Source organism: Glycine max, chromosome 20 (genome assembly GCF_000004515.6).
Source record: "Glycine max cultivar Williams 82 chromosome 20, Glycine_max_v4.0, whole genome shotgun sequence".
NCBI classification, from domain to species: domain Eukaryota; kingdom Viridiplantae; phylum Streptophyta; class Magnoliopsida; order Fabales; family Fabaceae; genus Glycine; species Glycine max.
Genome location: NC_038256.2, coordinates 17856390 through 17928478, shown reverse-complemented (window position 1 = coordinate 17928478; position 72089 = coordinate 17856390). Strand labels below are relative to the sequence as shown.

At 38.9% G+C, this 72089-nt stretch overlaps 1 protein-coding gene across 13 annotated transcripts; it reads right to left on the bottom strand.

Annotated features, from left to right (window-relative positions):
- Positions 1 to 32154: 32154 nt before the first annotated feature.
- LOC100817889 (uncharacterized) lies at positions 32155 to 68617 on the bottom strand. Of its 13 annotated transcripts, none has more exons than XM_006605609.4 (12): positions 68321 to 68617; positions 67634 to 68244; positions 67202 to 67362; positions 66407 to 66467; positions 50149 to 50214; positions 49962 to 50047; positions 49718 to 49781; positions 44215 to 44427; positions 43340 to 43405; positions 42792 to 42871; positions 42604 to 42718; positions 32155 to 32413 (listed from the first exon to the last, which is right to left on the bottom strand). In XM_006605609.4, the coding sequence occupies exons 1-11, from the start codon at positions 68463 to 68465 to the stop codon at positions 42610 to 42612; spliced, it is 1662 nt and encodes a 553-aa protein (XP_006605672.1). In that variant the 5' UTR covers positions 68466 to 68617; the 3' UTR covers positions 32155 to 32413; positions 42604 to 42609. The 13 variants fall into 13 exon arrangements, 7 of the variants coding, with proteins under 7 accessions (XP_006605672.1, XP_006605668.1, XP_006605665.1 ...); XR_001386955.3 differs by lacking the exon at positions 32155 to 32413 and adding an exon at positions 40630 to 42126 and having other exon boundaries at positions 42604 to 42658; XR_420227.4 differs by lacking the exon at positions 32155 to 32413 and adding an exon at positions 40630 to 41257 and having other exon boundaries at positions 42604 to 42658.
- Positions 68618 to 72089: the final 3472 nt, after the last annotated feature.

The window sequence follows — 72089 nt, the reverse complement described above, 5'->3', positions numbered from 1 at the left end:
TACAGAAAAAGAATCACCAAAAAAGGTAAAGGGGGGTGAACTTATCAAGATAGGGGTGTAAATAGAAATTCAAATCTAGGCCCTTCCGGAACATTTTGGAAGTTGGGTTGCTTAAGGAGGAAGCAACTGGGCGGCAAGCTCCTCCACATTTTTGAAAAATGGTTTCCGGGGCTTCCGCGGCTTCCGTAATACTTCCGTAAAATTTCCGAAAACCTTGGGTAAGCATATTCCCCTTAACATTGGTGAAAGGGAAGAGAAAAAAGATGAAAATCAAATTCGAAAACACTTCCGTAAGGCTTTCGTAACTTTTCCGTAAAATACGAAAAGGGGGGTGAACTTAGTAATTCGGGTGCGCTTAGAAATCTTCTTCATTAAGTCTCTGGGCGGCAAGCACCTCCTTTTTTTCTATAAATAGGGGAGCGGAGGTGAATCTATGATCATGCTAGGTCTCCGACTTGCTTGATAATAGTGAAACCTCATCTAGAGCTTTCTCTCTTTATAATATGTTGTCGCTGGTATTCCATACCGCCACAATATTATTATCTTGAGTGATGATACCTCTAGAAAACAGCCGTTTTAAACACGCTGCGTGCCGTTTTAAACACTGTCGTGCATGTAGTCCTAAATGTGATATACGCCTTTGCTTGTAATTATTTATGGATATTGTCGTACTCTGTGCATCCCCCTGTTGCGCTTTTGCGCATCTGCATCATGCCGTCACACATGCTTTGTATGTGGATCTCGTCTTTTGTCATGGGAAGTCGAAAGATCCATATCGTCTTCTTAACTGCACACATGGGGCACTGCGCCCCCAAATACGCAGTAAGGAGAGATGATTTTCCGGGCCCTCATGTCCGTAAATGCATTCATATCATGCACCGCATAAACATCTCTTCAGCATCATAATGAACATATCGTTCCTGCATTTGTCCGTTATCACATTCCCATTTTGCATGAGTCATTGCATCATCATGCATATGCCTTCAACATACTTTTTGTTCTACATGTTTGCTCATACATGATCCTTGTATTTTCCTCTACAAAACAAAAACAAAAAAAGGGGAAGCATGAAAATTCATGATGCATTCTTAGTTGCATGTGTTAGGTACCATGAGCCACCATGTGGGGATCATAAACCCATTTCTAAAATTAAAAAAAAAAACATAAACAACAAAACAAAATGATTGAGCATGGTACCTAATGCGTGGTTAATTAAGAAAGGATGAGTCTTCGGGCATCTCAATCTCATAATTAAATTTTCCATGCATAGCATGCGTATTCTCGAGTCTTTCATCCCTATGAAATGTTGTTAAAGTATTGGCGATCAAAATTGCCATTCCCTGGGTTATGGGGTTGAACCAAGCTCGCGCTTTTACGAAAAGGTTCATCGAGTCAAGTTGAAGCATGGAAGTAACCATCTTGCAAAAATTGGGGCAAAAGATGGATCGTGTTACATCATTGCTTCGTTTACTGCCAAACACGTTTAGGATTGTTGATATCCTTGTTACTTCGAGCTTCACCTTGACAAAGATGTCATGGACCATGTTGAAAATCTAAATTGATTCAACCCCATGTCCTGCGTAAAAATTCGCAATACTTCAACTATGCATCATTCGCATACATCCATGCTTTTCATTGGTTGCATTGTTCATTTCATTCTTTCCTAAAAAAAACGGAAAAAGAGAACCTAATCATTGTTATAAAAAAGAAAAAAAGAGCATGCTTTACGGTGCCCTCACCGAACCTGTGCTAGAGCTAGAGTAATGGGTAAAGCGGAGGAGGTACAAGAGTAGATGGAGGCCGACATGGAGGCCATGAAAGAGCAAATGACCACAATGATGGAGGCCATGATAAGCATGAAGAAGATAATGGAAGCCAATGCGGTTGCAGTTGCCGCTACCAGCACTGTTGCTAAGGTAAACCCGATGCCCCCATCTGGCCTCAACCAAATGAATCATCCAACCTCAGATATGGTAGGCAAAGATTTGGGAAGTACGGGCGGCCCCCATGATGTGCAAATTCAAAACGAGCACGCCTTCCCGCCATATGGCTTGCCTCTCAACTATACGCCACCCAATGTGGCGTACACTCCCAATAAAAATGTCAATAACTCCACTCCTATGCCCATTGAGAGCCAACAACCCCGAACTGATCATGCACATGTCTCTTAAACCGTGGGGGAGACACATGAAATTCCCCATCACAATCTAGCCGACTTCGAGCCTTGGCTCGAATATGCCACTGAAGGGCAAGCAGTTGGTGATATACCCCTACGATACACATTGGAGGGCCCTCAGAATCACCCACAACTACACCTCTTCCATTCCACGACAAGTAAAAACCCTCATGCTATGGCAGAAATGAGAAAGTTGGATCATCTAGAGGAAAGGCTCAGGACCATTGAAGGAGGTGAAGATTATGCCTTTGCTAACCTAGAAGAGTTGTTCCTAGTACCCAATATCATCACCCCTCCCAAGTTCAAGGTGCTGGACTTTGACGAGTACAAGGGGACTACTTGCCCCAAGAACCATCTAAAGATGTATTGTCGGAGGATGGGGGCATACGCAAAAGATGAGAAATTGCTGATACATTCCTTCCAAAGAAAGTCTTACTGGGGTAGCTGTTACCTGGTACACTAACTTGGAACCTTCCCGAGTCCATTCTTGGAAGGACCTAATGGTTGCCTTCGCTAGGCTGTGTCAGTATAATGGCTTCGGATAGGATGCAACTACAGAACATGTGCAAAAAGGGGGCACGGATCTTTCAAAGAATACGCCCAAAGGTGGAGAACCTTGAAGCTCAAGTGGCACCTCAATGACGAAAAAATGATGACAATGATAATAGACACATTACCAGTATTTTACTATGGAAAATGGTGGGTTACACACCTTCAAGCTTTGCGGATTTGGTCTTCGCCGGCGAAATGATCGAAGTGGGTCTAAAAAGAGGCAAATCTGATCATCTTGCTTTGATAAATGCAAAAAAAAACTGGGGCAAATGAAGAGGGTGAGGATGAAGGAGAAGCCCGTGCTGTGACTGCCATTCCTATACAGCCAAGTTTCCCACCAACCCAACAATGTCATTACTCAGCCAATAACAAACCTTCTCCTTACCCACCGCCCAGTTATCCACAAAGGCCATCCCTAAAATCAACCACAAAGCCTACCTACCGTACTTCCAATGACAAACACCACCTTTAGCATAAACCAAAACACCAACCAAGAAATGAATTTTGCAGCGAGAAAGCCTGTAGAATTCACCCCAATTCCAGTGTCCTATGTTGACTTGCTCCCATATCTACTTGATAACTCAATGGTAGCCATAACCCTAGCCAAGGTTCATCAACCTCCATTTCTCCGAGAATACGACTCGAACGCAACGTGTGCTTGTCACGGAGAAGCCCCGGGGCGTTCCATTGAGCATTGTAGGGCTCTGAAGCGTAAGGTGCAAGGTCTAATTGATGCTGGCTGAAATTTGAGGAGAATCGTGTGTAAATCCTGACATTGACAAGAGATGCCACACATGGGGCAATTTTGAAAGTTGTTGTTAGATGTCTCTAAATGACTCATCAGGATTTTCAAGTTCGTACCATTATTGTAAACCACAGTTGCAATGTTAAATGAAATGGATAAAGTTGATATCTTTGTCCCTCATCCTCTCACAAACGCATCTTTGCTTATTCAACTTTCACCGGAATGTGGGTGCAAGCCATTGGTCTGTTTGCTCAAGCGACCTGTGCTCCTGAGTTTGGACTTCCAAGACCGTTCAATCAGAGATTACTCGTCTTGCACGTTGGTGGGGCTGCCGTAAAACAACAAGTAAAGTTCAAAACCAATAAGTTTCAAAATAAAAAAATATAAAAAAAAGATTTCAAAAAGAAAAAAAAAGAAGCATTTGATTGACTGTGTTTTCAAGACGTCCATGTGACCTCATTTTATCATTCCGGAAAGTTTGTCTTTTTAGAGAGAAGTGAGTTATCAAGAATAGGATGTTGGACAAATGGCCTCAGTTAACTTAAGAAAAATGGGGGTTAAATTAAGATACAAAGACTATTCCCCAATTAAACTTTCACTCTCTCTTTTCGGATTAACAATGCACACAGGGACAACCCTTCCCTTGTGTTCAAGAATCCCCTACAACAAGAGACCCACGATCTCTTAATACCTTTTCAGAAATAAGAAGAAGAGAAGAAGAGGTCTCTCTTAAAAGAGATGGATTGTACAATGAAGATCAATCAAAATTCTTTATTGAATATGCAAGTGGTTGACCAAGGAATCTTTTGAGAGGATAAAGACATTTCAGTTTGGAAAAACTCATAATCTTTTGAGAGGATAAAACTTTTTGGGCAATGAAAACTCCCTTTAAGTTCGTGTTTCCAAGTCACCTTTGATGGTCATTCATAAAAAATTTGAATAGGTGTGACTCTTGGCAATTATTTTCTGAAAATCCCCTCTGGTAATCAATTACAAGACTTATGTAATCGATTACAGGTTTTAAAAATTTGAATTAAAACATTTTCAGCTGCTGGTAATCGATTACCAGAGAGCAAACCTCAATTTGAAATGATAGAATTCTTTGGTCAAACCTTTTGTTTTTCAATTTGGAAACTTCTTCCTAAAGATTCTAGAGATCAACTTGATCATACATTTTCTTGGATTCTTGTCTTGAATAAAACTTAGAAGCACTTGATCTTTTAGCATCATCAAGACATCAAAACATCTTGCTTCTACATAGGAGTCATTTGACTTAATCCATCAACTGAAAAATCCTTCAAATATTTCTCGTCCTTGGAAAATTCTTTTTGCAAGAATCAACTGCTTCTTTCATTCTTCCTCACTACGAGGTTGTGAAAACAAGACAACAATTGGTACCTCTAAGCCCTACACTGGGGCAATGAAAGGCACCATGCATAAACCTCAAACGAACCTTAGGGCAGATTAGAAGTTCTCACCCAATAGGTTCCTTGCTACAAGGTCATGATGAAAGACAACGATTGTACCTCAAAGCCTTACACTGGGGCAATGAAAGGCACGATGCAAAAAACCTCAAGCGAACCTAGGGGCAGATTAGAAGTTCTCACCCAATAGGTTCCCAGCTACAAGGTCATGATGAAAGATAACAATTGGTACCTCAAAGCCTTACATTGGGGCAATAAGGGGCATCGTGCATGAGCCTCAAGTGAACATAAGGGCAGATCAAAAGTCCTCACCCGTCGATGTTTTTAAACAAGAAAAAAAAAGGGGAGAGACAAACCCTGGAATTTCAATAGATTGATTAAACGTCAAACGGCTCCATTGCCGTCACTCCAAAATGGTCAAGTGACTAAATCAAACAGAACATACACTCTGAGGGAGTTCCCGAAGAGATTTGCAAAAGATAGGATAAGGTTGCATGAATTATCACTTTTTTCAAAAGGACAGTCAATCTATGTTTTCCAAAAAGATTAAATCAAAATCAAAATCACAAAATAGGGAACGAATGTCATGAACATTGTACAACTTTCCATTGCATTGCATTGTTTCATATGACGTCAACGTTACCAAAGTTTCACAACAAAGGTTGCATGCGTCTGCATCCCTAAAAATCATGTTAACTGCATACATTTCCTACATCTCGTGTCTAATCTTTTTGGATGACCGGCCCTCTCGATGAGTCGATCTCTTGCTTTCTCATAAAGGTGGACCCTTGGGTACTAGTACCTAACACCTTTAGAGGACTGTATGTCCTCGCCATCAGAGGACTGCACATCCTCGCCTGCAGAGGGCTGCACGCACTCGCCTTTAGAAGGCTACGCGTCCTCATTTTCAGTGTGCTCCATATCCACACCTTAGGAGAATATAAGGTCCTTTGCCCTTAGATGCTTAACCGAGACTTGCGCTCCTGGTTAAGGGGCCAGTAGTTTCCTTTTATCAGTCCTTGGGCCACCCCCTGATATTGGAGGGCGACCAACTGTGCGAGCACATCCAGAGAGGGAGGCTATCACGCATCTACTATGCATACCGGGGCAAGATTTCACCCGTGCCGCTGCAAAAAGACGAGTGCGGATCATGCGCACCAACATGACCACTCTTACATGGATATAGATGACGTTGCTATTTAGCAACATTCTGCCTAGCGACCACAATGCCAATCTCCCCCTGCAGATGTATCAGTTGGTCTGTGCCATCATGACATAGGTAAGTATGCACATGGCACAATTGATTTCTGATGTCATCTATTGTTTGCAGGAATTGCGCCTGCAAGACACCAAGTGGACCCGAAGAAGTCCAGCAGGGTCTTGGAGTTGTCAAGCTCTAATTACGGGTCTCTGTCAGTTCTACGGAGTGCCTGTCACCTCCAGCAAGGGCATCAGGCCCCCTACTAATCGAGCTTTCATCAAGAAGTACTGCGTCCCCAGGCAGGCACAGGGCGAAATACCACAGCAGCCTAGGGATGGCCGGCAGTGGGCAACAAACGCACCGCCATCACCTCTAAAGTTCACCTCAGCTCATCCACAAAAAGCTTAGAGCGTTGCTTACGACCCATGGCCGACCAATAGGCGACCAAGTCCAAAGCCAAAAGTAAGCAAAGTACTAGGTTCGTGACCGACAAGCCATCAGGCGTCCAGCTCAAGACGTTAAAAAAGCGCTACTAGGAGGCAACCTAGTACCTTTTAAATCTCTGCTTGTTATTTGATCACTTTTGTTTCTCAAGTCATAGTAGGACACACCTAGTTGCTCATGATCCTAGGAATTTAAATAAAACAAGCACAAGCTCGGAAGGTAGTCATACCTCACAAAATATATATATGTATGATTAGGTAGTGAAAATACCTAAGATATGCATGTATGTAAACAAAAATACTTCACAAAATATATATATGTATGTTTAGATATGCATGTATGTAGCAAAAAGATATCTCACAAAGTATATATATGTATGTTTAGGTAGCAAGATACCTTGGACACGCATGTATATAGCAAAATGTCTCACAAAAATATACATATGTTTAGGTAGCAAATACCTCATGGAAAACAAACAAGAAAAAGAAATAAACAAATGATAAAAAAAGAGAAAAAAGAAAAATAAGTTGTCTAGCTGAAAAACCAACATGCTTTTAAAAAGAGATGACTTCCAACTTTTCTTTGAAAAAATTCACTGATCATGACTAGTTTTTGAAAAAAAGTGTATACACCTTAAGGGTGAATGCTGTGAAAATTTTCCCGGACACCCAAAATGGACTCGGATGAATGCACAAATTGATAAAGGAACATATTTTTGGAAACGTTGGGTTGACTAAAAATAGAGGAAATGAATCCTGAGCCCTAGCATCACATGACCATAAAAATTTGACACTTGAGCGTCCACGTAGATGCCAGCATGACCAGTTTTGCATAAAATTTCCTAATCATCATTGTTGCATGTATATCATGGAAATAATGTGGGACGTCCCCTTTATCCCCGAACCGCTGGCCAAACCCTGACATATATCGTGACCAACCGTTCTACAAGCCTTGAGCCAAAATCCCAACTTATCATGAACCTTGACCCAGGGTGAGAATGTCAATCCTTGCCCTCAGAAGAAAACACAAAGAGAAGAAAAATTCCCAATCCATGAAAGGGAGAAGACACAAGAAAAGAAAGAAAATTCCCAATCAAAGAGTGGGAGTAAGCAAAAAAGAAAGAAAAATTCTCAATCAAGGATCGGAAGAAAACAGAACTTGATTTGATCACGCATTCCCAAGGAAAGTCCTATTGATCCATGATCACGCATGTAATCTTTGATTTGATAGGAAATGATTTGCAAAATCAAGTCATGACATATCTATGGTTCGAAATTAGGATAAAACACTTACCTGTGTGAGATTGATACACTTTGAGTGATTTTCTTCTATTTTTGTTGAACCCAGTGCTTCCTCTAAATGGTCATTTAGAAACGAAATGCTAATATCCAAAATCTCATTTACGGTTATGAGAAAATTTCATCAGCATACTCTCCTTCCCCGATAGACACATCATTTTTCATCCAAAAAACATTTGATGCTCTGATCAGTTGGAAGTTTTTTGTCTCTTTACTAAAGCATGTTCGCATTTTAGTGAAGAAAACACTGAGACTATTTTTAGTCTCACAGTTAGCAAGAACTACGTAGGTCTGAGTTCCTCATCACAAATTGAGAATACGTAGGAGCAAAAGCCCTGCTTTTGTCGACCACCCCACTTTTTCTTACCGTGTCCCAAGAGTCTGGTGGCATGCGGAGCTACATGACCGTGGGATCCCCAAATCCGTATGTTCCATCATTTATCATTCGTATGTTATCTTGTTTCTATGACTTGAGGGACTAATGTTTGTTTTGTTGTTGCGATTGTCATTTGTTTTGTCATATATTTTGTTTGGACTATTGCGTTAGTGCTTACTTCGTTGTTGTCAATAGTGTTTGTTGAAATTTCGGAACCGTGTAGAGTTTTTCATTTAGGAACGTTGTCCTAAAAATAAAATGAACCAAAAATCATGATTAAAAGAAACAAGTGTTGTGAATAAAATGTCTGCGTATATAAAGAAAAAGGAAAATGTGCATAGAAGGGTTTTTATAAAAAAAATACTTGTAGAGGGATTCTTGTGTGTGAACGAGTATATATAAAGAAACTTTTGTATGAACCATGAGTGTGTGTTGGAGAAAAACGAAAAAGATCTTTGAATGTAAATAGGGTTTGACCGTGTGACGTAAAGAGAGAGAGCTCCAATGCGTATACAGAAAAAGTTTTTCATGTATAAGAGTGTAGATATACAAAAGAAAATTTCTTCATAAAGGACCACAGGTGTATAATTTTGTGAATATATAAAAATGAAACAAAAAGGAAAAAGAAAGAAAAACCGCGAAGGTCGACATGTTATAGGTAAGAAGTATAAATCATTCGTAAAGAGCAAACGTATCTTCTGGAAACAAGGGACTGACGCTAAGAGTTTATTTTCCGGAATAACCGAGATAAGAATGGATGAATTCATTGAACTGATGAAAGAACATAACTTGGAAACGTTGGGTCTGTTCGTGTAAATTCCCAACCATAGTATCACAATGCCATAAACGGGATGCTTGAGTGCCCACCTGGCTGTAGCCATGACTAATTTTGCACATTGTTTTCAAATCATCATTGTCACGCGTGCCTTATGGAATAATATGGAAGTTAGGCCCGAGACCGACACCTTGACACCCAAATTTGTTTCGCCCCAGATATCAAGATTGGGTTCCCACGATAAAAGACCCCATTGAAACACAACCTTAGACCTTTTTGAACCTTGGCCTATAAAAAAGGAATCCTCATTCTTTCCCCCGAAGCAAAGGACAGCGGAATCTCCTCAAGGGAGAACGAATAGAATGCTAAAACCCGATTTCCCAAAGAAAGGGATAGGAGAAGAAAAAAAAAGAAGGAAGAAATGGAAAGAAAGAAAAAGAAAAAGATGAAAATAAAGAAAAGAACAAAAGAAAGAAAAGGAAGGATTCCCGATCAAAGATCGAAAGGAAGTGAAAAGGGAAAAGAAGCAATTCTCGATCAATGAAAGAAAGAGGACAGAAATTCTTCAAGCCAGATAAATTTTCGGCAAGGTAGGTGACTGTCGGCAAAGGAAAACCCATTTTTGGTGATTCTTCCTTTCAGATTGCCACTCAAAATCATTCTTGACTAGCGATATCCCACCCCACATGAACAAAGAGGAAAAGATCGAAGCACCCAGTTTCCTCTCCAAAAACACCACCCTTGAGAAAATCCTATTGGTCCATGATCGTACGTTTGATCTTTGATTCAATAGGAAGTCGTGTGCAAAATAGAGTCATGGTGCAGTTATGGTTTGGGAATAGGATAAAACACTTGCCTGTGTGAGTTTTATACACTATGAGTGATTTATTTTTAGCTTAGCCCGATGTTTCCCTTGCATGTTCATTTAAAAGCTAAAAGTTGACATCCTGCCCTTCATTCTCGGTTACAAGGAAGATTACCCTTGGCACAAGTATATTGTTTCTCTAAGATATGGTGCTCTCGCGAATGATTTATTTTTCTTTACAAAAAGCATGTTTGCCTTTCAGGTGCAAAAACCCGGTGGACCGTTAGGTCCTGCCAACCCTTTTTCAGACCCCCATGAATTGCGTTTTCGTTCATGCGTCCTCCACCCACGAGTTTGGAGCCATGCGTAGTGACTGCCGAGTGCAATTCTCCATTCTCAACCCTTTTTCGGAGCCCCATGAATTGCGTTTTCGTTCATGCGTCCTCCACCCACGAGTTTGGAGACATGCGTAGTGATTGCTTAGTGCAATTCTCCATTCTCTACCCCTTTTTCGGAGCCCCATGAATTGCGTTTTTGTTCATGCGTCCTCCACCCACGAGTTTGGAGCCATGCGTAGTGATTGCTTAGTGCAATTCTCCATTCTCAACCCATTTTCGGAGCCCCATGAATTGCGTTTTCGTTCATGCGTCCTCCACCCACGAGTTTGGAGCCGTGCGTAGTGATTGCTTAGTGCAATTCTCCATTCTCAACCCTTTTTCGGAGCCCCATGAATTGTGTTTTCATTCATGCGTCCTCCACCCACAAGTTTGGAGCCATGCGTAGTGATTGCTTAGTGCAATTCTCAATTCTCAACCCTTTTTCGAAGCCCCATGAATTGCGTTTTCGTTCATGCATCCTCCAACCATGAGTTTGGAGCCATGCGTAGTGATTGCTTAGTGCAATTCTCCATTCTCCCCTTTTTTTCGGAGCCCCATGAATGTCATTGCCTAGCGCTATTCATGTATCCTCCACCTTCGAGTTTGGAGCTATGCTTCATGATTGCCTAAGTGTGGACCCTCAAGTGCAATCCTCCATTCTCCCCTTTTTTTCGGAGCCCCATGAATGTCATTGCCTAGCGCTGTTCATGTATCCTCCACCTTCGAGTTTGGAGCTATGCTTCATGATTGCCTAAGTGTGGATCCTCAAGTGCAATCCTCCATTCTCCCCTTTTTTTCGGAGCCCCATGAATGTCATTGCCTAGCGCTGTTCATGTATCCTCCACCTTCGAGTTTGGAGCTATGCTTCATGATTGCTAAGTGTGGACCCTCAAGTGCAATCCTCCATTCTCCACTTTTTTCGGAGCCCCATGAATGTCATTGCCTAGCGTTGTTCATGTGTCCTCCACCTTCGGGTTTGGAGCTATGCTTCATGATTGCCTAAGTGTGGACCCTCAAGTGCAATCCTCCATTCTCCCCTTTTATTTGGAGCCCCATGAATGTCATTGCCTAGCGTTGTTCATGTGTCCTCCACCTTCGAGTTTGGAGCTATGCTTCATGATTGCCTAAGTGTGGAGCCTCAAGTGCAATCCTCCATTCTCCACTTTTTTCGGAGCCCCATGAATGTTGTCATACCCTAATTTCGTCTGGGGATTATTATTTGATGATAAACAACCTTTGATTGGCCGCTTCGAGACACTTGGCGTCCTTTGTTGCACAATGAATGAAGTCCCGAGACGTGTCAGAAATCAAAAGGAAGCAAGCTTGCGCAATCCGTGAAATTCCGTAATGTGGCGGAAATCGAAAAGAGGTGTTTTTGCGCAATCTGTAAGTTTCCGTAACTTCTTCTAAAGTTAAAAAAGAGTAAATACATAATCCGTAAGGATTCCTAACCTTGCGGAAGAAAAATAAGTATCGTTACGAAATTCGTGAAGTTTCGTAACGTTACGGAAAAAGAATTACCAAGGGGGTGCATTTAGTAAAAAGGGGGGTACAAATAGCAATCTGGCCCACTTGGGCCTTCCAGATCCTTCCTCCAGAAGGCTGTTGCTTCTAGAGGAAGCAACCTTGCTCGCCTGGGCGAGTTGAGCTCGCCTGGGCGAGCTGGGTGGCAAGCTCCTCCCCTATTTTGCTATAAATAGGGGGAGGAGTGAAGAAGAAAAGGGTTCAGCCTTCTTGGCACTTCTCTCTCTCTCGAAATTGCTGAGGAAAATTATTTCCGTGAAGAAAATCCAAGCCGAGGCGCTTCCGTAACGTTTCTGTGAGTAATTACGCGAAGATTCTCGACCGTTCTTCATGATTCATCGTTCGTTCTTCGTTTTCTTCAGTCTTCAACGGGTAAGTACCTCAAACCGAGCTTTTCAATTCATTCTATGTACCCGTGGTGGTCCACATTTTGTTTCATGTATTTTTATTCTCGTTTTCATTTGTTTTTTATACCCCCTTTTGACGTGCTTAAGCCATTTATTTAAGTCATTTCTCGCCTAATCTAAAAATAAAATAAATTTCCACCGATCGTTTGAATTGTATCATCCATTAATTTCGGTTAAAATGAATTCCGACCGTTCGGTCGTGCCATAACCACGTTGGAAATCAAAAAAGAGGTAAAATAATAATATAATAATCAAAAAAATGTCTTTTAGTAAAGTAAAGCGAAAAATCAATCGGACGTTTTTCTCTTTGGGATTTCTCATTCTTAATTGAATTGACTAATAACTAAAGTGAAACTAAGGCTAAAATCAAACTCGCCTAGTCAAGCTCGTCCACAGAAATAGGTTTTTGAAAGTTTATCATTTCAGTTTCTTACTAAGTAAAAAGGATCACTTTTAAGGTCCAACGCCTTAAAATGATCACCCCTCAAGTAAAAAGAATCACTTGATTCACGCATAAAAAAGAACTGCGTAGGTCTGATTTCCTCTTCGATGGAGGGTACGTAGGAGCAAAAGCCCCTCAAGTGCAATCCTCCATTCTCCCCTTTTTTTTTCGGAGCCCCATGAATGTCATTGCCTAGCGTTGTTCATGTGTCCTCCACCTTTGAGTTTGGAGTTATGCTTCATGATTGCCTAAGTGTGAACCCTCAAGTGCAATCCTCCATTCTCCCCTTTTTTTCGGAACCCCATGAATGTCATTGCCTAGCGTTGTTCATGTGTCCTCCACCTTTGAGTTTGGAGCTATGCTTCATGATTGCCTAAGTGTGGACCCTCAAGTGCAATCCTCCATTCTCCCCTTTTTTTCGGAGCCCCATGAATGTCATTGCCTAGCGCTGTTCATGTGTCCTCCACCTTCGAGTTTGGAGCTATGCTTCATGATTGCCTAAGTGTGGACCCTCAAGTGCAATCCTCCATTCTCCCCTTTTTTTCGGAGCCCCATGAATGTCATTGCCTAGCGCTGTCCATGTATCCTCCACCTTCGAGTTTGGAGCCATACTTCATGATTGACTAGTGAGGACCCTCTAGTGAAATCCTCCATTCTCCAGGGTTTTTCATCGCCAAATGCGGATCCTCTTGACTGGGAAATGTGATCTTTGTTATTTTCCCGATTGATTTCTTTGCCAAACGTGTATATGTATATTATGATATTGTTGTTTTTGTTGCTGTTTGTATTTTGTTGTGTAGTGAAGAAAAAGAAGGAGTAGAGACGAGAGTCGTCATAGACTAGTCACGGAAAGGGCAAGACGGACGAAATCAGTGTCTTATCTTTGCTTTCCTCTTATCTCCGATAAAAGGTAAGTAAAGAGGGGCAACTGTCATACCCTAATTTCGTCTGGGGATTATCACTTGATAATATGCAACCTTTGATCGGCCGCTTTGAGATACTTGGCATCCTTTGTTTCACAATATGTGAAGTCCCGAGACATGCCGGAAATCAAAAGGAAGCAGGCTTACGCGATCCGTGAAATTCCGTAATGTGGCGGAAACCAAAAGGAGGTGTTGTTACGCAATCTGTGAGTTTTCGTAACTTCTTCGAAAGCTAAAAAAGAGTAAATACATGATCCGTAAGGATCCGTAACCTTACGGAAAGAAAATAAGTATCGTTATGAAATTCGTAAAGTTTCGTAACGTTACGGAAAAAGAATCACCAAAAAAGGTAAAGGGGGTGAACTTATCAAGATAGGGGTGTAAATAGCAATTCAAATCTAGGCCCTTCCGGAATATTTTAGAAGTTGGGTTGCTTAAGGAGGAAGCAACTGGGCGGCAAGCTCCTCCACGTTTTTGAAAAATGGTTTCCGGGGCTTCCGCGGCTTCCGTAATACTTCCGTAAAATTTCCGAAAACCTTGGGTAAGCATATTCCCCTTAACATTGGTGAAAGGGAAGAGAAAAAAGATGAAAATCAAATTTGAAAACACTTCCGTAAGGCTTCCGTAACTTTTTCGTAAATTACGAAAGAAGGTGGGCTGAACTTATCAAGATAGGGGTGTAAATAGCAATTCGAGTCTAGGCCCTTACATTTTGGAAGTTGTGTTGCTTAAGGAGGAAGCAATTGGGCCGCAAGCTCCTCCACGTTTTTGAAAAATGGTTTCCGGGGCTTTCGCGGCTTCCGTAATACTACCGTAAAATTTCCGAAAACCTTGGGTAAGCATATTCCCCTTAACATTGGTGAAACGGAAGAGAAAAAAGATGAAAATCAAATTCGAAAACACTTCCGTAAGGCTTCCGTAACTTTTCCGTAAAATACGAAAAGGGGGGTGAACTTAGTAATTCGGGTGCGCTTAGAAATCTTCTTCATTAAGTCTCTGGGCGGCAAGCACCTCCTTTTTTTCTATAAATAGGGGAGGGGGGAGCTATTTCAAAAGGTTCAAGACCCCTTTGGCTATGCATTTCGGCTATTTTGGGCAAAAAACACGTTTTCGTGAAGAAAAATTGAGTCGAAGTGCTTCCGTAAGCGATTCTATGGAAATTCTTCATCGTTCTTCACCGTTCTTCATCCGTTCTTCGATCGTTCTTCATTCTTCAACGGGTAAGTTTTCGATTCCAAGACTTTCAATTCATTTCTTGTTTTGTGTACTTTCACTTTAATTTCGTTTACTTTCAGTTTTCTTTTCTTCCGTTTTTAACCGTTTATTTAAGCCGTTTTCTCACCTAATTAATGATAAAATGAATTTCAACCGATCATTTGTGTTGTAATCTCGTTTAATCACTGTTAAAACAAAATCTAACCGATCGTTCACGTTGTAACAACGGTTAAACCAAAAAGAGGTAAAATAATAATATAATAATCAAAAAATATCTTTTAGTAAAATAAACCAAAAAAAATCAATTGGACGTTTTCTCTTTGGGATTTCTCATTCTTAATTGAATTGACTAATAACTAAAGTGAAACTAAGGCTAAAATCAATTCGCCAAGTCAAGCTCGTCCATAAAAAATCACTAAAAAAAGGGTTTTGAAAGTTTATCATTTCAGTTTCTTACCAAGTAAAATGGATCATTTTTAAGGTCCAACGCCTTAAAATGATCACCTTTCAAGTAAAAAGAATCACTTGATTCATGCATAAGAAAGAACTACGTAGGTCTGATTTCCTCTTCGATGGAGGGTACTTAGGAGCAAGAGCCCCGCTTTTGTCGACCTCAAAAAATAAAAAGAACTAAAAGTTAAGATAACACAATTCCCACAATTCTAAAAAATAGGCTGTTGTCCTTTGAGACAAACGTGAGAGGTGCTAATACCTTCCTCAAGCGTAAATACAACTCCCGAACTTAGAATTTTCATTTTGACCGGTTTCCTTCGGTTTTCCCGACGTTTTCCACAAATAAACGTTGGTGGCGACTCCGCGCATCTTTCCTCCTTTGGAAAGCGCACCCGTGAACCTCGCCTTCGCTCGCCCGCGAAAGGGCACGTTGCGACAGGTACGTACCAACAACAACCAAATCTCAGGAAATAGCCTAAGCGTGTCCACACGACACTCTCACTTAGGGAACTATGCTGAGTTTGTGGAGACCACCCGGTTGTGCACATAACAGCCCCCCTCCCATAGGTGATCAGTCTGGGAGCCCAAAGGTGTTCTCTACTAGGTGATAGCCCCCTAGTACAAAGTACACTTGGCCACAGTTACTCTATTTCCTGTGTCGTATGAGCTATGATCAAGGCCAAAAGCAAGCGCCAAAGACCATGGACCAATTAAAGCGCCTAAGCATCCCCTTAGAAATGCTTAGATTCTCTAACCACGCTAGTTACCCACGTCTGGGCCATCTGACAAGGTCAGTGCACTCTACCCCCCATGACATATAGTCCATATGACGTATGATCATGGCCAAAAGCTAGTGCCAAAGTCCCTGGAAGGTCAATGCACAGTGCCCCCCACGAACATACACAACATGAACATGCCAATGCATTTCCAACATCAATCAACATTCCATTTCCATGTCATTCACAACATAAATATGATCTCATCTCAATGACGTTATCAACAACAACAACAGCAACCTCATTTCATATTCACATATTCATCAATAATAACAATTCATGTTGACATCAACAACAAATCACATTTCGCACACACACACACACACACACACACACACACACACACACACACATATATATATATATAAATCGCATCCCATTAGTTAAAACGTAATTTTCTTTGAAGAAAAATCAGCATGCAACAGGGACAGACAGATATCCTCATAGCTAGGTTCCCTGACCCTAGCTATGGTGTTAAAACGGTAAATTTTATAATAAACTCCCCTCACCTATCGTGAGCTACCCCACGGATTCCTCGTTGCATCACTTGAAGTTCCTTTTCGTCCTTGCTCGTCGATTCCATGCAAGCCTCTACCATGCCAAAACGAAGGAGACTTAGTATGAATTTCAGAAAACAAAGCTAGTAACAGTGCTCTGGGTCAAACACCCACATCACTACATGAAAGAGCTAAGAGCATTTCGGGTTTCACAAAGGAACATCATTTGGAAATTCCAACCACACCAATGTGATCGGGGTTCAGTGTAGGTTACGAAAATAACATGCATTTCATGAAAGGATAACGTTTACAAAGTCTCTTTCTCTAAGGTTTTTCAAAGGAAGCATAAGACATGCAATGGCGGTTCCAAAGTCAGACAAGATGCAAAGACAAGATGAAACTAACAAAAAACAAGCGTAGAACCATGGTTACCTCGAAAGAAAACGAAAGGTCAGATTAGGGTTTCGTTCTCTACCGAAACCGCAAGCCAAGTTGGAAGATTTCGCTTTGGTTGAAGGGTTCCTCTTGGTGTGGGGTTTCTATGGAGAACAATGATGGTTTGTGGTGGCTAATAGTGGCTGTGGGTGATGGAGAAAGTTCTTGGGACGTTAGAAATGGCTTTGGAAGAAAGAAAGGAGAAGAAATGGCGTTTTTCCTAAGCTACACGAAAGCAAAGGTTGAAATGCTTAAATAAGAAATGCTCTCGGTAACGGAAGCTTCGAGCACACTCTAGACCTCTTCGCAAAGATCCCAACGGTCAGATCGTGGACAAGTGTCTTGTGAAGCTGCAGACCAAATTTCGTGAAGATCCAACGGTTAACCAAAGCTGAGCAGCATTTTTACCGAGGCAGCTTCATGTAGCTTCCTCAATAAGCTTCATTAAGAGGCTTCCTCAAGAAGCTTCCCCGTGGCTTCTTTGAGAAGCTTTCTCAAGAGACTTCTTTGAAAAGCTAGATCCTTATCTACCCACACCCTTCTATTAACTAAATTAACCTCCTTGAAAATAATTATGGATAAAAATAACACAACAAATAATCAAACATCAAACATAATTACTAATATATATATATATATATATATATATATATATATATATATATATATATATATATATATATATATATATATATCATGGTGTTACACTTGCTGAGGGTGAATCTTTACCCGCTTACTCAAGATACTGCAGGATGCCTACTGACATCAGGGAAATTGAGGCTGCTCTGTGCATACCCGGCCGAGGGTTTATTTTAAATGCTGAAGGTCACCCTGGGAAGATCCTTAGAAAAGATCTAACCACTCTTGCTCAGGTCTGGAGTGTTCCCTCATACTCCAACCTCGCTCCGACTTCCCACGCCTCGGATTTGACTGTGGATAGAGCTAGGTTAATCTTTGGCCTAGTTACTCAGCTGGACATCAATGTCGGAGCTCTCATCTCTGGAAAGATCATTTCAATGGCCCAGTCTAACTCCTCTAGACTCGAGTTCCCTGCTCATATCACAACTTTATGTAGGTCAAGAGGAGTTGTTTCCGACAGCTTAGCCTTTGAACTTTTAAGCCTGGTCATTAATTTGGCCTACATAAGGAAAAACTATTGGAACCCGGATGATCCAACAGTTATTATTAGGGGGGCCAGAAGACCAAGGGCAAGGCCAGTTGAGGTTCCTTCTACATCAGCAGCTCTCCTCCAGCACATATGACAACAACACCTTCTACCCTACCTCCTGCAGATTTTCAACGTTTCGAGGCCATGCTTCGAAGCATACATCAGGGGCAGATTATTTTACTAGAAAGCCTACAGCTGGTAGCGCCTCCAGACTCCATCCCGACGGTAGAGCAATTTAATGAATGGGTAGCCTGGCCAGGGACTCAGCCTCCTCTTCACAGGGAAGACGAAGATCCTGCCGCTCAGGTACCCCATCAGTCGGAGGATGAGTCATCAAATTCTACCACTCCTGAGCCCTTGATCAGGAAAATGAGGGTAGTTGTAACCCAGGAAGCTGCAGCCACCTCTGAAAAGTCTCTTGAAGCTACTCTAGAGCTTCCGGCACCAGTGGCAGATACCACTTCTCCACAACAAGCAGCATACCCTTCCACGCTTGAGGATCAAACTACCCTAGTCCTATCTCCGAACACCTCTCTTGTAGCTTCTCTTGTACTTCATTTGTCGGAAGAGGAGGAGGGTCAGACACAGGACACGTAGGACCAAACACAGGATTTTTAATTTCCTATTGATTTTTTGTGCTTTTTGATTTATTAGTATAATTATGGTGTTAGTACATAATTTACTTTATATTAGTTTTGTGCATGAGTAGTGTCATACCCTAATTTCGTCCGGATACCTTTGTTTGATGGCATGCAACCTTTGGTTGACCGCTTTGAGGTACTTGGCACCCTTTGTTGTGCAATCTGTGAAATTCCGTAACATGCCAGAAATCAAAAGGAAGCATTGTTACGCAATCCGTGAAATTCCGTAACATGCCGGAAATCAAAAGGAAGTATTGTTACGCAATCCGTGAGTTTCCGTAACTTTCCGAAAGCTAAAAAAGGAGTAATTACATGACCCGAAAGGTTTCGCAACCTTACGAAAAGAAAACAAGTATCGTTACAAAATTCGTAAAGTTTCGTAACGTTACGGAAAAAGAATCACCAAAAAAGCAAAAAGGGGGTGTATTTAGTAAAAAAAGGGGTGCAAATAGCAACCAGTCCCACTTGGGCCTTCCAGATTCTTCCTCCAGAAGGCGGTTGCTTCTGGAGGAAGCAACCTGGCTCGCCTGGGCGAGCTGAGCTTGCCTGGGTGAGCTGGACCATGTCATCGCTAAGGTACTCATCGACAATGGTTCAAGTTTAAATGTGATGCCAAAGACCACCTTGGAGAAACTTCCTTTTAATGCGTCACGTCTAAAGCCAAGTTCGATGGTAGTACGAGCCTTTGAGGGTAGTCGGCAGGAGGTGATGGGGGAAATCGACATCCCCATTCAGATAGGCCCCCACACTTGCAACGTGGTTTTTCAAGTGATGGACATAAATCCCGCTTATAGCTGCCTTTTCGGGAGGCCCTGGATTCACGCGCTAGGAGTGGTCCCTTCGACGCTTCACCAGAAATTGAAATTCGCAGTTGGTGGACTCTTGGTGATAGTGTCAGGCGAAGAAGATATGTTGGTGAGCTGCCCCTCCTCCGCACCATATGTAGAAGCAGCGGAAGAATCATTGGAAACAACTTTCCAATCCTTCGAGGTAGTGAGTTGTGCCTTTGTGGAAACGAGACTGTTGCTACCTTGTCTCTCCAATGCGGCCCTAATGGTGGCGCAGGTAATGCTCAGGCACGGTTATGAGCCCGAAATGGGTATGGGCAAGGACAGCCACGTGAATGCCGATGTGGTCGACATCAGGGGTAACCCGTACAAATATGGGTTGGGGTATGAACCCAGGAAACCGGGAAGAAGGAATGCACCATCAAGACTCCAGGCAGATAGGGCATGGCCCGGCCATGTTAGCCAGTGTTTCACAAGTGTCGGGATAATGTTCGAGGAAGAGGTGGCGGCAATAGGAGAGGATTCTCCACAAGATCCGCCAAGTTTCGTGCGACCATGCCATCCCAATTCCCAAGTGGGGAACTGGCGCGTGATGAGCCAGTCAGAAGTCTATACCACTGATTCAATGTAATTAGAGGCTATAGATTCCTTTCTCTTTCGTTTTGTGAAACCTACCTTATTAAATAAACAAAGAGATCTTGTTTCATCTGTTCTTGCGATTCCACCTTTTCTCATATCATTTTGCATGTTTTTGTTTTTGTCTTGAATGGTTTAGATGTGAGGGTCGATTCTTTGAGGATCCTAACAACGAGGTTTTGATAATCGATTTTGATCGAGAAGTAAGTCAAACAATAAACGAAGAAGAGGAAAAGGACGCCCTTTCACCAGAGTTGGAGAGGTTGGTCGCTCAGGAAGAACGCGAAATGAAGCCTCACCAAGAGGAAACCGAACTGATAAACTTAGAGATCGGAGAGGGAAAGAAAGAAATGAAAGTAGGAACCGGTATGACCATACCTATCCGCCAAGGTTTGATAACCCTTCTTGAAGAATATTAAGACATCTTCGCATGGTCGTACCAAGACATGCCAGGGCTGGACCTCGACATTGAGCAGCATAAGTTGCCATTGAATCCTGGGTCTTCCCCGGTTAAGCAAAAACTACGAAGGATGAGACCTGAAATGTCTTTGAAAATTAAATAAGAAGTAAGAAAGCAGTTCGATGCGGGTTTCTTGGCTGTAGCTCGATACCCGGAATGGGTAGCCAACATTGTCCCGGTCCCAAAAAAGGACGGCAAAGTGCGAATGTGCGTAGACTATCGGGACTTAAATCGAGCCAGTCCTAAAGACAATTTTCCTTTGCCACACATTGATATACTGGTAGATAATACAGCCAAGTTCGCCCTTTTCTCCTTTATGGATGGTTTCTCAGGGTATAATCAGATACAGATGGCGCCCGAAGATGTGGAGAAGACTACTTTCGTCACCCTATGGGGAACGTTCTGCTATAAGGTGATGGCCTTCGGGCTGAAAAATGCTAGGGCAACCTATCAGCGTGCCATGGTGGCGTTGTTCCACGACATGATGCATAAAGAGATAGAAGTCTATGTAGATGACATGATTGCCAAATCTCGGACCGAGGATGAACACCTCGTCAATCTGCGTAAGCTGTTTGGAAGGGTTCGGAAATACCAACTAAAACTAAACCCCGCCAAGTGCACCTTCGGGGTGAAATCGGGGAAGTTATTGGGATTTATCGTGAGCCGGAAAGGGATAGAGATAGATCCCGAGAAAGTAAAGGCCATCCTTGAAATGCCAGAGCCACGCACGGAGAAGCAGGTTCGACGTTTCCTGGGCAGATTGAATTACATCACGAGATTTATCTCACAACTCACCCCTACCTGCGAGCCCATCTTCAAACTATTGCGTAAGAACCAGGCGGTCCTGTGGAACAGGGACTGCCAAGAGGCCTTCGAAAAAATCAAACAGAGCCTCGCGAATCCCCCGGTGCTCATGCCACCTATAACAGGAAGACCTCTTTTCCTGTACATGAATGTGTTAGACGAGTCTATGGGGTGTGTGTTGGGTCAGCACGACGACTCTGGGAAAAAGGAACAAGCCATTTACTATTTAAGCAAGAAGTTTACCGCCTGTGAGATGAATTACTCAATGTTGGAAAGGACGTGTTGTGCCTTGGTATGGGCGTCACATCGTCTTAGGCAGTACATGCTCAGTCATACGACGTGGCTTATTTCCAAAATGGATCCCGTGAAATACATCTTTGAGAAGCCGGCCCTCACGGGACGAATCGCTAGGTGGCAGGTACTACTATATGAATTCGATATTGTGTACGTCACCCAAAAGGCGATAAAGGGAAGTGCCCTGGCGGATTATTTGGCCCAACAACCCCTCCAAGATTATTGGCCAATGCACCCTGAGTTCCCGGATGAAGACATCATGGCCCTATTCGAGGAGAAGCAGATGCACGAGGATATAGACAAATGGATTGTTTGTTTCGATGGGGCATCTAATGCTTTGGGCCATGGAGTAGGGGCAGTCCTTGTATCCCTAGAAGATCAATGTATTCCTTTCATGGCCAGGCTAGGTTTCAATTATACCAACAATATGGCCGAATATGAAGCATGCGCCCTAGGGATTCAAGCAGCCATTGATTTTGACGTAAAGCTACTCAAAGTGTATGGAGACTCGGCTTTGGTAATACGCCAGTTGAGAGGAGAATGGGAAACTAGGGATCAAAAGTTGATACTCTATCAAACTCATATCTGGAAGTTAGCCGAATTCTTTGACGACATTTCTTTCCACCACATACCTCGGGAAGAGAACCAAATGGCCGATGCATTGGCCCCCTTGGCATCCATGTTTCAACTTGCCCCACACGGGGATCTGCCGTACATTGAATTCAGATCTCGGGGCAAGCCAGCACATTGTTGTGCGATAGAGGAAGAGTGAGATGGGAAACCGTGGTATTTTGACATCAAATAGTATGTCGAGAACAAAGAATATCCACCAGGGATTTCCGACAATGACAAAAGAATGTTAAGGAGATTGGCTACTGGTTTCTTTGTGAGTGGTACCATCCTGTACAAATAGAACCACGACATGACCCTCCTGCGATGCGTAGATGCCAAAGAGGCGAACTACATGATTGAGGAAATCCACGGGGGTTCATTTGGGACACATGCCAATGGGCATGCTATGGCCAGGAAGATCTTTAAGTCATGGTGCAGCTATGGTTTGGAATTAGGGTAAAACACTTGCCTGTGTGAGTTTTTATACGCTATGAGTGATTTTATTCCCAGTTTCAGTTTGACCCGACGTTTCCCCTGAATGTTCATTTAAAAGCTAAATGTTCACATCCTACCCTTCATTTTCGGTTACAAGAAAAATTACTTTTGGCACGAGTATATTGTTTCTCTAAGATATGGTGCTCTCGCGAATGATTAATTTTTCCTTGCTACAACATGTTCGCCTTTTTAGGTGAAAGAACCCGGTGGACCATTCGGTCCCACCCTCAAATCTTATTCGGAGACCCATGAATTGATTGCCTAGTGTTGTTCATGCGCCCTCCACCATCGAGTCTGGAGCCCCGCGAATTGATTGCCTAGCGCTGTTCGCCTATCCTCCACCCTCAAATCTTATTCGGAGACCCATGAATTGATTGTCTAGCGTTGTTCATGCGTCCTCCACCATCGAGTCTGGAGCCCTGCGAATTGATTGCCTAACGCTGTTCGCCTATCCTCCACCCTCAAATCTTATTCGGAGACCCATGAATTAATTGCCTAGCGCTGTTCATGTGTCCTCCACCATCGAGTCTAGAGCCCCGCGAATTGATTGCCTAGCGCTGTTCGCCTATCCTCCACCCTCAAATCTTATTCGGAGACCCATGAATTGATTGCCTAGCGTTGTTCATGCATCCTCCACCATCGAGTCTGGAGCCCCGCGAATTGATTGCCTAGCGCTGTTCGCCTATCCTCCACCCTCAAATCTTATTCGGAGACCCATGAATTAATTGCCTAGCGTTATTCATGCGTCCTCCACCATCGAGTCTGGAGCCCCACGAATTGATTGCCTAGCGTTGTTCGCCTATCCTCCACCCTCAAATCTTATTCGGAGCCCCATGAATTGATTGCCTAGCGTTGTTCATGTGTCCTCCGTTATCAAGCGCGGAGCCTTCGGTGACTGGGAAATGTGGTTTTTTGTTATTTTCCCGATAGATTCCTTCGCCAAACATGTGTATATATATATATATTATGTTATTGGTGTCTTTTGTTTAAGTTTGTTTTGTGTTGTGCAGAGAAAGAAGAAAGAGAGACGGGAGTCGTCATAGACTAATCACGGAAAGGGCGAAGACGGACGAAATCAGTGTTTTTATCTTTGCTTGCCTCTTATCTCCGATAAAAGGTAAGTAAAGAGGGGCAACTGTCATACCCTAATTTCGTCCGAGAACCTTTGTTTGATGGCATGCAACCTTTGGTTGACCGCTTCGAGGTACTTGGCACCCTTTGTTGCGCAATCCGTGAAATTCCGTAACATGTCGGAAATCAAAAGGAAGCATTGTTACACAATCCGTGAGTTTCCGTAACTTTCTGAAAGCTAAAAAAGGAGTAATTACATGACCTGTAAGGTTCCGTAACCTTATGGAAAAAAAACAAGTATCGTTACGAAATTCGTAAATTTTCGTAACGTTACAGAAAAAGAATCACCAAAAAAGCAAAGGGGGTGTATTTAGTAAAAAAAAGGGTGCAAATAGCAACCAGGCCTACTTGGGCCTTCTAGATTCTTCCTTCAGAAGGCGGTTGCTTCTGGAAGAAGCAACCTGGCTCGCCTGGGCGAGCTGGGTGGCAAGCTCCTCCCCTATTTTCCTATAAATTGAGGGAGGAGTGAAGAAGGAAAGGGTTCAGCCTTCTTGACACTTCGTATTCACTTAAAATTAGTGAGGAAAATTGTTTCCGTGAAGAAAATCCAAGCCGAGGTGCTTCCGTAACATTTCTGTGGGTGATTTCATGAAGATTTTCAACCGTTCTTCGTCGTTCGTCGTTCGTTCTTCTTCGTTCTTCAGTCTTCAACCGGTAAGTTCCCGAAATCGAACTTTTTCAATTCATTCTATGTACCATTGGTGGTCCCCATTTGTTTCGCGTACTTTTATTTTCGTTTCATTTACTTTCCGTACCCCCTTTTGACGTGCTTTAGTCATTTACTTAAGTCATTTTCTCGCCTAATCAAGAAATAAAATAAATTTTCACCGATCATTTGAATTGTAATATCCGTTAATTTCTGTTAAAATGAAATCCGACCGTTTAGTCATGCCGTAACCACGTTGGAAACCAAAAAGAGGTAAAATAATAATATAATAATCAAAAAATATCTTTTAGTAAAATAAACCAAAAAAAGCAATCGGACGTTTCTCTTTGGGATTTCTCTTTCTTGATTGAATTGACTAATAACTAAAGTGAAACTAAGGCTAAAATCAACTCGCAAAGTCAAGCTCGTCCGCAAAAAATCACTAAAAAGGATTTTAAGGTTCGATACCTCAGTTTTTCTCACCAAGTAAAAATGGATCATTTTAAGGTCCAACGCCTTAAAAGGACCACCTTCCAAGTAAAAAGAATCGCTTGATTCGCCCTTTAGAAAGAACTACGTAGGTCTGATTTCCTCTTCGATGGAGGGTACGTAGGAGCAAGAGCCCCGCTTTTGTCGACCTCAAGATAAAAAGAAATAAAAGGTTTAAATACATAATTTCACACAATCCTAAATCTAAGGCTGTTGTCCTTTGGGACAAAGGTGAGAGGTGCTAATACCTTCCTCAAGCGTAAATACAACTCCCGAATCTGGAATATTCTTCATGACCGGTTTCCTTCGGTTTTTCTGACGTTTTCCAGAAATAAACGTTGGTGGCAACTCCGCGCATTTTCCTCCTTTGGAAGACGCACCTGTGAGCCTCGCCTCCCTCGCCCGCGAAATTGTAGGTTGTGACAAGTAGTTTATATGCTTATCCTGAAGCATTTTGAACAGTTTAACTTATTTTTGATGACATGACAGTGAAACACTTTTATCTTTCTGTGAAAAATGGATGTATGTTTTCATTTTGAATTGAGTGCATGATTATGATGGAGTTTGTGTTTCCTTTCATGAGTTTGAGCAAGTGTGTTGTTAGACAAAGAAAGAACAAGAATGTGTATTTGCAAATAGAATTGTTAGTCAGTAGACAGATTGATTGTGAAAGAAAAACTTGAACCAAAACCAGTGAGAGTGTGACCTTAAACTGTGAGTGAACAGACTAGCTGTGAGTGATAATCTTTGCATGAATCTCTGAATTTTAGAAAGAAATGTATAAATGAGGACATGATGAAGGCCATGATTGTACATACACAAGCTCTTTTGACCAAACAGCTTACCTTAAATGATAATTGCATCCTTTGCTCCCTTTTTGAGCTGAATGATATTGTAAAAAAATTGAACCCTGAACTTAAATAAATATCTCATGATACCTTGTTTAGATTCTAGGAGATCATATGGTTCAAGGCAAATTTACTCTAAATTTGGGGGAGGGAAGTCATATCCAATGAAAAGAAAAAGGTTAAGCATCAACACACACAACAAATAAGTTGTATGTTAAAAAAAAAAGAATAAATTGTGTTGTTAGAATAAGGTCAAAAGCAACTTGAAAGGAAAAGATAGTGAGAAAGCTACTGGTATAATACAAGACCATTGGGATAAGTCAAGGATTTATGCTCTCTTAGAATCTAAACCTTTGAATCCTAGAAAAACCAATGAATTTTTTGTAGCCAAACCTCACTACAAGCCTGAGAAAGTCCTTCTGATTTTGTTTATACATTTCTGACTTGATGGCATGAGATGAAATGCAAAGATTGGATCTTAGAGTATCAATTGGAATGAGTTTTGGGGTGTTTATGTAATTTTTATTTTATCCTTATAATTATAAACGTGAATTATAAGTGTGAATTATATACTTTTGATGAACCAGTTGATGTCCCAATGAGAAATTGCTATGAAATTGATGTGTTCTTGTGTTGAGTGTGAATCCTATAAATTGAACCTTTGTCTAATTAGCGTGAATTGATGAAATTAAGTAAGTAGAGATTTAGCGTAAGAGGGAGTGAGATATTGATTTTGTATTTTCTCCTTTTCATGTTTTTTAGGGTTTTTTTATACTTTAAAATTAATATTATATTTGAAATTGACCATAGATTTCTAGTAGACTGTGTGTTGTATTCTTAGATAATATATATGAATTCATGTATACTTATATATACGAGAAAGTTTTCATATAATTATTTAGAATTGGTACATTGAAAGCTTGCTTTGAAATTCATGATCCAATATGATGTATGTTGCTGGTTTTATATGTATAGATTTAGCTATATATTTATTTATATTAATATTTTATGTAAATAATATTGTAGTGTTGTTATAGTGTGATTCCAAGAATTTTCTCGATGAATTAGGGAAAGAACAAGATAATGTTTCAATGTTTAGTGACAGTCAAAGTACTATAAGTCTTGCTAAGAATCCAGTCTTCCATTCTAGATGCAAGCATATTCAATTAAGATACCATTTTATCAGGGAGTTGATAAATAATGGAGACTTATCTTTGTTGAAGATCTTAGGATCAGAGAATCCAGCAGATATGTTGATTAAAGTTGTTACAACTAACAAGCTGAGGCTTTGCATTGCCTCAGTTGGCCTTCAAGGATAATTGAATATGAAGGCGCTACACTAGGTAAAGAGTCGATGAACTCATTGCTTACAAGGAGCTGCTAGAGTTTGGAACTTAGACCCCAAGTGGGAGAATTGTTAGAGTTTGTGGTCTTAGTTCCTTTGTCCCATATCGCTTGGTTTGTAAAACTTGTGTGGTCTTCGTCCCACATCGCTTGGATTGTAAAAACTTGTGTCTCATTAGTGTTATATATAGAGACACCTTGTAACCTTTTATGTGCGCAAGTAATAAAAGTTCTCTTTATGTGCGCAAGTAATAAAAGTTCTCCTAGGCGTCAAATGAGATTTTTCACTAACATGGTATCACATTACATATAGGATTGAGTCTTAGTGTATATGTTGCATAGCGCCTGTATAATGATCATTCTGACTTGTTATGTCATGGTGTGTAATGAATTATGTAAGTGTGAGATGTGTTATTTATTTGAGATGTGTTGTCTTGAATATGTGATTAATTGTGTTCCCATAGTGAGCCTCAAAGTGATTCAACTCATCGGATTACCACAATACTCGTTGCACATTAACTCATCACCCTTAAAGGGTCTTATAGTTGTGTGATTGTACAATACATAGCTCACAACTTAATGCATACAAAATTTCAATACACATGTATCTTACAATTCAACACATACTCAATTTATCACATACAATCAATCTCAATCACAATGTTATAATCTCAACGCAACATGTTATCCCACAGTATTAATATTTATATGACAAAACATGTATATATTAAATCAAACTATATTATTTTCAATTAAAAACAGTTAATAAATAATTAAACTAAAAATGCATTGAAAATATTTATCGTTCAATCTTAATATATTAATTTTCTTTAATTTAATTTTATTATTTGAACTATTAATTCCTAATTTAATTTAACAATTCATATACATACATATGTGTGTGTGTGTGTGAGTGTTATAATCATCAACACCTAATAAACTTATGAGATATAAACATGACAAAGAACATTTCCAACAATGTAATTCTCACACTAATCTAGTAAATCTTGTTCAAAACACAAACGAATTATACAAAAATGTTTATCATCACATGGAGAGTAAAACCCCTCAAACAATTTCACATAATCATATCAAAATCATAGGTTCCAAAAACACAAAAACACCAAGAGCAATCAATTTTATCAACCAATTCGCATTAGGGCATCAACTGGCCCATCAAAATAACAATCTCGTGATTATAGTCATAAAGGCAGAATTGCAATACAGTAAACATCCCAAAATAAACCATAATTTGATCCTCTAAGAATTCCTACACATGTTCATTCTAACCCCAATTGTGATCCTCTAAGTAGTCCGGCAACGATAGTGGCATATCTTGCAATTTCCTAAAATTTCTCAAACTTTTACTCTGGCTGCTCTACTAGGGTTTCCAAGCGTTAGAGAGAAGAAGAAATAATTAAAGCCTTAATTTTACTGTCTCTGTGCAAGGGCATATCTCTCTCTACAAACATTATTTTGCAAATTCCAATGTGTGAATAAATTCCGAAGGTGGTGTCCAAATTTCAAGACAATCCAATGGTTAACGAGTCCGGAATCGTAGTTTTACTAGGACAAATTTGGGAGTATGCGAGAAAAAAAGAATTTTTGAAAAGGAAGAAGGGAGAATGAATTTGAAAGAGAAAGTGTAGAAACATATCATAAATGTAAAAACTAACCTCATATGGCTCTATTTATAACTAGGGTACTCCGAGTCTATCATTTATTCTATTTTTCTTTATTTTATTATTTTATAAAAATGAACTCGATTTTACTCTTTCATTAAATAAATAATCAATTAAAACATGCATTTATTTTCTAAAACATCATTTTACTCTATTTATTTTCTAATACTATGAAACCCTTATTTTAATTAGCCAAAACCATTTTTTCTCATTTATTTAATTTCTAAAAGCTCTATTAATTTTAAAATAAAATTCTTTATTTATTTTACGAAATACGGGGTGTTACATTAGCCACTACAAAACCTTCTAAGGTTTAGGAGGAGGTCCCACATGTTCACATTCGCTTTCCTACACCTACTATTGAGCCTTCTTTGAGGCCAATGGAAGGTAGGCTAAACTCTATGGTGAAGCGCGTCAATAAGATTCATTATGACCATAAGTTGCTCTTCTCCAACACTGGCCAACTTCAGAGGGCTATGAATGATTTTTTTGAGAGATTCATTCATATTGAGGAGTGAATTTCTGATAAGGCAGGGTCTCTGTTGATCCCTGAAGTGGCCCCTATGTAGCATGAGCCTCCACCACCACCAAACGCTACCACCATGCCTTCATCTTCATCTTCAAAAAACTCATCTCCCAACAAGCATGACTAATTTTCTATCATTGTTTCCTCCCTTCTAATTTTTCTTGACGACAAAGGGGGAGAAGTTTGTGAGAGATTGAGTAGGAAGGGGATCAATTTCTGTAGGATCATTTTGTGCTTATTATTTATATCTTTTGATGTATTTTTTATGATCCTATTTATTAATGAAATTGATCTAGATCCCTAATTTTATTTATGACAAATTATTAGCAATGCAAATTGAAAGGATGCTGGTTTAAGTGATGACTAACTTTCTGCCTAAGTGTTTCAGTGTTTAATATATTAAGTAAACATGTTCATTCATTTTGAAGTGCTCAAAATGGTTGTATTAGAATAGTTGTCAAGAGTTGAGAACTCAAAAGGTTTTTTGAAGCCCATCTACATGATGAAGAATGCTTCTCACTAAGTACATGGATTTTTAACAAAACACTATACAACAAGGCTTTTCATAAAAGACATATCAAATGCTACATAAAGAGCATTTAGAATCAATCAAAATGAAGTTGTGACAAAGTCTACATCAGAATGATCAAGATCTTGACTCTGAAGAACTGAACATCAAAATAGTTAAAAATGGTTTAGAGTGCATCATAAGTACAACATTAGGTCTTTCACAAGAGGCACATAAGAAGATTGAATTTGACAACTTGCTTTCCACATGCTTCACTAAGGGCGTATCAGAAAGTGAATGCTAACTGCATTAGAAGATGTAGATTTTTCAAAAATTGAATCTGTCCATGAGATGCAATGATGTATAACATCATAACAGAAGACTAAGGACACTTCACAGTCTAGTCTTGCACAGAACACTAACACACCAGCAATTGTACATTCACTCATTATTTATGAAGTAATCTACTTCAAATAGATTTATGTTGTGAAGATGTGTTAAGGATGATGAAGATATCTACTTCAAAAAGACATATCTTTTGATCTTCATCAAAAGGATCTACATCAAAAGTACTTGCAAGGTAAGAATCGACATAAGTTCCAACCAAGATGCATCATGTAACAAAGAACAACATAAGAACCAACTTGAAAAGTTGGCGACCGATCAAAGATAAAAGGTAAAAGGTGAAACAAGAATGAAAGTATAGAAATATTCTACCAAAATTATCAATTGTATAAATAATGCACAAAAAGGGTAAGTCGGAGATAATATACAAATGATATCCCTACAAAGTCGAAAAATATGATTAAAAATTAATATATGAATATATATTTGTTTTACTTCATGGTCAAAAAATATGACTAAAAATTAATATATGAATATATATTTGTTTTACTTCATGGTCATTACATCTACAGTAATAGGGGTTACAAGATAGAACACAAATTCCAACCTTGATGATAATAAAAAAAAAAAGGTGAACAACCTCAATAACCATCAGTTGAACATTGAAGCAGCTTCAGCATAATTATTGGGAGCCATATGTTCTTGTATAGTTCTTCTCCTACCATCTGATTCTAGAACCATCTCGATTGTCATCAAACAAAGTATTTAGAGCCTCCCCACCAAAGTCAGACACTACTGCCTCAAACCAACCTAGGACACATATCTTGTGTCAGACAACCGAAGAAAGCCAAATCAGGAACCAAAGAATGCCAATCAACTCTGACAAGAGGAATCTATTAATAGGAAAACACAGGTGTGGATGATGGCGTCGTATGGTCACCACAATGCCACATCCCGGGGAAGCCATCTCCAACGCGAAATCTACATTGTCAACACAGGTCAATGACGAGACAGTTCTGATGTAGCTCCATGTGGAGCTTGTAGGCCTTGGATCTTCTTCATCAATGGATTCCTTTGCTTCTTGAGGTCTAATTGTAGTGGAATGGAGAAGGAGAAAGATGAATCGAGACGCCACTTCAAGTAGAAGATGAGTCTAGAAGAAGCTAACCACCATAGGAAGCCATGGATAAGAGCATGAAGTAGAAGAAGATGAATGAAGGGAGAGGAAGAGAAGTGCACGAAATTTAGTTCCTCTAAAGAAGTCTGAACTTTGAAGTTTAATTCTCAAATTATCAAAGTTAAAAAAATGCACACACATGGCCTCCATTTATAGCCTAAGTGTCACACAAAATTGGAGGAAAATTTGAATTTCTATTCAAATTTCACTTGAATTTGAAATTGAATTTATGGAGCCAAAAGTTCACTAATTATGATTAGTGAATTTTAGCTATGGTTCAGCCCACTAATCCAAGATCAAGTCCAAGATTTTTCACTAAGTGTGCTTAGGTGTCATGAGGCATGTAAAGCATGAAGGACATGCACAAAGTGTGACTATATGATGTGGCAATGGGGTGTAGCAAGAAAATGCTCACCTCCCCCTCTAAAATTTAATTGGATTGGGCTTCTTCCAATTCAATTAAATTTATTTCCAACCACACACATCAAATATTCACTTGATGTGTGTGAAATTACAAAACTACCCCTAATACAAAAACTAGTCTAGGTGCCCTAAAATACAAGGGCTAAAAAATCGTACATTTTTTGGGTACCTTACCTATATTATGGAGCCCTAATTACAAGGTCCAAAAATAATGAAACCTTAATCTAATATGCACAAAGATAAGCGGGCTCATACTTAGCCCATGGGCCCGAAATCTACCCTAAGGCTCATGAGAACCCTAGGGTCTTCTCTTGCATCTCTGGCCCAATCTTCTTGGAGTCTTCTATCCAATGCCCTTGCGAGGTAGGATTGCATCAAGTTCTGCCACAAAAGGCCCCAAGATTATGATATAATAGGCACACAAAGCCAATCCACCCCAAATTCCACATTGTCCAAGACTCACGGAAAAGGGGGAAAGTTTGACGGAAGAAACAAACTTGAAAATATAGTCTCTAAAACTGCCCACACCCATCTTTATGCATGCAAAGTACCTTGAAGAAAGCAAAAAAAAAAAATTCAACACAAAAAATGAGTGGAAAATAAGATAGAAAATTGATTTAACATCATCATTAGTCACCAAAATACCTTAAACTTTAAAGCAAAAGAGTGTAGAAAGTTCTAGGTATTTTGGATGACTAACGAGGAAAACAAAACAAAGATAGAATTGAAGAAGCAAAAGGAAAATGAAGAATTTGCAGGCAAACAGGATACCAAATACAACCAATTAGAAAGGGGGGAAAATCATTAATCAAGGGAGATAAATGTGTAATCCATTTTGCGTCATAAAAAATCTAGGATCAATTCCCGGGAGAAGATAAAGGTGAAAATATCCAATGAAGTACAAAGTCAATTACACTAAACCAATGCTCCCAAGAGTCACACAGGAATAAAGATGAGAAAACAACATAGATATCATAAAGAAAACCTAATAGCACCAATAAAGTTGTATAAAGACAAAAGATGAGATAAAGACACAAAGGAAAGGTAGAACCAACTTTTTAATTAATAAGTTGACATTGCCTCTCTAAGACAATATCAACTCAAGGGCAATTGTTCTAGAGTAATATCGACTTCTGCTTGATAATCCAACATTGCCTCTTTGAGACAATATCAACTCAGGGGCAACTATTATAGGATAAATATTAACTTCCACTTTGTTAGGGAATATTTGGGAAATTTTATTCAAATAAAGAAGTTTAGATGGCAGAGGAGAAGAGATATGTCATGCAAAGTGGTAGTTTATTGTGAATAATCGAATTTACAATGAAGGGGTTCAAAGCACTCTCATGCTCATTGAACCCATAATAATAACTCCATATAAAGGAGACCAAGATTATCAAACTCAAGAGTTTACGCAGACTCATGAGAGTTCTATAGACTCGACTCGTAAACTCAACTCGTAGACTCATAAGAGTCTACTTCATATAAAAATAATAACAAAATATCTATAAATGACATACTAATTAAACATTTCTACAATATAATAAAGCAAAATAGTAAATCATAAATTTCAGAATATTTAAATAACCAAGCTTAGTAATAATACATCACTACTAAATAATAACTTGTAGAGGTTATAGTAGTGTTAAATCATTCTCATCGAGGGTTTGATGTTATTAGAGAAAAAGAGTTTGATATTATTAAAGGAGAGAATTTTGTATTTGAGAATTACACTATAAATGAAGGTATGTTGAATACTAAACAGACAGAAAACAATAAAAAAATGACTTACATTTTGGTTAATTTTTTTAACTTGCTAACTCGTTGACTCAATGGTAAACTCAAGAGTCTACTGATTTTACTTAGAGTTTATAGAGTTTACCTAGAGTCTACTAAAAAAAGAGTTTACTTAAGAGTCAACTCACAGAGGACAAGTGGACTCGTAAACTCATAAGAGTTAGTGAGTTAACTCGAGAGTTTGATAACCATGAAGGAGACAACAACTAACTATCCAACCAAATACGACTACAACAAAAAAAATAGAAAACAATTACAGTTACAACATAACCCATGTTAATGAACCACAAAACTAAATGTTCCCTTATATGTGACTAGATGTTCCACCAGATTATAGAAGATTAAAAGACCAATACCAAAGACAAAAGCACTGGGCCAAATGATGTCATCCACCCTATCTCTACTATCCATCATCCAACAATCAATATTATCCACCCTGGTTCAATAAAAATTTTGAACTATAAGTAACTCAGTTCATTTCCAACAATCTACAATAAGTAGATCTAGATAGTACATGAACTTACTTTTTGGAGCAGGCTTTGTGAACATATTAGCTTGATTCTCCATCTATCAACATGTTGGACTCTTAGTACGGATGAAGTAATATCTGATGTCAATGTGCTTAGTCTTCTTATGATGGACTTAATCCTTGGCTAAACAGATTGCAGCATGTACTCTTCCTGTGTAGTGGATAAAGTCATTGTCAGCTGAAGTGTTTCCTTGCATCTGACAAAAGAGTTATGAATCATGAATGCGTACCCAATCACAGATCATCTTACATTCATATCTGCAGCATAATCGAAATCAAAGTAACCAATGAGAGCATAGAACATGTGTCCATGGTAGACGAGTCCAATATCAATTGTACCCTTAAGGCACCATAATATATGTTTCATAGCTTGCTAATCTTCCTTCCGACGATTACTCATATACCTACTCACGAGATTAACTACTTGTGTTAGGTATGGTATGATGCATATTGTAGCATACATGAGACTACCAACAATACCTGCATAAGGAACATGAGACATGTATTCCTTCTCTGATTTTGACTGAGTAGTATTAAGTTCAGATAGACGAATAGACGTTGTCAGAGGAGTACATATTGATTTTGCATATGTCCTCCCAAAATGATTCAACAATTTTTTGAATGTATTTCTTCTAACATAGAAAGAGCTTTTGCTGGACTTAATCCCTTTTGATCTCCATGCCCATAATCTTTTCAAAAGCTCCCATATCCTTCATCTCAAATTCACTACTGAGTACTGACTTAAGCTTCTGAATTGCCCACAAATTTTGAGATGCTATGAGCATATTGTCCACATAGAGCAGTAGATAGATGTGGGAACCATCTTCCACTTTGCTATGATAAACACGAGTCATAGGGACTTTTGATGTACCCATGAGAGACAATGAACTAATTGAATCTCTTGTACCACTTCCTTGGTGATTGCTTCAGCCTATAAAGAGACCTCTTCAATCTAAAAAAAAAATTTTCATTGCCTTCCACCTCAAAACCTTAAGGTTGTTGCATCATGTCTTCATCGAGTCTTCCATGGAGAAAGGCAGTCTTGGCATCGAGTTGCTCTAGTTCCATGTCCAGAGTTGCCACTAGGGCTAGCAAAACACGTATATAGATGTGTCGAACTACTAGAGAGAATATCTCATTGTAGTCCAATCCTTCCTTCTAATTGTAGCCTTTAGCTACCAAGCATGCTTTAAAATGGATGACTTCTTCAGTGAACGATCCAGATTTCTTCTTGAAGATCCACTTGCACCCCACTACTTGTCTGCCTTCATATGGCTTAACTAAATCACAAGTCTGGTTCTTCTGAAGGGATTCCATCTCTTCATTCATAACCATTGCCAACTCCACGGCTTCAAAAAAGGAAATTGCTTCTTGATAAGTTGATAATTTGAATGAATCAATGTCTTATGCTACCTGTAGCGCATAAGACACTATATTAAAGTCATTTCTTTCAAAAGCTTTGGCTTTCCTTTGTAACTTTCTGGGTGTTGTGATTTTGGGCTACTTCGTATGATTTTGACTTGTTTAGCCAATCCCCTCAACTGGTATTGTATTATGATGTTATATGTGCATTTAAAGATCTTGATCGGTCTCATCAGGTGCTTTAAACTACTTATGACCACTAATATTTCTGATTGTGAAGATCTCAAACTCTACCTACTTAGTGACATCCTTAACCTTACCTAAATCTTCATCAGATTTAGAATGCATCATAGAAAGTTCATCAAAGACAACATCTCTACTGTAATGGCCTTTCAGATGGAGACCAGACTCAAAATCCTTTAACTCCATCTCCATAGCCTATAAATAATTCCTTCTTGGCTTTGGGCTTCAACTTACCTCCACTTACATGATAATATGCCAGACATCCAAACACCTTCAGCATTGAGTATTTGGATGGTTTGTTAGACCATACCTTAATAGGGGTCTTAAAGTCTATGGCAATGGACAGTAAGCGATTCATGAGATCGCATGTTGTGCTAACTGTCTTAGCCTAAAAAATCTTACTCTAGCTTTAATTGGATAACATGTATGTGGTTCTTTCCAACAAGGTCAAGTTCATTCTTTCACCTACTCTATTTTGGTGTGGAGTATAGTGTACAATACACTGTCTTGATATGCCTTCATCTTTATAAAATTCATTGAATTTACTAGAATATAATTCCAAACTATTGTGTGTCCTAAGACACTTTTATTGTCTTTCCTGTTTAATTCTTCATTAGAATCGTCCCATGCTTGAAAATTTTGAAAGCTTCAAATTTTTGCTTGATCATGAATACCAATGTCATCCTAGAGTAATCATCAATAATGGAGAGGAAATATCTTGCCCCTCCTAGTGATGGAACTCTCAAAGGCCCCCAACAATCAAAACTGACGTTGTCTAAAATGGCCTTTATAGTGTGTACAACCTTTGGGAATTTTGTCTGATGCTGCTTCCCATAGACATAGTGCTCACAAAACTAAACTAAAGCCCAGTGATGGAACTCTCAAAGGCCCCCAACAATCAAAATTGATGTTGTCTAAAATGGTCTTTATAGTGTGTACAACCTTTGGGAATTTCGTCTGATGCTGCTTCCCATAGACATAGTGCTCACAAAACTAAAGAGGTTCCACCTTGTAAGTAAGTCTCGCTTGCTCAGAATATCCATTAATTTTTCACTGATGGGGCTATCACAGTGGACCTTGAAGGATGTACAAATTTCCTTGCTTGGTCTCCTGCATTACCAAAGACTTCCCTTTCCCTCTAATCTGCATAACTCCACCTTTAACCCAACAAGAAAAACCTTTTGAATCCATGGCACCCCATATACAAGAATTTTCTTAAGCTCTGGAATGTGACGAACTTCAGTTAAGGTTCTAACAACACCATCATGCATTACGATTTGTATAGAATCTATACCGACAAACTTACAAGAAGCATTGTCACCAATGAGAACTTTACCACCAAAATTATTCTCATGTGTCACAAATTAATGTCTATGTGGACACATATGATAAGAACAACCTGAGTCCAGTACCCATTGTTTTGAGTATTGTTGTAGTTGTTCACTCACAGTCATAACCAAATCACTTTCCGTTGAGGAATCATTCTGAACAAGTGCAGCAACAAAATCTTTCTTTGCTTTCTTTGGATAGTCTTGCTTCCAATGACCCGATTCTTTGCAGTAATTGTAGATGTCCTTAGGATCAGCTTTGTTCTTCTTGTCAGCTTTGTTTTTCTTCTTCTACCCTTTAGTATAACGAGTCACTAATAATCCAGATGCAGAGGCTTCATCACCATTCCCAAACACCTTTAGTCGAAGCTCTCTAGATTAGAAACTGAACTTGGCTAGTGTAATGGAGTCCTTGCCTACACTAAGAGAACTCACAATTTTCATAAGAGGGAATGAGAGAGGCTAATAGAAGCATTGTTAGATTTCGTCTTCCATCTTGACATTAATGTCACGTAGCTCCATCAGAACAAAGTTTTGCTCATCAAGATGTTCCTTAAGTGGCGTCCCTTCCCTCACTCAAAGCCCAAACAAACATTGTTTCAAAAGCAACTTGTTGCAAACTGATTTCATCATAAAGAGTTTCTCCAATTTGAGTCAAAGCCCAACAACAATCAGTTCTTCAAAAACTTCATAAAGAACCTCATCAAACAAAGATAAGAGAATTAATGAATGCGCCTTTTCCTCTAGTAACTTAAGCACTGACTTATCAATCTTCGATGGTTGACCAGAGAGAGGAGCCTAGATGCCTTGTTCCTTCAACAAGGGTTACATCTTGATGTGCCAAAGGTTGAACCTATTCTTCCCTATGAATTTCTCAATATTGATTGTGTTGACCGTCTTCTTGATAGAATCTGGAAGACGCAACACGAACAGATAACAAACAAAATGGTTGATCATTGGTGACTTGATATACTACAAAATAGATGTGGAACTAATTTTGAATTAAAGCTCCAAATACAATTTTGTTAGGGTAGATTCGAGAAATTATATTCAAATAGAGAAGTTCATATGATAGAGGAGAAAAGAGATATCGCACAAAGTGTTAGTTTATTGCAAATAGTCAAATTTACAATGAAGGGATTCAAAGCCCTTTCAAGCTCATTGAACCCAGAATACAAAGCTCCTTATAAAGGAGACAATAACTAACTGTCTAATCGAAAATGGTTACAACATAAAAATATAAAATAGTTATAGTTACAACACAGTCTATGTTAATAAACCACCAAACTGGAGGCTCCCTTCTACGTGATTAGGCGTTCCACCAGATTACAAAAGATTGGATGACCAATACAAAAGATAAGAGTACTGGGTCAGGCAACCAATGTTGTCGTCCACCCTATCTCTATCGTCCATCATCCAACAATCAACATACTTGATAAGTCAACATTGCCTTTCTGAGACAATATTGATTCAAGGGCAACTTTTCCGTGGTAACCATCAACTTCTACTTGATAAACCAACATTGTCTCTCTGAGACAATATTGACTCAAGGACAACTATTCTGGGATAAATATCAACTTTACATGTAACAAACATGTGGCACACAATTTAAACATATGATGACTGACTTAAAGATTATAAGTCGACTACAAAGTCCAAACAATTGCTTGAAGCAAGGAATGTCTTGAGCGGAACCAACTTAGAATAAGCACAACACACCCTTCAAAATAGGGTCCTCAATGCAAATACTTATAATAAGACACGCGACTGATAGTGCCATGAGAGAAAACACTATAAATAGGTATTTTGTAATCACACAGGGGGAGACAGATAACAAAACTCAATAATATTAGACTTCAAAGATCTCTCTCTAATTCTCTCCTCTTCTCTTAGTCTACTCCACGTTGCACGACACAAATCACATTGTGTCCCAAACCACAACACATGCATATAATTTGTATTGTTTAATAATATTTATATGCTTTTTCACTTAGTATGTAACTATATATATATATATATATATATATATATATATATATATTATGATTTAGAATTTTTTATTATTATTTAGCTTCTTATATTATATCTTTTGTTTAATTTAGTTTTTGCTACTATTATTAGTTAGTTTATCATACGTTTTTATTACTATAATTTTTAATTTATTGTATCATACATTATGTTCTATTTACTTATTATATTATATTTTTAAATAGTATTTTTACATTTTTAATACTAGTATTACAATTTATTATTATAATTATTTAGCTTATAGGTTGAGATGTAATTTATTCTCCTATTTTCTCAACTTCGAGATTTTAGTCCTTTCATTTTTTTTAATTGAGATATTATATTCCCACTTTTAAAAAACACATGATTTTAGTCCCACATTTTTAACCGTTCACCTATTTATTTAACCACATAGCAATTCACGTAACAAGTTAAAAAGTCACACTTATAAAAATATATGTCAGATGGATGGTGGACGGATGTGGACTTGAGACCCAAGGCCCAATAGGTCAGAAAAGTGAAAAAAAAAAAAAAAAACACCCTAAAAGGATAAAACCCTAAGATCTTGATCCATCTATCCACGTTCTATTTACTCATGTCGTCATTGTTAAAGTGAAACCCACAACACTCAAATGGAAGAGAGGGAGGTCAGCACAACATTAGTATTTTTTTAGTTTTTGATAGAAATCTAAGTTGCAGTTGCAAAATCGCAACACAAACTGCGATCATGCAATGAGTGCTCCTTCATTGTGTGAGGTAATTGTGGTGACAAGGGGCCACTCCACTACGCTATGACTACTATTGACTACATAGGCTTGAAGTTAAAGAAAATATTAGAATACCTATTTGAAGCTTAGAAAAACTAATTTTATTAGAATACTATGCGAAGTCAGGGTGGTGACTTCACAATTTGAAGCATACGAAAAAAGGAAGAGAATATTGAATAGATAAAAGGTTAAAATATGTTTTTCGTCCCTATAAAATTACTGAAGTATAAATTTCATTCATGCAAAAAAATGTTGTTTGTTTTACATCCTCGCAAAGTTGTAATATTCTATTTTTTGAGCTCGGGCTAGACTCAACACTCCCTTACCAAATGGAGAAAAAAAAAAGCTACCACAAATGTCTAAATCCCTCTTCCTTTCCCTTTTTGCAACCTCCAAAGTCTCCCCCAGCAAACATCAGAAAGCCCATGACCGTGAGAATGTGTAAAATTATTATTAAAAAACTTGTTAATACAATACTTATAATAAACTCTACATCCACATGCAAAATTATTATTAAAAAAGGCTTTAATAGAATGTGTAAAATTAATAATAGAGATCGACTGTGCCACACAGGTTCAAACTTTAAATCTAGTATTTAGATAAGGAGAAAAATCCCACATTCAGGAAATAAGAATAAGACCATGAAACAATATGAAATCATCTTTAAAGCGTGTGAGAAGATAGAAACATAATTTATGAAGAGAAAAACAAAGACTGTATTTTCCTGAATATGCTTGAGTAATTCTTCCCCCCAGAAGATTGATTTATTTATAATCAGAATGGTTACATAGATAGTAAATAACTACTATTTTCAAGAGAACAATTAAAATATCACAACTTCCCAAGATACATTGCACTCAACAAAATTCTAGGCTAGTTGGAAAAGTAATAAACATTAAATACTCATATTTCCAACACTCCCCCTCAAGCCAAAGAATAGATGTTCTCCATTCCCAACATGCATATTATTTTTCAAAATCTGGTATGCACAATCCTTTAGTAAGAACATCTGCAAGTTGGCATTGTGAAGTTACATATAGAGTACAAAATCAAACCACTATCTAGCTTTTTGTTGATAAAATGTGTATCCACTTCAATGTGTTATGTTTGATCATGCTGAACAGGATTCTGGACTAAGCTAAGCTGACTTATGATCACAGTAGAGCTTCATAGGTCCATCCCATTCAATCTCTTCTATGATGATTTTCAACCAAAACAATTCACAAAATACCTTGTGCCATAGCTCGATTCAGCTTCAGCACTAGATCGAGCTACAACATTTTGTGTTTTACTTCTCCAAGATATAAGTTTCCTCCAAGAAAGGGACAATATCTCAAACTGGATCTCCTATCAGTAATTGACCTGCATAGTCAACATCAGTGTTGTACTCTCTATAAGTGGCCTTTAAGTGGACTTCTCCTGGATAGTGCATAAATTCACTAACCACTAAAGCAATGCAATATTCGGCCTTGTATGTAATGGAAATAGGCCAGGATGCCTGTCAGGGGCCCGCAACTAGGCTTACATAAGACCTAGCCAGACTTGTTTATTAAAAAGGTCAGGCTTCATCTTTTGAGAAGCCTTTTTACTTTACCCTTCGTTTGGTAGAGTAGAAATAGAAGGGAGGAGGAGAGAAAAGTTCAAAAATTAGTGAGTCTCACCTCCAACACATTACTTTGATTCAAATATTTCTCTTATATTTTCATCTACTCTATTGCTCTCCTCTCTACCAAATAAATTAGGCTTTCAAAAAATGCTTATTAAGCTTGATAGGCTGACCTATTTTATATATAATATAAATATTTATATTTATGTTAATATTATAAATATAATGTATATAAATGAATATAATTATTAATAATAAGTTTATTAGTATTTAAAAATTGAAATGTCTTGTATTGAGACTCATTTTTACTTTGAGTTCGAACCCTAAAACTAAAAGGCTAAACCCGTATGTATTTGTTGGCTCTGCTAGGGCACATCGCACGCCACACCTATGCACGCAGCACAATGCAGGCCACACCTTTGCATGTTGCTCCTCCACACTAGTTCACACAAGGTGGTCAAACAACTTCTACAAGACCTCCAGGCTTGTCGTTGCCGAGAAGGTAGACTCTCTCTTTCTGGGTTGATGGTGGCTCTAAATCAGTGTCATTTTTTTTATTTCTCTTGTCCCTTTGAATCCTTCCTTTTCTTTTTAATATCAATGTGGTCCATAGAGCGGATGGAGTCTGTTATTAGAAACATAAAAATGATGAGCTACCTTCAATAAATTAGAATTATTCGTGTATTAACTTTTGATCTCTGTTTATTTCCATCTATGTTGCCTTGTTTCAGATTATAGTACTTGAATGTTTCTGATTATAATTTTATAGTACTCTTCGGGTTTCAGAGAGGAACAAGTTTCAGGTTTTGCTTGTGTTTGATTACTTGATGTTAAGATATAACTGCTTCCAAAACCCACCAAATGAACTTCCTATATATTCTTCACTTTATAGTTTCTACCACTCTAAATAGTGATTTTGACCGCTGTTAAAACCTCTCTTAAGCTCTACAAAACGCCATGACACTGTAATCAAGTAATAAATAAATCCATTCCACTGATTGCCTAATAAGTAATATCTCAGCATTCACAAAGAATCAGCATATTAACAAAATAATAGTGATGCTATATTAGTCTAAAAAAAGGGATGGATTAAACATTTTACCTACTTTCATGCTCTTTGTACCATCAAATGGCGATAATAGCGTCCGCGTATCATTCTGTGCCACACAAAATGAATCCAGTTGTGAAAATTCAGCTGCATCCACTGCTGTGCAAGCCTAAAATATACCAGTTGAATGTTTTTTAATCCTTTCCAGTTTATTATGAGCAAATCAAATGAAAATCACTTACCATCTCACTAGACACCTCTGTATCCCCTTAGATATGGGACGAAGGAATGGTGGATCCCGTTGAGCATAAAGCAAACCCACCTTCACCACAGAAAGGGGGGTAAAGGCCATGGAATTTACTTATACAATGTTTCTATCAACATGGAGTTAATAAATTTTACAAATATATTTTAAGGAATTTAAGGCCTTTGTACTACTGAGAATTAATAGCCAACCCAACCTTTTGGGAAAAAGGCTTTTTTTTTTTTTGCTGCTGTTGTATATTACTGAATAAATAATCAAATTCCGAGTCTTGGTTCTCTGATTTTCTAAAGTTCAGTAGTTCACCTATGCTGGTATCTGATAGTGTTTGAATTTTCAATTGAAATTTTAGCCATAATTAACATCCTTTCATAAAAACAAGATAAACTTGTTGAAACAAGCAATTTAAAAAATAAGTGCTAATGATCATTTGCAACATCTCAAAACTTCAAAATGAGTGACCTAGTAATAAAAAAAATTGACCAGAGACATCCTAAAAAGCCAATGGCTTTTCTGAAATTAACATACCTGTAACAATGCAAAAGTGGATGGATCATCAAAGATTTCTTCACTATAATCAATTCGGTAATTGACCTGTTTGGAGATAATAATCAGCATTATTAAATAGATTCCAAGCACATAATCCAAAATGATTGTATATGAGATGATATTGGTGTGGCACTGATTGAGAAAAAAATGACAAAAATTGGTTAAAGGTGATTTGGACATATACAAAGAAGGTCACTGTAAGCACTAGTGAGGAAAATGGATTGGAGATCTCTCTATCAGAACCTTGTGGGTATGTGAAGAAAACGCAGTGAAAGCTAACATTTCTTCACATAACCATAGCCATTGGATGCTTTCTATTGTTAGAGATTTTCGATCTTAATGTTTATTACTTTTTAATTTCATCTAAGGATTTAGGATTTTCAATTGGGAAAAAGGTTAAATTGTCCAAGGAATTAGGAATAATTAAATTAACAAAGCTTTAGGGGGAGTGTTGGAAACTATTTCTAAGTAATTAATGTCCAAGATAGTTCAATAGACATTCACATTTACAGTGACTTACCACTGTCCTAGGGAGTTAAAGTTTCTTATTATTGTCATTACATGTATTCAATCAGAATTAATTATAAATAAGAGGTTCTGCTGACTGCTTAATCACTCAAGTCAGACCAATCTTCAACTATAGTAAAGCTTAAAAACTCCTTTTAACAGACAAAATCTAATAAAAAGTAGGGACATTATCCTATAATAACTCAGCATTTTCCTATCCATGCATTACTTTGTGTTTACATTTGCTTATATATTCATAAAATTTTGCTCCAGTATCTTTCATTTTTCAACTGAACAGTAGTCACACAAGAACAAAATATAATCTAAAGAAAGATAAGCAAGTTTACCCCAAATTCTGTATTGGCCAAAGACTGAACAAAATCCATTAACTGAAGTTTTGCCCATTCCATGCGCAACTTAGGGTCGTCAATTTGTGGCGGATGCCTCCATGGTGCACCAAAACGTAATCTGTCTTCTGAAACCTTTCCATTGTATACATCAACTGCAAATTTTTGCAAGATCTCCAATGCTTCATCCAAAGCAGGGTTCACAACAGTAATCTAAATGAAGTTGAATAATGCGTCATTAATCATGCATGCAGAAAAAAAAGACTCAAGAAAAATCATATCAACCCTTGGATTTTCAAAAATGAAAAATCACAATCCCCAAATTCCAACTCCACCAAAAACACAGGAAAATCTTCAGAATCTTCCCTGTTTTTTATTTTAATATTTTTTTTACTCAGAGAAAATAATATTGTATTATATCATAATCAGTACAAGTTGTACTGTTGAAATTACACATTGGGCCAATTTTAGCAGGATTATGGTTCCGTAATACAGAGTATCTAAAGTGAATTAGGAAACCATAATTCTGTCAGTTTACTTGGCCCACAGCTACTCAAAATTCATATAAAGTCTCACCCTAATCACATAAATGCCTCCTTCATATTGCTGGACCAGTGATGAAAAGACATGTCAAAGTCTTTATTCAGATTTTTTTGTCAAGTCCAGCAAAGAAAAATGGCATCCTCCAGTATCTTACTACCATTAAAGCTGTCCCCTTCAAAAACAATGTTATTTCGATGCTGCCAAATACTCCAGGTCAAGGAGATCCACCAGCATTTCCAATTCTGAGAACTAAAGCCATTTTCTTTCCAAACCACATGCTGGAGGAAATGCATTCTCGGGATCTGTGGAAATGGTCCTGAAGTGTTTGTCCACGATATCAATTCCCACCAGAGTGGCATTATTTTGCTGCACCTAAAGAAGAGATGTGTTGCATCCTCATCTTTATATTTGCAGAATGGACATGTGGGATCATTTATTTCCACCTTTCTCCAACGCAGGTTCATTTTTGTTGGTAATTTGTCCCTGATTAGTCTCCATGCAAAGAACGCAACTTTGCTAAGGGCCTTGACCTTCCACAACTCAGTAAAAACACCATCCTGATTTTCATCAATTTAGGCTGACATAAGCTTCTTGTACCCCCGCTCCCTGCAGTATATACACCCGATGCATCTTCCTTCCAAATCCACTTGTCTTCTCGATCCGGATGGATGCTGATACCTTCTAGATCTTCTAAGAACTTTACAGCCATCTCCATCACACCATCGAAAAGTTGCCTTCTCCATTTAAAGTCTCATTCCCAACCTATAGTTGTGAAGTTGCCCATCATCTTTATGACATGTTGTTGCTGTTTGGAAATGGAGAAAAGTGTAGGGTATTTCAACTTAAGTGGTACTCCATCCTCCTTCCATCCATCCTCCCAAAATTTGTCCTTTTCTCCACACCCCACTTTCCATTTTATCCCTCTATCGAAACCGCTGCCATCTGCATCTAAAGGATCTATGATATTTATATCCTTCCACCATGTTGATACTTTACTGCCCCTTGTTACTCCCTCCAAATTTCTCCAATCGCCATATTTTGAGTCCAATATTCTAGCCCACAATTCTCCTTTGTTATGGAAAAAGCTCCATTTCCACTTTCCAAGGAGTGCATAATTAAACTTCCTTAAGTCCCTGATCCACATTCCTCCTTTCTCCTTTGGTAGGCACACTGACTCCCACTTTACCCATGCTATCTTCTCCTCTACACCTCTGCCCCACAAAAATCGTCTCTGTATCCACACCAATTTGTCCATAATTTTATGATACACCAATTTGTCCAGAATTTTATTTGGAGCCCTGAAAAAAGATAAGAAATATATAGGAATAGAATTTACGACGGACTTTATGAGTGTTACCCTTCCCCCAAAAGATAGTAGTTTTTGCTTCCATTTTGCCAATTTCTCTCACATTTCTTGACTATAGGATCCCAGGTGTCAGAACGCCTTGGATTTGACCCAATCGGGAGGCCCAGATATAGAAATGGTATGGCCAATAACCTGCAATTTAAATACCTAGCAGCATCCACCTTCCAACTCTCTGACATCCTAATTGTCCCAAAACTACTCTTTGAGAAATTAATTTTGAGGCCTGAGACAAGTTCGAAGCTTCTCAAAATCACCTTGATCGCTTTAACATTTTCCATGGATGCTTTCCCAAAAAAGAGTGTATCATTTGCATACTGTAATAAGCTAACCTCCACCTCATCTCTACCCACTAAGAAGCCTTGAAACAAATTTTTCTTCATCACTTCTCTCATCAGTCCATTTAGTCCCTCCACAACAACGTTGAATAGTAGTGGAGCTAGTCAGTCCCCTTGTCTTAGGCCTCTTTGTGGGATGAACTCGAACGAAGGGCTGCCATTAATCAATATGGAGATAGAAACTGATTTTAGGCAGCCCTCAATCCATGATATCCATTTTTCACAAAAACCCATCCTCCTCAACATATATAGCAGAAAATCCCAAGAGACTGAATCGTAAGCCTTTTCAAAATCTGCTTTGAAGACCAAGCACAGCCTGTTCCTTGACTTTGCTTCATGGATTACTTCATTTGCAATGAGGGTGCTGTGTAACAAATGTTGGCCTTCTATGAATGTTGTTTGTCTCTCATCTATTAATGTTGGCAGCACCTCCTTCAACCTCCATGCTAACACCTTTGACACAATTTTGTATATGCTACCTATTAGAGAAATAGGCCTATATTAATTTAAATTTTGTGGGTCAATTACCTTGGGAATGAGCGCAATGAAGGATGCGTTTCAGCCCTTCGGGAGAGTTCCATGAACAAAAAATTCATCCATGAAGCGAAGCACATCAACCTTGATAATTTCCCAAAATTCCTTAATGAATTTGAAGTTAAGACCGTCTAGGCCAGGGGTCTTGTCACTCCCACACAGCATCCTTAATTTCTTTTTCAGTGAAAGGCTTCAATAATCTGTCATTTTGTTGTTGTTCAATGGCTTTAAAACTGACCCCATCTAATTTGGGTCTCACCCACTCTTCCTCCTGAAATCTTTTCTTGAAGAACAAGCATGTCTCCTCCTTCACCCTTCTAGGTTCATCAATCCAAACACCATTTACAAACACTCCTCTCAAAGTGTTGGATCTGCGATTTGAGTTTACAACTCTATGGAAAAACTTGGAATTACAGTCCCCTTCTTTGATCCATCTTGCTCTTGCTTTCTGCCTCAATAGGGACTCATGCGATTGTGCAGCTGCCCACTGCTCCTCTTGAAGCTTTTTTCTAACCAGAAACTCTTGGTTAGATAATTGTCTATCATCACCTTCAGATTCTAGCCTGTTTAGCTCCTTCTCAATGGTTGCTAGCTTCTGATGGGTATCTCCAAAGTGCTCCTTATTCCAGATTTTCAGCCTAGCCTTGACTGCTTTTATCTTTTCTTTAAGCACAAAACCCCCACATCCCCTTACAGTATTATTCAGCCAGGATTCTTGGACGACCCTTTGAAATGATTTATCATGAAACAAACAATTTAAAATCTTGAAAGGTCGAAGTCCCCAGTCAACAACTTCAGAAATAATTTAATAATTTTAAATTTTAAATTTTAGAAATTATAATCCTGAAGGGTTTTGTTCTTCATTTACCACAATCTAAATTTTGATGCAGACATTTGACATGTTTTAAACTTCAAAGAGAACTATATGTAATTCTCTCATGAAAAAAAATCAGAGGTGTGTGCATGTGTGATTTTCTATTTAGAATAGTTGTATAGTGAGCGAAAATGAGAATCAGCCATAATCAACTCTTTCTGTTTTCCTAGGTCCAAGTAGTTGGACCAGCTGCAATCTTATTTTATTTACCATCCTTAATGCTCATACGAATAGAAGGGAAATAGAGAGTAAAGAAATAAGAGGAAAACAAATAGGAAGCATACAAGTAAAAGTGAAATGGAGTTGAAAATATGTGTTTGGATTAATTAGAAATAAGAATGAAAAGAGGAGAAATTTCTCTTCACTAGTTTGGATGAGTGGAGATGGTGGAAAAATAAATGAATCATACAAAAAGTTTGTATACTAATTAACAATAAATAAATTTAACTCAAAAATTAAATTTTTAATTAGCAAAAAACTATTTATTTTTTATTTAATTGCACTTTTTACCCCAAACTTTTTACTTTTAAGTGAATTTTACCCCCAACAAATTAATTTGACACATTTTACCCCTAATTTTTAAAAAACTTGCAAATTTTACCTTTCGTTGTTGAGTTGGCATAGCATGTTGACATAAGCATAAAAGTTGGGGGTAAAATTCGGTAAAAAGTAAAAAGTTGAGGATAAAATTCGCCAAAAAGTGAAAACAGTAGGGAGTAAAATTGCCAAAAATGTAAAAAGTTAAGAGTAAAAAATGGGATTATTTTAGCATGCCATGTTAACTAAACCACGAACTTGGTGTGCCATTCTCTTCTACTGTGTTTTGTGACAACATGAGTGCTGTCTCTCTGGCCAATAATCCGATTCTTCATGCCAGAACCAAACACTTGAAAATACACTTATTTTTTGTCAGAGAAAAAATCCTTGCAAAGCTGCTCAAGGTTCAGCACATTCCAGCTCAGGATCAGTGGACTGATGCCCTCACCAAACTGTTGTCTACTACCAGATTTGTCTCTCAAAGGCAAACTCAACATGGCTGAACAGCCACCTCCACCTTGAGTTTTGGGGGAGGGGGGAGGGTTGAATATACTATCATGTAACTCTTAGCTCAATATGTAAGAGAGCAGTGTTAAACTGACTCTCAGTTAGTTGCAACTGTATACAGCTGCCAGTAGAATAGGATATACTATAAATATAACTCTAGTTAGAATACAGCAAGTTAGTTGGCTAGTTAGTTACATATCTTGTATTCCTAAAGTCATTAAGTGAAATGAGAACAAAATCACTTTCTTCTCTTTTTCAGTTTTCAATGAACCTTAACAGAAGGATTTAAAAAAAGCAAATTTAAATTTGAGAGACAAAAAATATAAGTGACCTAAGTTAGAGGGACCAAAAACATATTTAAGCGAAAGATTTATATATCCTTTATAAGATACTTCATCCCTTGAGATTTGAAATTTTTCAGTTTTTTTTTTTACATATCCACCCATTTTATCAACTTCACTTAAAACGAGGGAAACTATTCATAGGATAAAAAATTCCATGCTATTGCATCACATATAATTGTAGATAAGATAATGTAATGTACAAAATATACCATGCATTTGGATTAGTTTTTCTTGAATAATCTCAAAAAAAAATGCATGATATAAATATATCTGTTTGTCGGGTTAAAAAGAAAATGCATTGGTACAATTTTTCATAGATATATTTTTAGTTGTTGTAATCAAAAGAGCTTTATTCTCCTGGGAATAAAAAAAAAAGAGTAAATATCCAAGCCGACAGTATATATATTCCCACCAACAACCAATTTCGAAAGGTGATATATTCCGTGCCCAATTTTGGACTTACTTGCAAGTATGCTATATATGCATCTACGATGTCCACAAAAGTACTAGCCTTGTCTTCTGTTGGTCTACAGTTTAAAAACCAAAAGCATCAGCTAGTAAGACATACAGTTACAGTGATTTCTAACAATGGTACAGAAACCTATGATAATATAAAACACTTGCAGATAATGCTCAAAAGAGTATCATTGCTTATAATACATTATTTATAAGCATATAATAAATAAATTCAAAAAAAAAATTCTTACTTCTGGTAATAATTGCTTTGTTTAAGTGCATAAAGTTCAAATAGATGTCGAGGGTTTGGCCCAAGTACCTCAGCAATCACTTTCCACTGCAATTTAAGAAATATTAGTTAAAACTTGCAATGATTTCTACTAATAAGAATTTAAAAATAATAGTAAAACTTATTTGAAGATTATGAAATGTCCATACTTCTGAATGACTAAAATAGTCAGTGACCAAATGCATTTTGGCTTCTTGTGGAGTCCATCCAAATGTCTGCCAGGCAAACGTTGAATGAATAACATAAAGTAAACAAATTACAAAATAACAAATGAGAAAGGTCTTAGACACACATGTACAATGTCCAGTTGCATACAAGCAACTGTACAAACAACATATCTCAAAGTCATTTTGACTAAATGATGGGTGACCAAGAACAGTTGCGTATTATTATTTCAAATAGAAAAAGAGATTGACAGATTAATCTAGTCCCCCCCTCTCGCAGAGCACAAGCACCACAATCCAAATGAAGAGAAAATCATCAAAAGTGTCTCTCCCTCACAATATTTATTATCCTCTCCCTCAACCAACTTCCTGAAAGATATATATTTATATATTAGCTAACAACTCTCACTGGAGTATGTTAGCAATCAACACCAAAATTTTGGAACTAAAAAACCAATCAACTAGGTTTTATAGTTAATCTATTTTAAGGTTACTGAAGTAATTTACTGTTTAACTTTTTTTAAAATAAAAAAGAATTTCTCTCTCTTCTCTCATTTGTTTCTCTCTCCCTATCCACTGTAGAAAAGAGAGAATTTCTGCATTGATTTTGAAAGATATTACAAAGCCACTGTAATCTCTTACAAGAGCAGTACTTATACTGCAGGGATTCAGTTGTAACTCAAAGTACAGCTGTCATCTAACTAATGACAACTGTCAACTAACTACAGTCTATAAAACTAACCCGAGTTATTCACTCATATACACTTAACCCCCCCTCCCCCCCCCCCCCCCAAAAAAAAAAAAAAACTCAATGGGTCTAAGAAACCAAAGGAAGCTCAGCAGCATTGAGTTTGGAACTCATAAGCAAATCTAGTGGGAGACAAGGGCTTAGTAAGTAAATCTGCCCATTGATCTGTTCCAGGAATATGCTGAACTACTAACTGCTTAGTTAGAACTTTTTAACTAACAAAAAACACATCAAACTCCATGTGTTTAGTTCTAGCATGCAGAACTGGATTATGTGCTAATTGAACAGCACTTGAATTGTCACAGAGCACAAGAGGTGTAGTATAAGGAACTGCAAGTTCCTGAAGTAGAGTCTGAATCCAAAGGATATCAGCTGTGTAGCAGCTAAACTTCTGTATCCTGCCTCTGAGCTAGACCTGGAGACTACTTTATGTTTTCGGGACCACCAACACACCAACCAAGTTTGGACCAACATACACTGCTCCACCAAAAGTAGATCTCCTGTCATCTTGGTCTGAAGCCCAGTCAGAATCACAAAAGCCTTGAATGGAAAGAGGTTGATGAGTTGAAGCAGGATACAAAACAAGTCCAGAATGTACGGCACCCTTAAGATACCTTAGAATTCTTTTTACTGCTGTCCAGTGAGATTCAAGAGGTGAGAACATGAACTGGCAAACCTTAATGACAGCAAAACTTAATTCTGGATGAGTGATAGTCACATACTGCAGTGCTCCAACAGCAGACCTGTAGAAGGAAGCATCTTGCAGCAAATCAGAACCATGTTTTGACAACTTGCAACTAGAGACCATAGGTGAAGAAATGGGCTTTGCCTCCAACATGTTTGTTCTATTCAACAGATCCCTGATGTACTTTGATTGGGTCATTAAAAGAGCTTCACTGGACAAAGAATGCACCTCAATTCCCAAAAAATAGTCCAGAGAACCCAGCTGTTTAAGAGAAAAAGAAGCATTAAGTTGCTGAATCAACTTTTCAACCAATGAAGATGAATTACCAGTGATGATAATATCATCAACATAGACTAGGATGTAAGTAATTGTTGATGAAGTCTAGTAGATGAACAAGGATGGATCACACTTGCTGTCAGTAAAACCAAACTGCAGTAAAGTGGATCTGAGCCTCTGAAACCGAAGCTCTAGGAGCTTGTTTTAACCCATAAATAGCTTTCTGTAACTTGCACACAAGAGACTAATCAGATGACTCAAAACCTGGAGGCTGAGTCATGTAAACTTTCTCTTCTAGGAAACCATATCAAGAAAGGCATTAATGACATTTAATTGTTGCAAGGGCCACTTGTGAGTGATGGCAAGAGTAAGAATCACCCTGATAGTTACTGGTTTAATCACAGGGGAGAAAGTTTCATGAAAATCAAAAGCAAACTTCTGATTTAAAACCCTTAACCACTAATCTGGCTTTGTACCTGTTTCCACTGCCATCAGAGTTTTCTTTAACTCTGAATACCCATTTACATCCAATTGCATTTCTATTTGAAGGAAGAGGAACCAGAGTCCATGTTTTGTTTCTCTGTAGAGCATGAAATTCATCAGTAATAGCAGAATGCCACTTGGAGTCTTGAAGAGCTTGTTTCACAGATTTAGGTTCAGCATGAACAAGAAGCAAGGATGGATGAATTCTTGGTTGAACTATGCCATCTTTGGCTCTAGTAATCATAGGATGAACATTGACTGATCTAACAAGATGCGGTGGTGAATTCTGTGATTCAGTTGCAGGTGTTTGAGGTTGATCATCAGAATGAACAGTACCAGAATTTTCAGTAGCGGTAGCAGTAGAGACTGCTGTAACATTAATTAGAGACTGTGCAAGACTAGGAGAAGACGCTGAGTTATGGGCAGTAGACTGTGGAACAGCACTACCAGAACTATGAGACTCAACAACACAGGATGGTGAGACATGACTTTGAGGCTGAGAAGAATTAAAAGGTATATTTAAAGAAGGAGGATGAGATGATGACACAATGACAGGTAAGGTAGTGGAAAAAGATGCAGTAGAAATAGGATTAGATGTAGAGGTAGAAAAAAGTTTAGGATAAGGAAAATCTTGACTGGCTGAGTATCCCAAAAACACACATTCAGTCAATGTTGTTAATGGCAGATGGCGGTTCATGGCGGAAAGTCAAAAATCCGCCATAAAATATGGCGGATGGCATAGCGAAAAATGATGGACGTTATGACGGACAAAAAAATAATAAAAATATACGTATAAATATAAATAAAAAATTAAAAAAAACAATGGATTGCATTGAAATAACAGAAAAAACAAAAAACAAAAAACGGGTGTCAAAAATAAAAAAGGGTGTCAAACAGAAAAAGGAAAAAAAAAGCTACCCTCATCAAAAATGGGTATCAAACAGAAAAAAGAAAAAGCCCTCAGTCCAGGAAAAAAGAAATTAGACAATTCTCAAATGTCTAGCTTTCTTCCTTCTTTGTTTAAGAGGTTAGTTTGCCGTTGCCATCGACGTGCGTCATGCGTCATGCGGCGGTCGTGTGCGTCGTGCTTTGGTCGTCGGTTGTCGGTCTCTCGCGACATAGGTATAGATGTTAGAACTGACTGTATGAGAGTCACTCTCCCCCCAAAAGACAGGTGTTTTTGTTTTCATCTTGCTAATTTTCTCTCACACTTATTGATTAGAGGATCCCACATTTGACACCTTCTTGGATTTGCTCCAATAGGTATGCCTAGGTAAATGAAAGGAATGGTCAACAAGCTACAGTTGAGATAATTTGCCGCTTCAATTTTCCATTGTTCAGACATGCCGAATGCACCAAAACTGCTTTTTACAAAATTAATTTTAAGTCCCGATACAAGTTCAAAGGTCCTCAAAATTGCTTTGATTGTTTTTACGTTTCTCATGGATGCCTCCCCAAAGAATATTGTATCATCTGCATACTGGAGGATACTAATGACTACATTATTTGACCCCACTGAGAATCCCCTGTAAAGGTTTTTCCCTATAGCTTCTCTTACTAACCCATTCAATGCTTCTGCCACAATGTTAAATAGAAGCGATGCTAAAGGATCCCCTTGCCTGAGTACTGGTTCGAGCTATCAATTTCAGTAGAATGCAAAGAACTTGCTTGAGTAAGATTCACAAAAGGCACAAAAGAGTTACTCGAAGAATTGAACATGTTGTATTTTCTGAGTCTCAGTTCTTGTGCAAGAATAAAACCTTCAGTTTCTTCAATGGTGATGTGCGGAAGATGACTTTCAATGAGAGCAATTACAAAATCAAAATCCAAAATCCCTAGGAAGACCTTCACGAATGAAATCCATGTGTTCACGATAGGTAGCTGCATTGCCAACTAAAGCAAGTGCATCAATAAGCGCTTTGATGCGAGAAAGGAAATCCAAAACCGGATGATTGTTAAGTGTAGTGTGACAGAGCTCCGATCGGAGTTGTCACAATTTCTTTCGAGTCTGGTGATGAAAATACGCATGAATCTTGTCCCATACCAGATACGAGTGAGTCAATCCAAGAACTCGAGCAAGCATCTAGCTCGAAAGCGTAGATTGAAGCCAAACAAGCACAAACTGATCTTGTTTCTGAATTAAAAGTCTCTAATTCTAATGGCCTCTGGTGTGTACTTGGAGATTTCAACTCAATTAGGAACCAGACTGAGAGAATCAGCTCATCTCAAAGGATAGCTGCCACCTCAGATACCTTAGCCTTCAATGATTGGATATCTGAGATGGAGCTTCATGACATTAGAAGCCTTGGAAGCAGTTTTACCTGGTTTAGGCCCAATGGTAGTGCCAAGAGCCGCCTTGATAGATTCCTGGTATCTGATCAATGGCTATCTATGTGGCCTAATACCTATCAGCATGTTCTTCAAAGAGATTTCTCTGATCACTGCCCTCTCATATTGAAGACTAATATGGTGGATTGGGGCCCTAAGCCTTTTCGGGTTGTGGATTGGTGGCTGAACCAAAAGGGCTATCACTCTATGGTTAAAGAGGCTTGGACTGCAGATCAACAGGGAGGGTGGGGTGGAATTGCTCTTAAAAATAAGCTGAGGAGTTTGAGACAGTCAATAAAACAGTGGAGCAAAGACAGGGGGGACATTAAAGCAAACAATATACAGCACTTGAAACAGAAGTTATCTGATTTGGAGAATCTTGCTTCCCATAGAATTTTATCTGCAGCTGAAGTTCAGACCAAGAGAGCATTGCAGCAAGAGTTGTGGGACACTGCAAGTGCCTATGAATCCCTTATGCGACAGAAGTCCAGGGCCAAGTGGATCAAGGAGGGGGATAGGAATTCAGCTTATTTTCACAAGGTGATTAATTTCAGAAAATGCTCAAATGCTGTTCATGGAGTTTTCATTGATGGTGCATGGGTCCAGCAGCCTCATCTTGTCAAGAATGCAGTGCTTAATTTCTTTCAAGAAAGATTCACTGAACAGAATCCATGTAGACCTACCTTGGATGGGGTAATTTTTCCTATGATAGATCATAATCAAAGAGAGGGGTTGGTTGCCCCTTTCTCAGATGCAGAAATCAAAGATGCTATTTGGAGCTGTGATGGTGATAAATGTCCGGGGCCAGACGGTTTTAATTTTAGATTTATCAAGGAGTTTTGGGGGGTGCTCAAACCTGACTTTAGAAGATTTGTGGACGAATTTTATGTTCATGGAAACTTCCCTAGAGGCAGCAACGCTTCTTTTGTGGCTCTTATTCCAAAGATAACTCAACCCCAGTCATTAAATGACTACAGGCCCATTTCCCTCATTGGGTGCATGTATAAAGTAATAGCCAAACTCTTGGCAAATAGGTTGAGAAATCTGCTGGATGGGTTAATTGATGAACGGCAGACAGCTTTCATAAATAGACACATTCTCCATGGAATTCTCATTCTCAATGAGGTGGTGGATGAGGCTACTAAGAGAAAAAAGCCTACTATGATTTTTAAAGTGGACTTCGAAAAAGCATATGATTCAGTATCTTGGGCTTTCTTGGATTACATGATGGAAAGGTTTGGGAATCAAAGACATCAAAATCCTCAATAAGGCTCTTTTATTCAAATGGAAATGGATGTTGTTCCACCAACCTCATCATCTTTGGAACAGGATTTTGGTCTCCAAATACAAAGGTTGGAGGGGTTTAGATCAAGGGCCTAAAAAGCACTGTTTCTCTACTTGGTGGGCTGACCTAAGGGCCATCACCCAACACCAGAGTATGAATGCTGCTCTTAATCAAATATGCTGGAAGGTGGGTAGGGGCGATCAGTTTTTATTTTGGGAAGATCCTTGGGTTGATGAGGGGACTTCTTTCAAAGATCAATTCCCTGAATTATTCAGAATTTCTTCCCAAAGACATTGTAGGGTGGCAGATGTGGGGTTTTACTCTGAAAATGGGTGGGTTTGGAACCTTTCTTGGAGAAGACATTTATTTGATAATGAGATGGAGACAGCTTCTAAATTTATTGATCAAATATCAGCAATTAGGCTAAACATAAACCTGCAGGACACTTGGATCTGGAGAGCTGAAACTAGTGGGAATTTCTCTGTCAAATCTGCTTACCAAGTTATCAAATCTGAGCAGTCTTATGAAGGCCAGCAACCGGGTTTCCAGCAACTTTGGGAGATTAAAATTCCTCCTAGAGCCTTATCTTTTGCTTGGAGATTGCTATGGGATAGACTCCCTACTAAGGATAATTTAATTAAGAGACAAATCCAAGTTGACAATGACCTCTGCCCCTTTTGCCATAGTCAACCTGAATCTGCCTCACATTTGTTCTTCACTTGTGATAAGATTCTGCCTCTATGGTGGGAATTCTTCTCATGGGTGAAGGAAGACAGGGTCATCCATTGCAGACCCATGGATAACTTCCTCCAGCATTATCCTTTAGCAGGATCAAGGGGGGCTAACAGAAGATGGAAGATGTGGTGGATAGCAGTTACAAATTCAATCTGGAAGCTCAGAAATGAGTTGATATTTCATAATCAATCCTTTGATATCACTAAGCTGGCAGATAGAATTCTTTTCCTTATGTGGACTTGGTTGAGGGGATGGGAAAGGGATTTCAAGGTCCCTTTCCACTGTTGGTCTTCAGCAATGTCTATAGTATTTAATTAATGTTTTATTTGTAGGGTAGGGCGGGGGTTTGTTATTTGCTGTCTGCTTTCGGTCCCTGCTTTTGCAGGGTTCCTTTCTTTTATTTCTTGTAGTACCTCTGGTACTTCTTATATCTTAATATAAATTATCTTTGCTTTTCAAAAAAAAAAAAAAACATGATGGAAAGGCTAGGTTTCTGCCTTAAATGGAGACAATGGATATCTGCATGTCTTCACTCAGCTACTATCTCAATTTTAGTAAATGGGAGCCCTACCAAGGAAATAGTCCCCACTAGAGGATTGAGACAAGGAGATCCTTTGGCTCCTATGCTATTTAATATAGTGGCTGAGGGCCTTACTGGCATGATGAGAGAGGCTGTCAATAAAAACCTCTATAGAAGCTTCTTGAGTGGGAAGCAAAATGAGCCTATAAACATTTTGCAATATGCTGACGACACGGTCTTTGTTGGAGAGGCCTCTTGGGATAATATTCTTGTGTTGAAATCCATGCTTAGGGGATTTGAAATGGTCTCGGGTTTGAGAATCAACTATGCAAAAAGCCAATTTGGGGGCGTCGGTTTTCAGGCCAATTGGACTCAGCAAGCAGCCCAATTCCTGAACTGTAGACAGTTGGATACCCCTTTCTACTATTTAGGCATGCCTATTGCTGTTAAAGCTTCCAGCATGGTGGTTTGGGAGCCTTTGTTTAACAAATTTCAAGCCAAGCTCTCAAAGTGGAATCAGAAAATTTTGTCTATGGGTGGTAGGGTTACCTTGATAAAAGCTGTCCTGAGTGCACTCCCTATATATCTTCTATCTTTCTTCAAGATTCCCCAAAGAATAGTGGATAAGTTGGTGTCCCTTCAAAGGCAGTTTCTGTGGGGGGGAACTCAACACCATAACAGAATTTCTTGGGTCAAGTGGGCTGACATCTGCAATCCGAAGATTGATGGGGGATTGGGAATCAAAGACCTGTCCAAATTCAATGCAGCCTTAAGGGGAAGATGGATCTGGGAATTAGCTTCTAATCACAACCAGCTTTGGGCCAGACTTCTTACCTCCAAATATGGAGGCTTGTCAGATTTGCAGAGTAGTAGAGTTAAAGGGTGGCATTCTTCGTGGTGGAAGGATCTCAGAAAGCTTTATCATCAGCCAGATTTTCAGATTATTCACCAAAATATGACCTGGAGGGTTGGATGTGGGGATAGGGTAAGGTTTTGGCAAGATCCATGGATAGGACAGGGATGTAGCCTTCAGCAGAAGTACAATCAATTATTTTTTATTAGCAGACAGCAAAACCTGTCCATCTCCAAGATGGGGAAGTTTTCTCAAAATACATGGAGCTGGGATTTTAAATGGAGAAGGAACCTATTTGATTATGAGAATGAGCAAGCCATAGCTTTCATGGAAGATATATCTGCCTTTTCTATTCATCAGCAGTTGCAGGATACTATGATATGGAAAGCAGAACCTACTGGGCTCTATTCTACCAAGTCAGCTTATAGGCTCTTGATGCCTACCAATAGCACTGGACAGCATAGTACGAATTTTCAGATTCTAATGAAGCTTAAAATCCCCCCAAGGGCTGACATGTTTTCTTGGAGATTGTTTAGGGATAGACTCCCTACCAGGGCCAATTTGCTTAGGAGAAACGTGGTTCTACAAGTTACTATGTGTCCCCTTTGTGGAAATCACCAGGAGGAGGCTGGCCATCTCTTTTTTCATTGCAGAATGACTATAGGGCTGTGGTGGGAATTTATGAGCTGGACCCGGATTAAAGGAGCTTTCTCAGTTGACCCAGCAAGACATTTTATTCAATTCTGCGAGGGCTTTGAAACACAGAGGAATCATAATAGGAGGTGTATATGGTGGATTGCTCTAACTAGTACTATTTGGCAACATAGGAATTCCCTCCTGTTTAAGGGCACACCATTTGAACCTCCCAAAGTGTTAGATGATGCTCTATTTCATGCTTGGTCTTGGCTTAAAGTTTCAGAAAAAGGTTTTAATATTCCATTTAACCATTGGTCTTCCACTCTTCCGGAGGCCTTTGGTTAACTTGTAATATTTCCTTTCGTGGTGGGTTTTGTTGGGTTTTGTTTTTGGAAGGTGGCATTTTCAGTTCCTTGTATTTGTTATTTCAGTACCTCTGGTACTGTTATGTCTTTATATTAATAATAATATAATTTTGCCTTCCAAAAAAAAAAACATCGAAAATAGAAGATTAACATGATCAAGATCGTGATCCTCATTAGAAAGATATAGCAGAGGGATTTGAGGATTTGCAAAGAAACAATTGAGTCCAAGTGCAATGATCACAGGCTTGATTTGCTGTCGCCACAGCAAAAAATTCTTATCATCTAACTTTTCTATGATTTGATGTGAAAAATTTGTCTAGGGAACGACAAAGTAGGAATATCTTGATTCATCAGAACAAAGTTGACCGGAAACACACCAGAGTGATAATGATAACAAAGATTTAGATTTCAAAGATGATTGATGATTCCTATTTCTTATCTAGTATCTAGGAGGCTAGGAAACTTGTACTTAGTTGGCATTTACTTTTGTTTTGTTTAAGACACCTATGGACATCTATGACTTTTGTTGTTAATTATGAATGTCAGGAATCACACATTAGCTAATGTGAAGAGAGTTGCTGACTTGTTTTATATATGTATGATTTTGATTCTGGGAAAAGAGCTGTTGTTACATATTTAATTCAAAGGTTGGCTTAGTGGTGAAGGGTGAAGGGAGAAGGGAGGGGGGGAGGTCGTGGGTTCGAATCCCTCTACTAACAAAAAACTAACAACTAACATTTGCTGATAAAAATACATATTTAATTCATCTAATGCATGATTCTGTGAAGTGTTGCTGCTATATATGTATATAGTTTACATTATATTATATAAAATCTTAGAAGAGCAATTGTCCCACTATATGCTATAGCGCTATAGCATTTTCAGGGTCAGCCACTACCCAAGATTTAAAACAGTGGTTTACCAACTGCAGTTCTTCATAAGAGAGAGAAACATAGTGGCATTTAACATCTTTTACTAACCAATGAGAACTCCAATGCTATAAAAATGGTGTCATAACCAGAAAGGCAGAAAATATAAATGCCAAGTCAGTTAACTCTGTCACAGACCTTGTTAAGTAGGACCATTGGAAATTATTGTGGTGATGTGATAGTAGAGAGAATGAGTGAGAGAGAGAGAAACAGAGAGAAAGTGAGAGCGAATGGTAGAGAGAGGGGGAGAGAGAAGGAGAATGTGAGAGAGGGAGTCAGTGACTTTGAGTGAAACACTGTGAGGGAACGAAAGACCGAGGAAGTGCAACCGAGAGACAGTGAGTATGAGTGGAAGACGGTGAGGTCTAGGAAGAGTAGGTATTTGCGCACACAAGCAACCGGCGGGAAGGGGCGTCGACAGCAAACCATTCGGAGGAACTGGAGAGATGGTTCGGATATCACCTCGTTTTTCTTCACCAGGTTCCCAGAGGAGGTAACCGAGGCGGAGTTATGGACCTACTTCCGTCAGTGGGGGGAGGTAAAAGAGATTTTCATCCCCAACCGGAGGAACAAAGAGGGGAGGAGATATGGATTTGTTCGCCTCAAAGGAGTAGCAGATAAGAGAAGTGTCGAAAGGGACCTTGATAACAGCTTTATACGGGGACTCAAACTACACGTCAATATCCCCAAATATGGGCGAGGTGAGGCAACGAAGGACGAAATTCAACACAAGCTCGTGTATAAGGAGGTGGGCATGATTGATAATGTCCGTAAGGAGGAAGCTTCTCGTAGAGCAGCATTGAGCAACACAACCAAGAGGTCATATGCAGAGGTAGTGACGTCACCGATAAAGAGGACAAACCACTCGAGTAGGGACGGCAACCACTTTGTCGGAAATGGGAGATCATGGTCTACGCTTTCGCTGGACATCTCGGAGGATGACAAATTGCGATATAAAAACGTTTGGGTTGGAAGATTGAAGAAGTTGGAGATTTTCGAAAGATTGGAAGAGGAAGTAGCATGGCATGTAGGCCCAAGTTTTTCGGCCAAATACTTGGGTGATGACATGACCCTCCTTCTTGGCCTATCCGACACGAGTGCAGCAGAGATCATATGTGAAGAGACAGAGCAGGCCTCATCACTGTTCTATTCACTGACGAAATGGAATCCTCAGCTTCGGACAGAAAATAGACTGGTATGGCTTCGCTGTTGGGGTATCCCGGTAGTCATGTGGAAGATGGAGAATATTCGAATGATAGTGGCGGCAATGGGTGATCTTGTGGACGCGGACACCGTGGCCGCCGTTAATTCAACATGTCACGGTCGTCCATATTGACGATGCGAGCTATCGTGTTTCCATCGTTGAAGAAAATGGTGGAGTGGAGTCAAACAGAAACCACCATGGGAGGAGCACATGGGGATCTTCTGAAGAGATTATTTCCGACGAAGATGAAGATGACATGGCCACCTTACGTTCGTGGACGAGTGGCATGCTTCCGTTAGTGGACGCCGAAGAACTCGCCGTTGAGTGTCACGACACGCAGTCATCACTATTACCCACTGGGTACTTGCGTGTAGCTGAACCAGTGGGTAATGACCCACCCGACAAGACGATAGGTCCAACCTCTACCTCGTATACCGCAACCAGCCCAAAGAGGAAAGAATTCGAAATTGTCAAAGAACATCAGACACCCTATCCTGTAACTTTTGATGGAAAGGCAGTGGATTCAGAAAAGATGTGTGATAGGCTTGCCGAAACAAACAAGGAAGAGTCCAGCTCTTTAGCTCGTGCCTCTGCAAACTGCCCCTCTGAGGCAGAGGCTGACCCTAAGCTTGGTCAAAATGTGGAGACTAGCTTTGATCATAACGGTCCACACAACCCTCTCTATGAGTATTCAGAAGTTCACAACCATATTGGGCCTTTCACTCTTAACACCCCCGAGGCCCAATTGAAGGAACATCATATTTCTCAACAGCAACAACAGGAGATACCCAATATTCTGCAGGTGTATTCAAGGAGAAGGTGGTGCAAAAAGAAAGAAGCCCAACAGGATGACTTGACAGAGTCAAATTCTGCTATATCTGAAAAAGAGAAAGAAGCCATTACCGAGAGGCAATGTGAGCTACTAAACCAAATGGGCTTGACCCGTGGGGATATCCAGCAGCTTATGGGACTTATGGCAGACATGGAGCAGAGAGATAGTGACTTGGCAGCTGAGAAGGGAGAAAATAATTGTAATAATGATAATACTCTCATATAATTGCAGAGGCTTGGGCAGGGGGGTTAAGTGGGCTGCTATTCGAAAGCTCAACTTAAAGTATAAGGTGGACCTTGTATGCTTACAGGAAACAAAGAAGGAGAATTTCACCAAGCTCATTTGTCAGAACATATGGGGAGACTCTACTATATCTTGGGACAATGTTCCATCAATCCATACTGCTAGAGGACTACTTTGCATGTGGAACAATTTAGCCTTTGAGGTAGATAGGAGGGTGAAAGGCAGGAATTTTTTAATGCTTGTAGGGAGATGGATTAAGGAAAATCTGAAACTGTTCATTGTAAATGTATATGCTCCTTGTGACACTGCTGGGAAGAGAGAATTGTGGGAAGAATTGAGACAGTTAAAAGCTTCTAATCCTGAGGGCTTATGGTGCTTCCTTGGGGACTTCAATAGCATTAGAAGCATGGAAGAAAGATCAGGCTCATCTCAAAGGACTGTGGGCTCATATGATAGTGCTGGCTTCAATGATTGGATATCAGACATGGAGCTTCACGAAATCAAAAGCTTTGGCAGCAGATTTACTTGGTGTAGGCCAAATGGATCTGTGAGGAGTAGGCTCAACAGATGCTTGGTCTAGAACAGTGGCTAGTTAAATGGCCTGATTCTTCACAACAAGTGCTCCATAGGGATTATTCTGATCATTGCCAATCCTTTGAAAACAGATATGGTGGATTGGGGTCCTAGCCATTTAGGGTGATGGATTGCTGGCTTAAAAACAACAATATCAAGATTGGTTAAGAACTGTGGTGTGGGGATCAGCAACTTGGATGGGGGAGTATTGCGCTGAAAAACAAATGAAGAATTAAAATCCAGCCTAAAAAAGTGGAGTTTGAGAATGGGGATATCAATAAGAATAAAGTCAACAATTGAAGCAGCAGCTGCATCAAATTGATTATTAGCCAGGACAGAACTTGGGGGAGATGAAGTTAAGACCATGAAGTCCATTAGCAGGAATTGTGGGAGGTCTCTTGCACATGAATCAATCGAGACAAAAATCAAGGATTAAATGGCTCAGGAAGGTGACAGTAACACAGCCTTTTTCATAAATCCATAAATTTCAGAAGACATTATAATGCAATTCAAGGATATTCATTGAAGCATATGGGTTCAGCAACCAAATTGGTTAGGAAGAAGCTGTAAAATTTTTGCTGGCAGATTCATGAGAAGCAGAAGACTTTTTTTTGACAGCACCAGACCTACCTTGGATGGGGTTCAATTTAACATGATTACCCACACAAAGGGAGGAGCTGTCTGCCCCATTCACAGATCTTGAACTCAAGGATGCTATGTGGAGTTGTGGTGGAGATAAATGCCCTGGGCCGGATGGATTCAATTTTAATTTCATAAGGAGTTTTGGGGGTTCTAAAACCAGATTTCAGGAGGTTTGTGGATGATTTCAGTCAATGGAAGCTTTCCTAAGGGCAGTAATGCATCCTTTTGGCCTTAATTCCTAAAACAAACCATCCACAGTCATTTAATGACTACAGACCCATCTCCCTCATTGGCTGTATGTATAAAATAATAGCCAAATTACTGGCCAACAGGCTAAGAAAGTATGTCTGGCCTCATTGATGAGAGACAACAGCCTTCATAAAGGATAGACACACCTTCATGGAACTTTGATACTCAATGAGGTAATAGAGGAAGCTAAAAGATGTAAGAAACCAGCACTGGTGTTCAAGGTGGACTTTGCAAAGGCTTATGATCTGTTTCATGGTCATTTCTGGATTATATGCTGGACAGAATGGGGTTCTGCCTAAATGGAGAAAATGGATCAATGCATGAATCAATCAGCACTATATCCATTCTAATAAATGGCAGCCCCCAAAGAATTTGCCCCACTAGAGGTTTGAGGCAAGGGGACCCTTAGCCCCTTTACTTTTTAATATTGTGGCAGAAGGCTTGACTGGTATGATGAGGACAGCTTAATCAAAGGTTATACAGAAGTTATTTAGTAGGAAAGCAGAAGGGCCAGTAAACATTCTGCAATATGCAGATGATACTGTTTTGTGGGAGAAGCTCATGGGATAATGTAATTGTGCTGAAGGCCATGCTTAGGGGCTTTGAAATGGCATCTGGGTTGAAGATTAATTTTCCAAAAGTAATGTGGGGTTTTGGAGATGATATTAACTGGGTACATGATGCAGCTCACTTTCTCAACTGTAGACATATGGAGACTCCTTTTCACTATTGGGGATTCCTATGGGACTAAGCCTCTAGCTACTTGATGTGGAAACCACTGATTAAAAAATTTGAAGCAAATTATCTAAGTGGAACAGAAATCTATCAATGGCAGGGAAGGTACTTGATAAATTCAGTATTAACTGCTCTACCATATATCTCCTATCTTTTTTAAAATTCCACAAAAGTAGTTCTGAAATGAATCTCTACAAAGAAATTTTCTGTGGGGGGGTCTCAAGACCTCAAGAAAATTGTGTGGGTGAAGTGGGAGGTCATTGCCTCCCAAGGAGTGGGGGACTTGGGATTAAGGATATTACCAGATTTAATGCAGCTTTGATGGGAAGATGGATATGGGCTTTATCCTCTAATCAAAATCAGTTATGGGTTAGAATTTTAACATCCAAATATGGTGGCTGGGCAGATCTTAATAATGGCAGAGATAAAGCTTGGCACTCTCAATGGTGGAGGGATCTTCGAAAATTAGTTAAGCAGCCTGAATTCAGCCCTATTCATCAACACATGGTATGGAAGGTAGGGGATGGGAGCAAAGTCAAATTCTGGAAGGATAAATGGTTGGGGGCTGAATATAACCTTGAACAGCAATATAACCAGTTGTTCCTCATCAGTGGACAGCAGAACAGCACTATCTCGAATATGGGCAGCATATCTCATGGACAATGGTGTTGGGATTTAAAATGGAGAAGGAATTTATTTGATCATGAACAGGATGAAGCTGTGGATTTTATGGAAGTAATTAATAATGCACAGATCCAGCCTCAATTGCAGGACACCATGTTGTGGACAGCTGATTCTTCGGGTTTATACTCCACTAAGTCAGCTTACAGATTATTAATCACTGCCAACAGATATCTCCCACAGGCCAACATCTACAAGACAATTTGGAGGCTTAACATCCCTCCAAGAGCTGCGGTTTTTTCTTGGAAACTTATCAAAGATAGATTACCCACTAGACACAATCTCCTAAAAAGAAATGTACCCATTCAGGAACACACATGTCCTCTATGTGGATACTATCAAGAGAAGGCTGGTCACTTGTTTTTCAACTGTAAATTGACCAGTGGATTATGGTGGGAACCTATGAGGTGGAATCGGATGGTTGGACCTCTTGCAGCCTCTCCAGCATCTCATTATGCTCAATTCTGTGATGGCTTTGGAGCTGGGAAAAATCAAAAACGATGGTGTGGATGGTGGATTGCATTAACAAGTTCAATATGGCAGCATAGGAATTATTTGATATTCCAAGGCAACAGATTTGAATCAGCAAAAGTGATGGAAGATGCTTTATTTCTCATGTGGTCATGGTTAAAGTCCAGAGACAAAAATTTATGTACTTCTTTCAACCACCGGTCGTCCAACCTTGTGGAATATTTTGGTTAATATGGGTTACACATATCTAGTATATGTGGTGGGGCTAATGTTGATCTTTAATTTTGTATTAGAGGGTGGTATAATAGGTGCATTGCACTTATGTATAAATCACCAGCAGTACTTCTGGTGCTGCTGCGTTTATTATTAATAATATATAATATATCTTTTGCCTTCCGAAAAAAAAAACATTAATGAGCCCTTTTGAATGTTGTGTGGGCACTGACATAAATGCACAGATTGTTCTCTCATTTGAACTTTCCTATCTCAGGAGACTTAACCTCATAAGGTAATAAAGTGCATTTTACCTTGTTACTAATCACATTTGGTTTTTTCAATGGAAAGGGAGGCAGACGCTCTAAACAAAAACAGCTGTAGACTAATCCTACATTTCCTATTCCATGCTTAATTCAAAGGAGGACTGCATACAAGAGCATGTCAGTTCATGTTATCTGGACCCAAATTCTAGCATACATTCTCCAAATGATTAGTGTACATAGGTGTGTGTAAAGAGAGTGAGCGAAAAAGGAAGATGATAGTTATTCAAGTACCTCACGTGAGATAAATATCTCCATATATCCAAACTCCAAGAAAGCTTCATATGAATAGTAACTGAGCCAAATAACAAGGTATTGGAATTTGTAGAAAGGATAGAAAGGTAAAATAATTGTAGAAAGGGCAACACCAAATATTAAATTAGCACAATGCTGTATAAGAGTGAAAGAATTCAGAAAACATGAAGAGAGGGAGGATATAAGAATGAGAAAAATAGATGAGAACACTAAAAAAACAAAAGATCTACAGAATGACGGAATGAGACCATAAAAAACAATGAACCAGCTATGTTGACTGGGTTTAAAATAAAAGTCAACCTAGACCCAACACCATGGAAAAGCATTTAATTCTAAAGTATACAGGCAAATGTTTCATTTACTGCAGTAATGCAAAATCATAATTAACTACACGTAATCATCATATAGTTGCTACAGAAATAATGAATTGATACAGAAAAATACAAGAAACGATTCAACTTATTCTGGTTCTGGCATCTAGTAGTGATCTTTTGATCATTTGATGCAAAAAGTTTCTCCATATTACAATTATATAGTCAGTTGATATATTTATGAAAAGAAATTGCTATGCAAAATAAGTAATTATGTAAAAAGTTGACAACAAGATTCCAAATTGTTTCATTGAAAAACATACAAGCTTAATAAGAATAAAAATTTAAGCAATAATGGCTAAAAAAGTTTAATCAAAATCCAGTGACAATTTAACATATTTGCACTAAATTGTGACAAAATATAAGGAGAGGAAGGCAATGGAGTTTAACTCAAGAAAATCACCTATCAGATGTCACCAAGATAACAGGTAGACAAAGCTTATCTGCACCCAAAGCCATTATTCTCCATATCAGACTATCATGATACAGGGGTCCACTGACTGAAGACTCATCATTTTCAGCGGCATGCTTAAGAACTTCAATGTTGTTAATGACCAGCTTTGGCTGCAGTTACTTGAATATATCATCAATTTGAACAGCACAAGTCACAACACTATACAAAACCATGCAAGTCAACATGACTTCATTGCATAGATAAGTAAGCATACAATCTTGCAAAAGAAACTCATTTCCGGATTGATACTAGCATGAAATAAATCTTTATATTCAACAATTAGATTCAAGGTTTATAACTATGGTGCAAAACCACAATTGTAGCCACAATATCATGGTTTTGATTAAATTAAGTATTTTGGGAACCAAAGTACACATGTACCTGAAAATGATCAATTTCAGCAGCTTGTGACAACAACTCCAGCAACAAGCAAGGCCAATCAGTACAAGAATGTGTTAAAGTCCTCGAGAACGTGCCAATCCGATTCATGTGAGCAATGGCATTGGCCCTCCATCCTTGCTGAACTGCGATTACCTTCTTTGCAAGTTTCAGTGCTGCAACCGACTCCTTCAAGTAAGAAGCCTCCTCAGAGGAAAAGTCATTCTTCTCCTTCTCCCCAAGTCCCCATATCCGGCGAACCTCAGAAGCAGTGCATTGACCAGACATGGCGAACACAGCGCGGTCCCATAACACCAACGGGGAAGCCCGGTCCGGAACACGGGACTTGCCCTGCAGCACAAGGCGGAGGGCGGTGGTCAGGCCGTGCCATTTGTTGAGGGTAGCGAATATTTGTTGGGAGGTGATGGTGCCTGCACGGACGCCCTTCTCGGCCATGGACTCCAGGCATTGCTCAAGGGTTTTGCGGCATTCGGAGAGGACCGGCAAAGGGCAGGTGGACCACGAGGCCCACGGGCCGTGATGGGCTTTGATGGATTCGGCAAAGTCGACATAACCGGTGATGTGAGGGCCTTTGTTCCATTCTGGGAGTAAACCTGCGAAGAAGAAAAAGGAGAAGGAAACCTGAAATGGGTTTTAGAAATAAAAAATTGAGAGAGAAAAGAAGGGTACGTTGGTTAATGAGGGTGGTTTTGCCAACGCCTCTGGGGCCGTGAAGAAGGAGGAGTTGAGGGACGCGGTGGTGCTGCACGTGGTTGTTGAGGATGGTTTCTAGGAGGGGTCTCGGAATGATTCTCCATGCTTTCTTTGCTGCCATTTTGATCGCTCTGAAATGGGAGTGAGCAGCGCTTGCGGCACTGAGATGGGGTTTTTAGGGGTTTAGTTAACTACGCCGGAAGAAGGAATATAGATGCTTCCTTTTCCATTGGAATAAATATACGAGGGATAGAGTTTCTTAAAAAGAAGATTAGCTAAATGGTGAATTTAATCCCTCACAGCTCTCATTACATAGCTATAGGGAAATCAAACATAAACACTATTAAATATTTACCTTTTTGTTAATTAAAAATAATATTTAGATTTTAAGCAGCAATTTCACAATATTCAATTTATATTTTTAATTCTCTTTTTATTATTAATTTTTTCCTATTTTAAATTCTTTTATTATAACATGTAAATCAAAGGTGTGGTGATCCATAATTTAATTATTGCATCGTTTAATTTTCTTTCATATAAGTTATATTTTTAAACTATAATATAATTTTATTTATGTTATATACTGCATCTATAATTGTAACACCCTGAAATATTATTAGTAATTATAATTGATGTTTAATTTTATTTATTGTGTGTGTTTTATCCATGTTTTTAATTCAAAGATGTGAGTTTAGTTATTAGAAGGGTGTGGGTAGTTAAAACTCTAACTTCTCAAATAAGTCTCTCAAGGAAGCTTCTCAAAGAAGCCTCTCGAGAAAAGTTTCTCAAGGAAGCTGTGTGAAGCTCTCTCGGTAAAAACACCCTTCTGCATTTGTTAACCGTTGGATCATCTCCAAACTTGGTCTGGAGGTTCATAGGACAGCTTTCCACGATCTGACTGTTGCGATTTGCGATATGAATTCTGGTGTGTTCAAGACGCTTCCTTTCCCGAGAGCAGAAACACTTGAGTGTTGCAAGCCTTATTTTTCGTGTAGCCTTGGAAAAACAGTCTTTCCTTTCTCTTCCTCTTCCCCAAAACCATTTCCAACGTCCCAAGCTTCTTCTCCACCACCCACAACCACCGGTGGCCGCCATAAGCCGCCGTAGCTCTCCGTTGAAACCCCACACCGAGAGGAACCCTTTAATCGTAGTGGAATCTTCCAAGCTTGTCTCAAGGTTTCGGTAGAGAACGAAGCTCAATCTGACCTTCGCGGTTTTCTTCGAGGTAACCGTGATTTTAAGCTTGTTCCTTGGTAATTTAAGCTTATCTTTGCATCTTTTCTGACTTTGGAACCATCATTGTATGTTTTACGCTTCCTTCGAAAAACCTTAGAGAAAAGAGACTTTGTAAAAGTTATATTTTTATGAAATGGGTGTTATTTTTGTGACCTTCACTGAACCCCGGTCACATTGGCATGATTGGAATTTCAAAATGATGTTCCTTTCGTAAAATCTGAAACAACCCTCAGCCCTTTCATGTAGTGGCATGAGTATTTGACTCAGAGTATTGTTGTTAACTTTGTTTCTAAAATTCATAGTAATTTCCTTCGTTTTGACATAATAGAGACTTGCATTAGACTGACAAGCGTGAACGAGAGAGAGACCTCTAAGTGATGTAAAGAGGAATCGACGGGAAGCTCACGATAGGTGAGGGGAGTTTATTATAAATTTACCGTTTTTACACCATGGTTAGGGTCAGGGAACCTAGCTATGAGAATATATGTTTGTCCCTGTTGCATGCTAAAAAAATTTTCTAAAAAAAAAAGAACCATGTTTTCGACGAATGGGATGTGATATATATATATTGTTGATGAATAAAATTATTATCCTTATTTGACTTGTGTTTCTTGAAGACCTGGGGAGTATGAATCTCAGACATGAAAGATATATGTACATGCAGAATGTGACTTATTGTTGATGTTGCTATTGATGACTTTAAATGATACGTGGTGAAGTTGATATTTATGATGATATTGATTTGAGATGACGTTGCTAATGATGATCATGTCAACATGAATTGATGTTAATATGAAATGAGGTTGTTGTTGTTGTTGATAATGTCATTGAGATGAGATGATGCTTATGTTGAGAATGATATTGAAATGAAATGTTGATGATGTTGGAAATGCATTGAGATAATGCATGTTGTGTATGTTCATGGGGGTGTGCATTGACCTTGTCGGATGTCCCCTGTGTGGGAAAATAGAGTGGTTAAAGAGTTTAAACATCTCTGAGGGGATGTTTAGGATCTTTAATTCATCTATGGTCATTGTACTTGATGACGCCCATGTTTCATACGTTGGATGTTGTGTATGTTCGTGGGGGGTGCATTGACCTTGTCGGATGTCCCTTGTGTGGGAAAATATAGTGGTTAAAGAGTTTGAACATCTCTGAGGGGATGTTTAGGATCTTTAATTCATCCATGGTCATTGTACTTGATGATGCCCACGTTCATACGTTGTATGTCTTGTATGTTCATGGGGAGTGCATTGACCTTGTCGGATGTCCCTGGTGGGGGAAAATAAAGTGGTTAAAGAGTTTAAGCATTTATGAGGGGATATTTAGGATCTTTAATTCATCCATGGTCATTGTACTTGATGACACCCATGTTTCATGCCTCATATGACACAGGAAATAGTATAAACTATGGCAGTATGTACTTGTAGTTCCTTGTGAGGAGGACTACTTGTACTAGGGGGTGCGTCACTCGGTTTGGGAACTCCCTTGTGGCCCAGCCTGATCATCAAGGGGGGGGGGGGGGAGTTACGCTGCACGACTGGGTGGCCTCGACAATTACTGCATAGTTTCCTTAAGTGAGGTGTCGTGTGGACACGCTTAGGCTATTTCCTTGGGGATGGTACGTACCACATTGCATCTGAGAGTTGAGGTCAGGTGCATGCATCATCCTGAGCATAATTGATTGGATCCATGGATGGATGATTAATAATTGTTGGATGTGTGCGTTGATTAACAAATGTTGTGTAAGCTCATGATGTTTGTCTATGTTTTTTTACTAATTGTGGTTATTTGGATTTAGTATTGGTTCTTTTTATAATGAACTCACCCTTGCAATTTTGTATCGTGTGGTTGATACCTATGATGATCGCGAACCTTGTTCGTGGGAGCAGAATGACAACAGTAGGGTGCATGAAGTGAGATTCTGTTGAGGAGTTGTCGAGCCGACGTGATGACGTTGGGATTATTTTGGGAGAGAGTTGTGTTTTGTTAATCAACTCCTCCATAGTTAGTTCATGATTCCTTTTGTTGAACTAAAGATGTAAAGCTCAGATTTTTAATTATATGTATGAACAAATTTAATTTCCATTATGTGTATGACGTGTACTGAGTTACTATTCACACACACACACACACACACACACACACACACACACACACATATTCACTCAAGTGATGGTGTGTTGTTTGGTGAATGTATGTCAAGACAAAAATTACTTCTATTTTCATAAGCAAACTAAAGGAGTTTTCCAAAAAAAAATTGAATTTCTCGAGGTATTTAGTGGTGATATCGTAGTGACAAGGCGGGTCGTTACAATAACCATCAAGGTAAATTTATTGGGATGACTAATTTTTTTTACAATTACAAGTTTTTTTATTTTAAGAGATTCTTAAATATTTATATCCATCTATTGCAACTTTTTTTTATCAGCAAAGATAATACTTTTTATATAAATAAATGAGTACTAGAGGTACTAAAATACAAATGTTTAAATACCCATGGTAATGG

Coding starts and splice junctions, on each gene's coding strand:
- LOC100817889 (XM_006605609.4), bottom strand. CDS start 68,465: ATGGCAGCAAAGAAAGCATGGAGAATCATTCCGAGACCCCTCCTAGAA. Junction 67,363..67,633: donor CTGAAATTGATCATTTTCAG/GTACATGTGTAC, acceptor AAGTAACTGCAG/CCAAAGCTGGTCATTAACAA. Junction 42,719..42,791: donor CAGAGGTGTCTAGTGAGATG/GTAAGTGATTTT, acceptor GGTATATTTTAG/GCTTGCACAGCAGTGGATGC.